The following is a 72,089-nucleotide window of genomic DNA, read 5'->3' as shown; positions in this document are numbered from 1 at the left end:
TTCGTGAATCCGAGGTCAACCCTGCATTGTTCAATATGGTCATATGTATTTTCACTACAAAATACATTAGGTGAGTTTTCATTACTCCCTTTTTATTTATATTTTTGGGCTGAGAATACATGCGCAATTTTTATAAATGTTTTACGAAATAGACACAAGTAATTGAAACTACATTATATGGTTGAATTATCGAAATCGAATATGCCCTTTTTATTAAGTCTGGTAATCTAAGAATTAGGGAACAGACACCCTAATTGACGCGAATCCTAAAGATAGATCTATGGGCCTGACGAACCCCATCCAAAGTACCGGATGCTTTAGTACTTCGATTTTGTTTTATATCATGTCCGAAGGAGGATCACGGAATGATAGGGGATATTCTTATATGCATATTGTTAATGTCGATTACCAGGTGTTCAATCCATATGAATGATATTTTTGTCTCTATGCATGGGACGTATGTTATGAGAAATGGAAATATGAAATCTTGTGGTCTATTAAAATTATGAAATGATTATTTATGTTAAACTAATGAACTCACCAACCTTTTGGTTGACACTTGAAAGCATGTTTATTCTCAGGTATGCAATAAATCTTCCGCTGTGCATTTGCTCATTTTAAGGACATTACTTGGAGTCATTCATGGCATATTTCAAAAGACGTTGCATTCGAGTCGTCGAGTTCATCACGATTATTATTAAGTCAATTATAGTTGGATATATTATGAAATGGTATGCATGTCGTCAACTTTCGTTGTAAAGAAAGATTGTCTTTTAAAATCGAATGCAATGTTTGTAAGATGTATCATATAGAGGTCAAGTACCTCGCGATGTAACCAACTGTTGTGAATCATTTATAATCGATATGGACTTTGTCCGGATGGATTAGGACGGGTCTCTACAGTTGGTATCAGAGCGGTGGTCTTAGTGAACCAGGTCTTGCATAGGTGTGTCTAATTGATTGTCGTTAGGATGCATTAGTGAGTCTGGACTTCGACCGTGTCTGCATGTCAAAAGTTTTGCTTATCATTTCGTGTCAAAAAAAAAAATATTTATTACTTGCTTATCATCCTTAAAGTCTAGACACGTCTTACTGCCGCTATTGCATAGACAGTGTATAGATGAATACATATCTTAGCATATCTGTTGTTGTTACTTTTGCCTGACAGCTTCCGTAGATTCCTCCGTAACTTATGGGATTTTAGTATTATATATGCATATGTAAATTATGTATTGCAGGGTACTAATCTACATCCTATAATCTATTTCTTATCGAAAATCCTTCATCTGATCGTACGGAATGAATCCTTCAACCAGTTCGAGTCCCTCGAATTTCGATAACTATTCTGATAGTTATTCCGACAGCTATTCCGACGTGGACGTTCACCTAAGCTCCGAAAGCAGCGTCACCAGAATGAATCAACCAACCAGCCATCCCCAATTCATATGATGAGTTCGTAGTCTACTTAATCATTGGAGACAAGAAGAATCGATCCCTTTCACCCACCATATTGTTCGCTGGGCGAAGAACTTGAAACATTCACTGGCGAACCAATCCGAAACACCAGCTTCACTCTCATTTCCAGAGTAGCTCGACATGATTGTATTCTATCCACAATTTGAAACCTTACTCATCTGCTCGTTTCGACCGACAATTATTTCGGAGTAATATAAGAAGTCAACGAACTTCGCGATCGAGTAATCAATTTGGAGAATATGGCGCAAAACGTACCAGTTTTAGCAACGTCACCGGCACCAACAATACCACCAACAACACAAGTTTCAATATCACATGCCCCAATATCTCATTCTGTACCTCGAGCATAATCATCATTCTACGAATCATTCTACATTATTTATCTTCGTTCGACATGGCGATTATATAATCTTTAATGTTTTAAGAGATTATATATTCATATTCTAACGGTAAATCAAATGAGTCTAATATCATATTGACCCATTAAATTCACGATTACATCTGAAGAAAATATATATGTAAGTATATTTTCATAAAGATGGTAATTAAAATTCTTTTGTACAAACTGATAATGGTGAAAATATTTTAACGGGTAGATAATACCCGAGGAATATTTAAATTTCACATTAATGAGTTACACTGTACATTCTTCAAATCTGATTCAACAGTCATGTACTATTCTACTTACATCCACCGATATGCATATCCGTTCACCACAGAATAACCATTTTCATTCAATTTCATACTTGAATTTTGATCTATCAGAATCCAACAAGTGGCATAATGAAGAAAACGTTGGACAAAAATAAAATTTATTAGAAACAAACAAATTAACTATGAGAAATTTTGTTAAGAATCCACGCTAACAAAATCCTAGCTAACTATTCCTAGCTAACTGTTAATTCCTTATTACATTTTAATTATCGCAATTTATTTTATCGCAATTTAATTATCGCAATTTTAATTATCGTCATTTTATTTCTGTTATTTACTTTATGAATTTTATTTATCGTCATTTAATTCATGTATTTATTTTACGCACTTTAAATATCGGGACACGTATACAAAGTTTTGACATATCATATCGACGCATCTATATATATTATTTGAAATCACCATAGACACTCTATATGCAGTAATGATCGAGTTCTCTATATAGGGTTGAGGTTGATTCTCAAATAATATATATACTTTGAGTTGTGATCGAGTCTGAGACGTATACGGGTCATGACACGTATTAATTAATTCGAATATTATATATTAAACTATATATGAATTATTGGACTATCAACTGTGGACTATCGACTGTGGACTAATAACATTGGACAATTAAAATGAATTAAAATATTGATTATAACATATGAAACTAAATAATTCTTCAAGTTGCCACTTGATCTCATCTTAAACCTCATTGTATCTCGATGATTACAATCTGCGTTCAAACCTGTCATAATTCCTGAAAACACCTCAATCGAGAGGATGAACCAACCGCACTTCATCTACGGAAGAAAAGATTTATGCATATAGTTATGCACCTGAAAAATACTTTGAATCTAATTAAACATTCAATACATATCGGTGCTAGCTCCTTTGTCGTTGTTATTACCGAAAATAACTTTGCGATCCCTTTTCAAATTAGCCAATTTTGTCACAGCTCCAACAAGTCAACTTCGATTTTTTAGTCGGACTAGCCTTACCATAACCTTGATATATGCGTGCTCTTTTATTGTTACCAGGGAACCTTCCATATTCCACCATATTACCATCAGTGTTTAATCATCTAAAAACACAATTCTCCTGAAACCACCTCGGATTAATAACCGATGAATCAGATATCATAGCATTAAATGCAGAGGAAACAGAAATATGGTAGATGGTCTAAACGGCTAAAAGTTTGATGATAAAGAAAGGAGTGTTAGGAATGCTCGATAGAAAATTTGGTACTGAAAAATGGATTGAGCTAACCATGAAGGAGACCAAGGACAAATACAAGAACCAAACCCTATATTCAAAGAATCCAGGTAATTCTGGATCCGATGAAATCTTTAGAGAATATCTTGCTCCGAAGTCATGTTAAAAACTTGCGAAAAATTTTCTTCACCATCCTTCGATATTAGGAATTCCAAGATATCATCGTATCTTTCATTATAAATATCCTCCATATTTCTGAATATATTTTTATAACTATTCTTATCTGAAATCATTAATCTCTTCGTGCTATCAGTGTTACATCATATAGAAACTGTTAGTTTCTATATTCTGTAAAATTTCGAGCTTAAAATATGAATGTCATTGAAGTAATGTTGGGAACTGATGCATGAGTTAGTATAATATAATGACACTCGATCAACGTGATTATATTACAGTAAGTCATGCTGAGTTTTTAAATGGGACATGATGATTCACAGATTATAACGTCATCATGTGCCATGTTACACGACTTTTACATTTTATCTGATACATATAAACATATCAAGAACATATTTTCTTGATAGTTCTATCTTTCCTGGATATTCTGGTAATTTGACGAATCAAGATCGTGCTATTACCATTTCTTTCTTAGAACATTAACTATGTTCATTTCGAAATTCATATTTATGAATTCTGGACCATTATTCGCTTGACTTGAAGTCGAGAAGAGAAAACAAAAGCATAGAGCTTTGAAATATAACAGAGAATATAAAGCCCGATAACAATACATAAATTACAAACCGTGTATATCAATGTTTATCGCAACATAAAGACACAGGAGGATTAAAAATATTATAATCCCAAGGTAATAGTAAAAGTAAACAGATTTTTCTGGTGGAAGATTGAAAAGAAGGGTGACAGAAATAATAATTAGGAAAATATCAAGGATTAGAACTGGATTTAGCATTTTCATAATCTTTTGGGATATATGAACTAAGAAAGAAAGTATAGGAGTGGTGAAAATAATGGAACGGAAGAAGTTCATTTATAGTGGAGATACCAGACAGAGCAATCGAGGCAGATGACCGCATTTAATTATAGAGATCTTAATTTCCATAAATCCCGAAGAATCAGATCTTATAGATTTCCAAGATTTCTTTTAAATCCCTTGAATTCTGGAATTCAAACGTGACCACATCAAAGGTTAAGATGCACCTTATTTTTCTAAATTCAACCATGACTAGTCAAAAGTTATGATGAAACTTGTCTTTCTCATTTCACTCTTTTGTGATAGCCTCATTCGTGCTCTTCGAGTAATCGAATTGTTTAGCTGTATTACTCAATGATGATAAAACTCTATTTATCAACTCATATTCGTCATGAAAACATTTTTATAGTTATTTATGACCACCTCATTCAAATTTCGGGACGAAATTTCTTTAACGGGTAGGTACTGTGATGACCCGGGAATTTCCGACCAAATTTAAACTTGAATCTTAATTGATTTCGATACGATAAGAAAAGTCTGTAATATTGAGTCTCGAAAACTTTGAACTGTGTTCATGCATACATTTGACCTTTGACCATTTCCGACGATTCATGAACAACTATTTGTAAATTGATATATATATATATATATATATATATATATATATATATATATATATATATATATATATATATATATATATATATATATATATATATATATATATATATATATACTTTAATTTGAAATAATATACGATTAAATTATTATAACTAAATATGTAAAAATAATATAAGATGTAATGGGAAATATTATTATATATATATATATATATATATATATATATATATATATATATATATATATATATATATATATATATATTCAATATATTTATTTATGTAATAAAACATGTTACTAAAATGTGTTTATATATACATATACATATAGTATATTGAAAATACGATTTCGAGCTTAAATAGTAAACGTCAGTACAACTCGGTTGGCATTTCGTCAGCGTTCATATAGTTCTAATACGTGTTTAAAAAGATTGAAAATAAAAATTGAACTGTAAATTGATTACGAAGATTTTAGGTTTGATAAAAATATTTTTACCCTTTTAAGTTTAAATATTTGTACTCCGTATATATTAATTGGAACAGAAAATAAATATTTATCGAACATTTTTAATCAGGTTTCAATCAGATAATGAGTGAAATAATTAAATATATTTAATCTAAAAATTTGGGATTTTTTTAGGAACACTTTTTATCTCGTAACTGTTTAGCAAAGGAGCACGAAATCAAGTCCGTGAAAGAAATAGTGAACTAATAATTTAAGGCGGCTTACTATTATTTTCTCAATTCACATATTTTTATTATAATTATTATTATATTAATTTTATTATAAAGAAAATTACTGTTTACGATTGATAATGTTTTGCTCTTTTCACAATCACACTCATGTTACACATAAAAATGCAAATGGGGTTCGGTACTCTAAAACAACCACTGCATCTTTTACTATTATTGTTTACTGTACTTAATTGATATCACTTTCACTCTTTTTCTCTTATATCTTATATATATAACCAAATATAATTAGATACATGCACACTTGTACTAACTATAGAGATAGATATATTTTTCTTGTTAAACCATCAAACCCGATCACTACTCTTCTCCACCACCGAGACTTCCATCACCACCATGGCAACACCACCCTTAATATCTCAATCAAACCGCCATCCACAAGCCGAAGGCAACCACCATCCATCACCCTTGAAAATATCATCATCATCGAGGTTATATATAACCGCCACCATGATATTTTTTTTTTCTTGTTTATTCGCTCACAACCATCAACACCATTGACTACCATGAACTACCATCATCCTCCGTTTACCCCACCATGAACAACTGACAACCACCGCATCTTTTTCTCTCTTCCTCTCTTCATCTTCAACCTCAAAACACCATCACCTTAGTGTGTTATTTTCTTTCTTCTCTTGACAGCCGCAAGAAATCATCACCTATTTCCACCGCCGGTAAACATCATAAACCACCACACAATTACTCTCTCTTTTCTCTCTCTCCTTCTTCTCTTTGTTCTCTTCTTCGTGAACCAAAGCAACTACAAGTTCCTGTATCTGTTCGTTGCTACAGTGGCTGATTGGTTTCTGTTTTCCTGAAGATGTTACACGAAAAAGAAATGGTGATGATTAATGAAGATGACGATAAACATTAGCAATGGTGGGCTGTGATGATCTAAAGACGATGATGAGGATGGTGTCAATGTTAAAAGAGAAAAGAGATTAGAATGATGATAAAGATGTTTAGTGATGGTTATGACCATGATATCATATTACTGTGATATTGATCGATAATGATAAATGATCCATATATGACGATTTTGATAATGATGAATAGTTCTGGGTTTTGGTTTTTGAAGGAGAAGAAGACCAAATAGAAAATGGTTAAATATATATGTTATACGATTTAAATTAGAAAAACTGGATAGCTCAGTTAGTTACTAGTGCTTGTGTTTAACCTAGAGGTCATGAGTTCAAATCTAGGATGGTGCAGTTATTCATTTTTTTTATATAACTGCACAAGTGAGTCAAGTCAGATTTGGGCTTGTTAATTGGGTTGATTCTTTTCGTGATCGGGCCAGAAAACATGAAGTTGGGTCGTGTATTTAATTTGTTGGGCCGAGTGATTAAATCAATTGTTACTTGGGCCGAGTGATGGGTTAAATAGTATTAGGACTGGATTATAATTAGAAAAGCTGGGTTAGAGGAATGGTGTGGGGTGTTTTCAGATTGATGTGAGGTTGCGGGTTCAAGCCCGGGCATGGGCAGTTTTTCTTTTTGGAGCTTTCTCTAGTGAGGTAGTTATTATTATTACTCTTATTTTTATCATCATTATTATTATTATTATTATTATTAATATTATATTATTATTATAAGTATCATTATTAATATTATCGTTATTAACACTATTATTATTATTATTATTATTATTATTATTATTATTATTATTATTATTATTATTATTATTATTATTATTATTATTATTATTATTATTATTATTGTTATTGTTATTATTATGATTATAATTGTTATAATTAGTATTATAAGTATTATTAATGTTATTATTATTATAGTTTTATCAATTAAGTAGCATTATCATTATTATAGTTGTTATGATTATTATTATTACTAGTATTATGAAAATAATATAAATTTGTATTATTTCCATAAATATTGGTATTAGTAACATTCTATAACTATTGCTATTATCATTATGTATTATTATTATTACTATCATTTTTTTTATAATGTTAACAAATCATTAAAAGTATTATTATTAATATTATCATGAGTATCGTTATTAGATGATTATTAAAATTATTATCATAAACATCTTTAATAGTAAAATTAGTATTTTTACAGTTATTATTATTAATATCATTAAAAGAATTTCTAACATTATTATTTTTATTAGTAATATTAAAGTATTATCAATATTATCATATTACCATTATAAATATCATTTTAGTATTAGTACAATTAGTAGTTTTAACAAACAAACGATATATATATATTTAATACATTAAACATAACAAAATTAATATTTTCACATACCGAAAGAAATACATGCAACATGTATATATATTTTTAATATAAGAATGATATAACTAATAAATTTATATAACTGTATATATATATTGTTCGATTACGATTATGTGTTAATGTAAATATAAATGATATAGGTTCGTGAATCCGAGGTCAACCCTGCATTGTTCAATATGGTCATATGTATTTTCACTACAAAATAAATTAGGTGAGTTTTCATTACTCCCTTTTTATTTATATTTTTGGGCTGAGAATACATGCGCAATTTTTATAAATGTTTTACGAAATAGACACAAGTAATTGAAACTACATTATATGGTTGAATTATCGAAATCGAATATGCCCTTTTTATTAAGTCTGGTAATCTAAGAATTAGGGAACAGACACCCTAATTGACGCGAATCCTAAAGATAGATCTGTGGGCCTGACGAACCCCATCCAAAGTACCGGATGCTTTAGTACTTCGATTTTGTTTTATATCATGTCCGAAGGAGGATCCCAGAATGATAGGGGATATTCTTATATGCATATTGTTAATGTCGATTACCAGGTGTTCAATCCATATGAATGATATTTTTGTCTCTATGCATGGGACGTATGTTATGAGAAATGGAAATATGAAATCTTGTGGTCTATTAAAATTATGAAATAATTATTTATGTTAAACTAATGAACTCACCAACCTTTTGGTTGACACTTGAAAGCATGTTTATTCTCAGGTATGCAATAAATCTTCCGCTGTGCATTTGCTCATTTTAAGGACATTACTTGAAGTCATTCATGACATATTTCAAAAGACGTTGCATTCGAGTCGTCGAGTTCATCACGATTATTATTAAGTCAATTATAGTTGGATATATTATGAAATGGTATGCATGTCGTCAACTTTCATTGTAAAGAAAGATTGTCTTTTAAAATCGAATGCAATGTTTGTAAGATGTATCATATAGAGGTCAAGTACCTCGCGATGTAACCAACTGTTGTGAATTATTTATAATCGATATGGACTTCATCCGGATGGATTAGGACGGGTCTCTACAGCGGTGCCTCTTCGTGTCCGAGCCTTAAACGTCACCATCCACACCAACCTTAATAGCCAAATTCGGGTAGCCCAAGATGAGGCTCTCAAGGATGAAAACATTTCACACGAGCTCTTGAACATTCTCGTCTCTAGATTCGAAATTAGAGAGACCGGACTCCGATATTTCGCCAGAAGGATTTGGGTGCCTAGTTATGGGGGCCTACGAAGCCTTATTTTAGATGAAGCCCATAAGTCGCGATACTCGATTCACCCCGGTGCCAACAAGATGTACCACGACCTTAAACAACTATATTGGTGGCCGAACATCAAAAGGGACGTAGCTACTTATGTTTCCAAGTGTTTGACATGTTCCAAAGTCAAAGCCGAACACCAAAGACCGTCCGGATTACTTCAACAACCCGAAATCCTGCAATGGAAGTGGGAAAGAATAACAATGGATTTTATCACCAAACTACCAAAAACGACGGGCGGTTATGATACCATTTGGGTTATTGTTGACCGTCTCACCAAATCAACACACTTTCTCGCCATGAAGGAGACCGATAAAATGGAGAAACTTGCACGACTTTATATCAAGGAGATCGTAGCCCGACACGGTGTACCTTTATCGATTATCTCCGACCGAGATGGCCGTTTTGTTTCTAGATTTTGGCGTACCTTGCAAGAAGCGTTGGGAACGCGTTTAGACATGAGCACCGCATATCATCCTCAAACCGACGGACAAAGCGAACGTACAATTCAAACCTTAGAGGACATGTTACGAGCTTGCGTGGTTGATTTTGGAAAAGCTTGGGACAAGCACTTACCTCTCGCCGAGTTCTCTTACAACAATAGTTATCACGCGAGTATAAAAGCCGCCCCATTCGAAGCATTATATGGCCGAAAATGCCATTCTCCTCTTTGTTGGGCCGAAGTAGGCGACGTACAAATCATCGAACCCGAACTCATTCACAAAACCACCGAGAAGATCGTTCAAATCCGAGATAGGCTTCGGACGGCTCGGAGTCGTCAAAAGTGCTATACCGACAAAAGACGCAACGACCTTGAATTTCAAGTCGGTGACTGTGTCATGTTAAAAGTCGCACCTTGGAAGGGTGTAATCCGTTTTGGGAAACGCGGGAAGCTAAATCCGCGGTATATTGGTCCTTTCGAAATCTTGGAGCGTATTGGAACCGTTGCTTATCGTTTAGATCTTCCGCCTCAATTGAACTCCGTTCATCCTACCTTCCATGTATCTAACTTGAAAAAGTGTCTTGCCGAACCCGATATCATCATCCCTCTCGAGGAACTTACTATTGATGACAAACCTCATTTTGTGGAGGAACCGGTTGAAATTGTGGACACCTCCATCAAGACATTGAAACAAAGCCGAATTCCGATTGTTAAAGTCCGTTGGAACGCCAAAAGGGGACCCGAGTTTACTTGGAAAAGGCAAGATCAAATGCAAAAGAAATACCCTCATTTATTCCCGGCTCCGGAAACGCAAGATCCCGAGGAAGAAACAACGACTACTACGCCTACTTAAATTTCGGGACGAAATTTCTTTTAAGGAGTAGGTAATGTAACATCCCGCCTTTTTCCGTTTACTTTTCCGTTTAACTATTTAAATCCCGTTATATGTTTATAACATCTCCGGTTAATACGTATTTTAAAAATATCTCGTCTAGGTATTTCACGCACCCGTAAATGAACTTGAGGGACTAGTTTCGCCAAAATTCCAAAGAGGTAACTAGCCTTTGACTAGTCAACCCCCACCCCCATCTTTTCTTTTTCATTTCCCTTTTCTTCTTCTACTTCCATATTTTCTCTCAATTCTCCAATTTCAAGAATCATCATCTAAATCAAATCGAGCAAGCATCCATCTAAACAAATTGCATATTCGGAATCCTCTCATCTTCCTCTTCGATTCCATACCGATTTCATCAAGTTTGGGTAACTTTCAAAAATCACTAGATTTTGTGTTCTTGATGTTTTTAACTTATAAAGTTGTTAATTAGTGTCTATGGCCCAAGTCTAACATGATTATATGATTTATATGCTCGATTTCGTTATTTGAAGTAACTAGCATGAAATGAACTTTTGATGCTTTGAATGACATGAAACGTTATTTGTAAGTGTTAGGTTGTATTGTATGCTTGATCACCTTCAAAACGGCATATCATTCATGTAAATTGGTTGCCGAATCATCGAATTTCATTTATGAACTTGAGTGCATTTAATGAGGAGCTTTGAATGTGATTTTGGTTGTTGTAAAAGTAAATGTGATGGATGAAATGTGTTTAGTTGTTTTCCTTGTCAAAATACCTTTCCGATGATATAAGATACATGCTTTGGTTATTTGCGGGTCATAAATGGTGATTGGTTAAAGTTAGGTTCGTGCATAAAACTTAAAAACTGCTAGAATTCTCTGCACAGGTAATGGCGCGGCGCGCCAAAGTGGTCTGTCCAACTTTGTCGATTTTCGAATAATGTTTGCTATGCTACGCACCTCTGATTCACATGTAACTTGTTCTAACATGCTCATATATGATTAAAAACCTCAAAAAAATAGTTCGGGACCCGACCCGAACGTGTTGACTTTTTTGTTGACTTTGACCGACCAAAGTTTGACTTTTTGTCAAACTTAACCAAATGATTATGCAACCTTCCTAACTTGTTTCTATACTTCTATCTTGCATGAAACTTGACAATTTGATTTCACATGCTACATAATCGAGTCGTAACGAGTCATAGGACTAATTGAACATCTTTGACCTATCGTGTTTACCGTTATTGATACGACCTATTTGTTTAGGTCAAGACTAGCACTATCCTTCGCACACGTTACTTTGTGAAGTACTTTTCATACGTGCACTCAAGGTGAGATCATAGTCCCATCTTTCAAACAACTTTTATGCTTTAAACTATGGGATGAGAAACATATACGTATCATACTTTTATACATTGAACACAAGTACGAAAACGAACATTCCACGTACGGGTTTGAACGAAAATCCTCAATTCAATTATCATTAGTTACACTTGCAGGGTGTAAACGTGAACTTATATTATGTGATCACATGGGCTTGACGAGCCTCATTCGGACGGTTCGCTACCGTTAGCGGATGAAATATATTTTCGGGTCTAGTGTATGTTCTAACACTACGCAAAGGATTTAAAACAGTTAAGTTTGATAATTGGGTGCCCGCGAAACAAATAACAACTTTGGAATGCAAATGATTTTGATAATCATATTATATTAAATCTTGTGGTTCAAATGCAACGTTTACTAAAACACCTATGATTTCACCAACGTTTTCGTTGACAGTTTTCTATATGTTTTCTCAAGTCCTTGAAAGCTACTTGATACATGCTTCCGCACTCTTTTTGATACTTGCTTGGATGTCGAGTATGCATGCATAGTTGGAGCGTCTTTTGACTACTTTAAATTGTGTCGCATAGGTTTCATTCGTACGTTAAACTTTGTTTTGTAACTAATCTTTTGAACTACATTTGTAAACTTAAAACATCCTTTTTCTTATGAAATGAATGCGACATATTTTGGTCAAACGTCATAATAAAGACTTATGACCACGCAACGGGACCGAAGTAGTCGGCGCCGTCAAACATGATTTGGTCGGGTCGCTACACCTTCATGGTCTGCTCAATCCGTTTTCCAGTTCCACACCTTCTCTTTTTCTCAGCTTTACCACCATACTATTCTTTATTATTAAACTTTTGACTGTTAAGGTCGTTTACAGTTTTTGCTGCTTCATCAGCGTTTTTCCAAAATTCGGAGAACTAGTTTCATAGTTTGGGGTGTTTTTCAGAAACTTCACATTCGAATTATGTAAGTCTAGAAGATAGATGTTATCTATATATAATTGTTGTCGTAGAAAATGCTGCGAGATTCAAAATACTTATTGCTAATTCCCGGTGGTTGGTATGGCAATTATTGTTACAAGAAGTGGATGAGTACATGATAGGGTTTCAATGAGTATAAGGAATTTTCGAAAGGTCAAGGATTAATAAAGTTGTTGGTAAATTTACTGCTAATGTGGTGGAACATGAAAGGTTCCCCAGTAACAAGAACGTATATGTCAAGGTTATAATAAGGCTAATCTGAAAAGTCGAAGTTGACTAGTTGGAAGTGTGATAAAACTGGATACTTTGAAAAAGAATTGCAAGATTATTTTCGGTAATAACAATACTAAAGGATCTTTCACAGTTTTGAAGTCAAAGTATAGCTTTGAAAGATGTAGAGATCTAAGAATGATGTCACCGGTTCAGAGTTATGATTTGGATTCTGATCCGTCAATATCAGAATATGTAATTGAATTTGTATGAAAATGATTGTATATCGTTGTGAGCATAGTTAATAATTTTTGAATCAAAGTTGAAGAATGTACAGTATAACATATTAATTGTGAACTTATATATTTTTCGGGAATTATCTACCCGTTAAAGATTTCACAAGTAATATTTTATACAAAAGAATTTTCATTACAGTCTTTATGAAAATATATGTATGTATATTTCTTCAGATGTAATATGGATTTAATGAGTTAATATCATATTAAGCTCATTTGATTTTCGGATTGACTTAGAAATGATTAATCTCTAAAACATTAAAGATTATATAATCTTTGCGGAGTTTTTCACTAATGAAATCAACACTTCATTATTTATTCTTATTGATATTCCTCGGTGAAATGGAATTCACTTGGTTTATTATGAAATGGAATTCATTGGGTTGAAACAGAGATTGTAGTTAACAATGGTTAAGTTGTTATGGAAGGATGTACATCATCGCATATTAGTAATATGAACTAACCGAGTAGTACCTACCAGTTAAGATTCACATGTAATAGTTTAGTACGAAAAGATTTATTTTGATTTCAAAATTCATATATATTAAATATACATAAAATTTCTTCAGGGGAAATGAGTTAATACTTCATCGGTTATTGTTGCTGGTATTTCTTGGTAACTACGGTGCGTATGACATTGATGCTCGTGGAACAGATTGTGAAGTTGAGGTTTGCGATGCGGATGTTGTTGGTGGTGGTAATGGTACTGTTGGTGTTGTTGTCGGTGGTACTGTTGATGCCGGTGATGCTGCTGGTGCTTGTAACCTTTGCACCATATTCTCCAAAGCCACTACCCGAGCGCGAAGCTCGTTGACTTCTTCTACTACACCGGGATGATTGGCGGTTCAAACGAGCGGATGAATAAGATCCAAAATTTGAGATAGTATATTATCGTGACGAGATACTCTGGAAATGAGAGAGAAAATGGTGTCTCGAACAGGTTCGCCGGTAAGTGCTTCAGGTTCTTCGCCAAGAGGGCAATGTGGTGGATGGAAGAGATCGCCTTCTTCTTGTCTCCAATAATTAAGTAGGCTACGAACCCATCCCCAATTCATCCAGAATAGATGATGGCTAATTGGTTGATCCATTCCGGTTACACTGTCTTCAGAATTCAGGTGAATATCCATATCGGAATAGCTGTCAGAGTTTAAGGAATTTGAACTAGATACGGGATCCATCTTGTATAATTAGGGAGATGATTTTTGATATGAATTAGATTATAGAATTTAGTTTGGTATTCTTCAATACATAATTTAGATATGTATATATAATACCAAATTCCATAAATCACGGAGAAATTTTTGGAAGATGTCAGGAAAAGTTTACAGTAACAGATACGCTAAGATATGAATTTTGTCTATACACTATTCATGCAATCAATGCAGTAAAACGTGTCTAGACTTAAGAATGATAAGCATGTAATTTCCGACAAGAAATGATAAGCAAAACTTTTAACATGCAGACACGGTCGAAGTCCAAACTTACTAATGTATCCTAATAACTATCAGTTAGACACACTCATGCAAGACCTGGTTCACTAGGACCAACGCTCTGATACCAACTGTGACGATCGCTCCAAATCCATATGGACGAACACGTCATTCATCGATTTCATTGCGAGGTATTTGACCTCTATATGATACGTTTTGTAAACATTGCATTCTTTTGTAAAGGCACACCATAAATGAATATTTAAATCAAAGGTTTTCGATATCTGATGATTTCTACATATAGACAATCACCATAAATAATAGTTTACAACAGTACTTCCGTTGACAATGCAGTCAAAATAAGATACATGGTGATGATTTGGTGAATGCAACATTTCTTTGAAAAATATATCATGTAAGACTCCATGTACATAGCTTGTCTAACATATAAGCAAACAGCGGAAGACTTCTAGGGAACCTGAGAATAAACATGCTAACAAGTGTCAACACAAAGGTTGGTGAGTTCATAGTTTTAATGTTTTACATAATCTGTACATAAAGGTGGATCACAAGATTTCAGTTGTTTCATCCAGAAATGTTTATCAAAATATTCTACAAGATTGAGCACCCTGGTAACTAAACTTTAACGTTATAATAAGTACCCCTGTTTTAACATACATGCAACCAACATGTACAATACACACAATCCAACGTGTACTAAACTCAAATATCATACGTCTGTTTTATAGTTCAGGCTAAGGTTTCTATACCTGGAACAGGCGGGGATGTCAAGCTTTATGGATCCATATACAACTACTCGCGCCCACGAGTTCTTATAACCGGTAGTTACTAGTTACCAAAGCTAAGGGATTTTCGGTTCAAACTCAGTGTAGAATTTAGTATGTACTTGTATCCATTGTGTTTAAAATAAAGTGCATGTATTCTCAGCCCAAAAATATATATTGCAAAAGCAATTAAAAAGGGAGCAAATGAAACTCACCTTAGCAGTATATAAAGTCGTTCACCGAAATGTGACCGAAACTTGGAATACCAAATAACCGTAGATCTCAACCTAGAGAACATATGTTGATCAATAATTGTCTATCAAGCTAGGTCAGGTCATAGTGTATCACAATCCTAATGCTCGAGATCGACATACAAAAGTTATCCAAAGTCGTTTCAAAAAGTCAATTTTGACAATAGTTCAACAAAACGAGACATACCTTATATAAGGAGTCATTTACTCGGTTGGTAATAATCAAAAATCCATTTTATCAATCTCATAAACAAGTTGTTTAAATCTTAATTGCATATTCAAAAGCAATTTCAATTAACGTCAATCATAATTCAGTTGATCATATCTTTTGATTCGTTCATCGAAATTACGCGATTTCTAAATGAAAAGTTATTGATATTTCGCCAGCTTTCCAAAAACATGCATATCATATACCTTTTACCAGTAACATATGTATTTAATTCGTGATTCATCATAAACTGTTTAACGACGAAATTTAGCATACAAGCATGTATAAATATATATACTCGAGCACTAGACATGGATACACAATTAATATATAAAAGATAAAATATGAGTGCTTACGTATCAATATTGAGATTCAATATTGTAGGAAAGTACGTAGACGCAACAGAGATGATAAACACTAGGTTTGATTTACAAATATACTCCCGAACATTACCCATAACCTCCTTGGCAATAACCCATAATTTTCTTAGCTCTATCCCGCTTGAAAACCATTTTGAAAGTGACACGCTCATAACCTCGTCGTAGTATTTTATGTATAATACTAATTAATAATATTAATAATAATAAGATTAATAATAATATTAATCTTAATAATAATAATAATAATAATAATAATAATAATAATAATAATAATAATAATAATAATAATAATAATAATAATATATAATATAGAGAGAGATCGGGATAGATGAAGAATATATATGTTTAAAACAAACTGATTTCGAACGAATTTATAGTACCAGGCCTCCATTCTGTTCCCATGCGATCGCATGGTTTATGTGGGCAAATGCCATGCGATCGCATGGCACTCATCTCCAGCTCACACTCTTTTGTATTTTTATTTATCGACATATTTATTAATAATATATATAATATATATAATTTAAATTAATTATATATTATATTAAATTCTCGTGCCTAGTTAATCTGTAATTTTTGTTCCGATAAGTCGTACGTCGTCACTCGACTTATGTCCCGGTTCCGATTTTTCGAATGTCCTTTCGTACACTTAGAAAACTTGCATTTTACGTTCCGTGTCACGTACCTTTGTGAAAATATAGCCTTAAGTTATCCATAAACAATACCACTCAAAGTATATCTTAAACTTTCGAGTGTTTTGGTCATTTACTTCTATAAATCATCGTCTCGCTATTTGTTAATATATATATAATATATACATTTTCATTTTAAAATAGTGTTTTACTGTAGCAAAGTCAATGTAGCAAAGTTTTTTTACTGTAGCAAATAGTGATTTTCGAAAACACTGTAGCTTTTCGGGTACTGTAGCAATTCGAAAATACTGTAGCAAATTAGTGTTTTACTGGTTCATCTTAAACGTTTTAGTTAACTTATCTAAATATTAATCGAATCAATAATCGAATGTTAATATCGTTTACTAAATAACTTGAAATCATATATATATATATATATATATATATATATATATATATATATATATATATATATATATATATATATATATATATATATATATATATATATATATATATATATATATATATATAGTTAAGTTATATATATATATATTGTTCGTGAATCTTCGAGAACAGTCAAAGAATAATTGATTACATGAATATAGTTCCAAAACTTTGAGACTCAACATTTACAGACTTTGCTTATCGTGTCGAAAACATTAATCATTTAAAGATAAAGTTTAAATTTGATCAGAAATTTCGGGTCATCACATATTAGAACAAAATTTGATGTATTAGAACAAAAAAGAACAAGGGCGAACAATTTTAAGGTATTAGAACAAAATTGAGATGCATCTTGTAGAAAATGATGCATCTTTTTTTGTAGAACTTAAATGGTAGATCTTAAATTGTAGAACTTAAATTGTTCTAATTTAAAAAAATTTTGTACTAATTTCAAAATTTTTGTTCTAATTTCATATTGTTTAGATGCATAGAGATGCATCTCCAAGAAAACAACCAAATTAGTTTTTATTCCAATTGTTCGAACTCATAGCAAATCTTTGTTCCACAGTTCAAACTCAAAATTAGATGCAACATGAAATGGGCTCTTTATTTTCTTCAATTCAACTGATATCTTTGATTCAAATGGTTGCTGTACCTTCTGCACATGAAACAAATTGAAGCTATAAAGTAGTGGTTGTATCTTGCATCACTACTATTTGAATCCATTTATTAATCATTTATTTATTATCATTTCATAGCATTCTCAAACATGTGTCAGAAGAACAAAGCAATTGGGGATCTCTTTGTACCTACAACCTTTGACTCCGTTTGTAGTTGAATTCCAACACAGTAGCATAAAAATGAAAATAAAAATATGCAAATGAGCTAAATTACTTGTTTTCAGAATGAGAAAAACACACTAATGATGAAAGAAAATTGAGTATGTTGTTAATTTTGAGAATTCAAAGGAGATAAGAAAATTAAAGGTGGGTAGGTAAAAGAAAATTAGGGTATCTATTGAATTGGTGCCAGGGAAAAAAATTGGGGTAACAAAATGCTCGACTTCATCCTATTTTGCTAGCCCGCCAAAATTTTTTGCTTGACCTGCGAGTTTTCATGGTTCTCAATTTAAAAAAGTTCTCATTTGATCTCTGGTATATATATATATATATATATATATATATATATATATATATATATATATATATATATATATATATACCAAACCGGTCAGAGTTGATAAATGAAAGTTGAAACCATGATACTTGCCTACACCTCTTATTAATGGTTAATGTTCCTATTATGCTTTTATTGTACCTTGTTTCCAAATGATATGATAATAATTATTAAGGATTACCAAAGAGCTTCTCGTCTAGCAATATTAAGAGAACTCATTAATCTTGAAGTTGTAGTTCGAATCTTGTCGTGGACAAAAAGGATGTGTGTGTGTTTTTGCTATTCCAATAAAAATAAATTATTAAGGATTTGAAGGTGAATATCATATGATCTCTTAATATATACAGTACATCGATGTCGCTTAAACTTGGCAATTTGTTCAAACCAATAGGCTCCTCCAAATTTGTGATTTTCAGAAGCACAAAATACTGCAACAGAAACCAAATAAAAAGTAAGCCCCTTAACTACAAAAACGAGTACCAATTTAACCAAGCAATATTCAGGTGCATAATTCTTCATAGAATACAAGCATTAAACCTAATTGAAAACTTATCTCACAAATAACATTTTCATGCCCAAAAGTTGTTCTATGTTTCTGTTTATGTTAACTACAGCAAAATATAATTATGCTTAAACAAAATCCCCAATTATTTCCCCTTCTACAGCAGTAGCTCCTATGAATAAACAAAAAATATTATATGCATTCATATAAAGATCATGAATACAGTAATTTACAAATCATACCATTGACAAATGACGATACTCAAAACTAATATCAACTCCAATTCAATATTAAGCTTGTAGTTGACCTGGCCAAACAAATCGACTGATTACTTAACCTAGTTTCAAAGATCCATGCCAAGTGAATTGAGGTGAGGCTTATGAAATTATTATGAATTAATTTACCTAAACGTAAGTTAGAATAAAAAAAGCTTGTCAAAATCAACGATTATACCTAAGATTTAAGCTGTGCAATTTGAATCGGTACGGATGGAAACAACAACCCAATTTACTCCGTAGTTTTTTTTTTTTTTTTACGGGTCACAAGAATTTGTTACGGAGTAACTTAAGACTGACTCTTTAGTAATTCGTTATTAAGTTTTGCTAACCCGTGGGTAGGTGTTTTTATAATCTTCCATTGTTTGAAAAAGAACGAAAAATGTTCAAAAAGTCATATGTTACATTCGACACAAACTTGTCATAGAATTCCTTGAATCATACAAGTCAAAATATACCACTTTTTTGTTAAATGCCACAAAGTTTGCCATGAGGGACATTTCCAAAACCACAAGTAAAGTGACATCAATACGTGCAAATAGGCACATCCATAACTTTAGGCAACTATTTACCTCAACTATTAAAACCCTTTTTACAAAATTCCTTTACACCAAAAATGGATTTTCATGCACCACCAAGTCCTCAAAACTTGCAATTCTACACAGCGCCATCGAGCCCAATGCAGCCAGATGTCAACTCATTCTTAGACGACGATGAGTTTGAGTTCAAGGTCATTAACCGGAGGTTTACAAACCGGTGTGAGTCACAACCAACGTATCCAACTTTTTGGTGGTCAAAAAGACACGATTATGAGCAACATAAGTATTGTTTACCGGCTCGAACTAGATCTTTTTGTAATGGGCATGTTTCAACTTTAAAACCGCCTCCATGTGTTCAGACATTTGCTTCTTCGTCACCTAGGTCTCCTAAAACGTTTATAAGAAATCCATTTTCTCGGTCTTGTGCTTGGAATGACGATTTTGATCCTTTCCAATTTGCTTTGGAAAAAGTTAGTGATGAAACAAGGGCAAGGATGAGTTTTCATAGACGGTCGCAGTCTTATTCTGGGTGTCGAACCAGTGGTGTGTCACACGGGCTTGATGGCTCAATGGATCACAATAAAGAGCACCATGAACTTAGGTTAATACCCAACGATAGCGGATCCACGATTATTAACCATGGTATATATGTACTACATCATGAACTCCACCAGTTATGGACGACATCTTATTTAAATTAAAATACTATTATACTTGTTAATAGTGTTTGTGAAAAACTTATTCAGAACATGGATCAACTTGAAATGTATTTTTTTCAAATCAATGTTTGATCATGAAAAATGTTGTTAAAGGGTAGAAATGAATTTTATTATAATTTGAGGTGTTTTTTATATACTTATATGTATATGTATAGCAACATCATATCCATTTTTCCTAATAAAAAATGTGTCTTTTCCATCAGGTTATACATATCCAAGTCAACGTATAAATCCCAACGAAAATCTAAAACCGAAGTTACCAACACTTGCGCAGATGCTAGAGCGTAAAGAGTCAAAATATTCAAGACATGTTGTTGCTAGTGAACCTAATGCCAAATCGAGGTCAAAGCCAAATCGAACGACTAGAGCCAAGCCCAAAGATTCGTGGTTACGAAGAAAGCCGGAAGAAGCAGACCATAATAGCATGAAGGCTCGAAACGAGTCAAGTTGTTATACCGAATCAAAGATTCATAAAGCGGTCTCATTTATGTTCAACATGAAAAAGCGTAGTAAGGAAAGCACAAGTTGGAAGCTACGTCGTTGCTTAGGCTATTGTAATGGAAGTCCAATATTTCAAAAAGTAAATAAATAGGGCTACAATTATAAGTTTCATAGGATCATCTTCTTTACTTGTGACCTATGTAATACAAGTACAGAATATGTTTTATTTTATGGACCTCCTTTACTTGTAACTAGATTCGGAAGCCCGCGCGTGGCTGCGGTTCTCAATGTTTTTGTCATAACCTTTTTGCAATAACGTGTTTTGACAAAACATTTGTTGTACGCATTTAGCGTTGATTATTTACTCATTTATCTCCACTATAAATTTATAGACATTTATTTTTATTATGTTTTTGAGAGCAAAATATATGAAAAATGAAAGGATTTATACTCCGTAATATTTTTTGATTAAAAAAAGTTGGAAGATGCAACGGCCAACTGGACTTCGTATTTGGTAGCCACATGATTTGGTCAACAATTACTTTACTACTTTGTCTTACCCCTTTACTCTCGATTAATCGAATAGTTGGTTTCGGTCGTGAGATAAAAAATTAGTTTTCCAACCCGATATCATATTTCGCTGCGGGATGATTTTGATCGGTTAACGATAAGTTAATTATACGTAAAAGGAAAACGGTTACCGGTAATATTAACATACTCTAAAGTTTATATAGAGTATAATATAAGAATTTAATTTAATTGATGTTCGAAATATAAATCTTTACAATTTTATGTAGGTTCAATGTTTTGTGTAACACATATTGAAGCTAAAAAAAAAGAATTTAAAGTGGTAATGTTTATAACTTAGAGATTCAGTTTGTCATGGGTGTAAATAAAAAAAAAAAAGTAAAATGGGTTGATTTCATCCACATATCCATCCTACCATATCTTTAGTACTCCGTATTCTCTCCTTTAACAGCTTATTATCCTCTCCACCGATCTTCCCCAATTTTCCCCATTATAATATCTTACACTAAAATCATAAATAAAAAAAATCAAGAAAAATTATATCGATGGTTGCGGTTGACTCGGTGGTTTCCAGTAGTTCCGACCACCTGAACTCGATTTAGTTTTTGGGTTTTTCTAACACCCCACTCTCAATAAAGTTGTACTATTTGTATGGTTAGTTGTACCGTGTGCATATTTAGTTGTAATATATATGTGAATAGCTAGTTGTACTCAAGAATGCAGGTAAGAAAAAAATTATTATTTTTGATATTTTTTTACAATAGTAAGGTGTTGGCCGACGGTGAAGGTCTACGGCGACGTCGGCTGTTGTGATCGTAACTGTTGCCGGAAGTAGCTTTCCACCGCCACTCTCGTGGTGTGTTGGGCTATTGTAGTTGTTCTCCTACAGGAGGTCCAGCGCTTGACATTTATCAGAGCCACGGTCGTGAAAAACCCGACTCAAAAACTTGACTTTTCAGGTATATGTTTTTTCTAACCACTACCAAACCGTCCTATGTTCAGATTTGTTTATTGATAGGTTGATTTTTAGATTTGTTTTTGTTCCTTTAATATATATGTTTATCGGTTCCCCCCCCCCCTTAAATCAGACAATTGGGTGGACTCGTGAGGTATTTGATATGCTGGGTGTCTTTTAAGTTTTCAGGCATGTTTATATATTTCATCAAACACTAAATTGCCCTTTGTTCCGGAAGTTTGTCTCATGTGTGGATCTGGATGTTTTTTCTTTAGATCAGATTTGATGGTGGTTGAAAGTTGTGGACGGTGACGGTCGTAGCCGGCCGTGAAATTGGCGGTGGTAGGTGGCAGTGCATGGTGGTGTAAAGTGGCTGATGGTGGCAGTTGCAGGTGGTTGGTGGACATGGAATACTGGTGTAGATGGAAAAGAGACCCAAAAATTAATAAGTTCATGATTTTTTTTTTCTTTTTTTTGAATATATGTAAAAAGACGAATATTAACTGGTGGTCGTTGTATAAAATCAGAAGATTAAATAAATTATCTCAAAAAAAAAAAAAAAAAAACTACCGTAGCTACAGTGCGCTACAGTGTTTTTGGGGTATGTGGCGGGTTATGATTGGAGGTTGGTGTTCATATTTAGTATATAGTATAATTAGGTACACCATATTTACACGTTTTAAAAATTATTATAACTGTATAGTTAAGTCAATCTATCTATAGTATATATTAAATCTCTAAAATGATGATATCATAAATAAAGATTATTTAAGCTTAAAGAAAATTTAAAAATAAAAAGAAAAATTGTAAGCCCCTCAGTCATTAATATAATTATTTTTATTTAATAATAATATTAGCATGTTAATTATACAATATATGAACCATTATTTACAACATTATGATAAAACACTCTCATTAACATATGTACAATATTTAAAGCATTATGTACAACCTTATGGTAAAACACCTCTATGACCATATGTACAATATTTTGAAGCATTATGTACAATCTTATAACACCCCATAATCATATGTACAAATTTTAAAACAACATGTACAATTTCTACAAAACACCCAATAAACACATGTACAAATTGTAAAGCATATTATACAACCTTTATATAATAATTGTATTTTAATCTTTAAATTTTTTTTATAATAATTGTATTTTAATCTTTAAAAAAATTTCAAGAGACATTTGTTATTATTAATAATTATTAATTTTTATTTAAAATATATATACTCAATTTACTAATTTTTATTTATATTAATTATAATAATATAATTATAATTATTATTTTTTATTATTAAATTATTAATATTAAAATATGAATTCTCTTTACGGGAGTAATTACGTTAATATGTATGCGAAAATACATGTCTCAATATATTTGTAAAAACAACGACAAATTTCTTAGTCGAAATCCGTAGTTCCACGGGTCATTAAACTAAATGACTTTGGCATTTACATTCACTTAATAACTAAAACATATCATTAAACAATATCGTCTAAACAAACCCGTGATTTCACGGATCATTTCACTAGTTATACTATATTCGAACATGTTACATTTACATTGTATCATTCTACATTCATATGAGTAACCGATCAACTGAGCTAACGACTTGCATCTTCAATTCATCTAATAGTCAATAGATAGAAATGATGAGATTTCATCTAAACACAATAATATCGGCACATAGAAAATCTACTAAAAAGACAATCACCCAATATAATCAAATCAAGAGATATTATCGTATTTATCCCTGGTAATCTTTAATATCACTTATTTCCCCATTTAAATAATAAAATATCACATATACCCTATATAAACCCCCAAATCAATCGTTCATATCCTCTTTTAGTGAATCCTGTATTATGTAAAACCTAAAAGACCATCGAGCCCTCTCTGATCGTCATCCCTCCCGCCCTTTTTCTTCTCAACGGCCCACGATTCCCTCCAGCAGAAACTACATATGGCGAATAACTTCCAAAATCAATCATATTCATCCAATTTCATCTTCTTTATCAAAGGTTTTTCAAGGTTAGAATCCCTAATTATTATTTTTGTTGATTTGGGTTTTGATGTATTCTTGTTGTAAGTGACGAAGTTCAGGATTAAAGTTATCTAGCATTTAAAAATTTAAGTGGTCAACAAAGAGAATCCACAATTAATTTGATTTTAGTATTATACTTTTTTGCAAAATACAGTGACGAACTATCACTTGATGTGCTAAAGCTTATGTAGACTAATGTATTAAATAGATAGAAAAACCTCATCTAATTTGTTTTATTTAATATTTATGCTGATTCGCTTAAAACTGGTGTCAGGACTAAGTGGATTATGTATGAATATGCCTTAATTGAACAAAAAACGGTACTGTACTATGAATATGTCTTAATTGAACAAAAAATGGTACTGTACTAATTTGTATTGTATATGGTTTTCATTTGATTAATTTTGTGTCAATCTTCCAAAAGAAAAATTTTTATGCTGATTATGTTCATGCTTATGTTTAGATGCATCATGGTGATGTTGATGATTATCTGGAACCAAGATGGGAGAACATGGCATAATCACCTATAATTGAGTATGTTTAGGCAAATTTTAAGAGCAATATATATTCTTTTGTAGAGTTGTAATGCTATATGTTCATTTAATTTTCATTTGTAGACAAGTAACATCAAAGTACAAGTTGAAACTGAAATATGGAGGCTTGTTTCGAATGGTTAAAAACTCATCTAGGAGAAGATACTATTTTGGATCGCAAAAATTTATCTACATCGACCCAAGTTCATACAATTTGAACAAATTAACCGAAGAAGTCAAGAAGCATTATCCGGTCAATAGCAATCTTGTTTTTTCGATTCAATTTGTTGACAATGACGTAAATGAGCAATCTTACATTGATATCGATTCTGATGAAGACTTCATGGGAATGCTTGCAATGTATCAGAACGAGAAAGAATTGACTATTTACGTGACGACAAATCATAATCACGGGAACCATTTTTTAGTACCGAGGTATTGTCAGTCAATATGTATGTTTATACATATGTATATATGTGTACTTATTGTTCAACTGTTAAGTAATTGTGTACATTTGATGTAGTGGTGAATGTCAACTTACTGATGAACCACAAGGCGAAGATGATTCGGACTATTGTACTGATAATGAAGAAAGTTATCACAACCCTTATAATACTAATAATGAAGATGAGACAGTGCACTACCAAACCGAAATTCATTCACTCAACAACAAAAATACAGAACTGAAAGAGAATTCAAAGTTTCCAAATGTGACTAGTTTCAGGAGAGCTTTGAACCATCATGCACTAACAAATGAGTTTGAGTACTCTATTGAGAAAAGTGAACCGACACGATTCACAACAAGGTGTAAACAAATCAAGTGCAAATGGCGAATTCATGCTTCCATCCTACAAGATAGGATTACCTTTCAAGTAAGCATATAGTTTATTAAAGAAAATTGTGAAGTAAACATATGCAATGTAATAAGTTTTGAGTATATTGTTGAAATGAAAAATTATGACCCATTTCGGTCATAAGGACCTATTTTAACCCGTATGCATAATATGATAAACCGAAGTCACCAACACGTACAAAATGTCATTTTTGAATCGTGTCATGAATTTGGTTGGTCCGGGTAAGCGAGATGGAAATTTGAGTTGTCAATCAGAAAATATACTAATTTGTAAAAATTATTAAAACACGACTTTCGGACCTACTTTGGGGGGCTAGTATGTTAGATATGGTTAACCTTTTTAAAAGAAATAAAAATTCAAATTGAATATAGACCCGACAAGTTTCAAATCGGTATATGAGATGTTTGATTTTATTGAGTTTAGATGAGTTATAATTTGTAACGACCCGTCAAAATCGCTATTGACGCGGCACGTTAATCATTGATTCCACAGTGAGGTTTTGACCTCTAAATGATACGTTTTGATAAAATATTGCATTCATTAAAATAAGTGACTTTCTAAACATAGAAAGTTATAAACATGTGTGCGAGTGCTTAGGTATAAGCAAAACCCCGAAATACATAAGTCTTTAATTTACAGGTTGACATCACAGTCCAATTATTTATTACACAACGCAGTTTTATTTTGAATGCAATAAACTTTGTACAAAGCATGAGAGACTCCATGCAGGCAACAAGCACATCACATCGGAAGCATTCTAAGGACCTGAGAATAAAACATGCTAAAAAGTCAACACGAATGTTGGTGAGTTATAGGTTTAATTGCTCGAGTCATAAACATATATAAAGATAGACCACAAGATTTCATCAAAAGTTTATCAATAGATTCTACGTAACAGATCACCCTGGTAACTAAACTTAACGCTATAGTGATAATTACCCCATTCGTTTTAATACACGCAAACCAACGTGTCTTAAACTCAAATAACATACGTCCGTTAAAAGGCTAGTGCTCTAGCTCGGACGGGGATGTCAAGCCCTATGGATCCATATACAATTATTCGCGCCCACCAGTCCATATCCTATGTACTGGCAGCTACTAGTTACCAAAGCTAAGGGATTTTCGATTTAACTCAGTGTAGAATTTAGTATGTACAACAACAACAACAACAACAACAATACCCAATCCCGCATATGCGAGGTATGGGGGAGGTTAGATGTAGACAATCCTTCCTCTATCCTAGAATAGAAGAGAAGTCGTTTCTCTATCCACGAGTCGAGAAAAAAATTCTCTACCCGCATGAAGAGAACGTCATCCCTCTCCCTACCCCAGTGTAGAGAGATTGCTTCCGTGCGGACCTCCGGCCTATATATTAAAAAAAAAAAATAATAATAATAATAATAATAATAATAATAATAATAATAAAAGTAAAAAAATAAATAAATAAATAAATAAAAAATAAATAAATAAATAAAAATAAATAAATAAATAAATAAAAGTGAAAGTAAAAAATATAGGCCATGGAAATGGTAGGAATCAAATTTCCATGGGTATTTAAACTTGCCTGAAAATTAATTTAGGCTCTAATCGGCAGTCAAGACGCCACAAAATCGACGCTTGTTGTTGCCTCGAATAATAGAGCCAAAAGACCTTGTGAACATAACACGAGAGGCATGCCAGGTGGAAGTTGTTGCGCACGCAAAGAGCCAACCACCTAGGACAAACCAAACACCACTCATGCACCTTTACGGTAGACATCCCCGAAGCCATACAGCTAAAAGAAAACCAACGAAGCTCAAAAGCAAAGAATGTCGTCCTCCGTCCTAATGGCCCCAAGATGCACCGAACGATGCGATATGCACTCACACACACACACCCCCCACCCCCACCCCCACCCACCTTCCCACACCCACAAGTACACACCCACCATACACACACCCCCACACCCTCACACCCACACCCACACCCACACCCACACAAACACCCCGAAAACACACACCACACAACATTCCCAAAACACCCACACGCACAAAAAACACACCTACATACATACCTATATACATCCGTACATAAGCAAAACTACATACATACATGAAACTTGTACGTACATACATACCTATATCCACACATACATGCAATCAAACATACATATCTACATAAGCATACAAATCTACGTACGTACCATTTACATATACACTTAGATACATACATCCTTACCTACATACAAACGTACCTACATAAGCAAACATACAAGAAAAGCATACCTCCATAACATAACAACAAACAACCATAAACAAGAGTTCATACAAACAAACGTTTAAACATACATACAAACATACATGCATACTCAAAAAAAAAAAAAAAAAAAGTAATACTACAAGTACATAAAACGGATAGTAAAGATAGAAGTAATAATACAAATAATAGTAGCTATTAAAAGTTACTAGAAGAAATAATAATATTAATATTAATAAAACTAATAATAATAATTTTAATAATTTATATTTATATTAAAACTACAACAATTATGATAATAATAGTAAATAATAGTGGTGAAAGTAAAAAGAAATAATAGAAATAATATTAATAGTAATAATAACATAAAAATAATACTAGTAATAATCAATACTAATAAAAATGGAAATGAAACCGGTAATAATCCTAATAAAAATACACTAATAATAATAATAATAATGATAATAATAATAATAATAATAATAATAATAATAATAATAATAATAATAATAATAATAATAATAATAATAATAATAATAATAATAATAATAATAATAATAATAATAGTAGTAGTAGTAATAAATTAATAATAATAGTAATACTAATAATAATACAAATAATAAAATAGAAAGCAACCCTACTCGACAATTCTTATTCTAGCCCTCCACGCATTCCTATCTGAAGTCATGTCCTCGGTCAACAAAAGCTCTCTCATGTCGAGCTTTAGTCTATCCATCCACCTACTAGTAGGTCTACCCCTTCTCCTTACGCCGTCAACCGTGAGTGCCTCTACTCTCCTGACAGGGGCACTATGTGGTCGCCTCATCACGTGCCCATACCATCGAAGTCGTTCTTCTCTTAGTTTGTCGATGATGCTTCTAACTCCAAGGTTTTCCCTAAACACACCATTTGGAATCATGTCTAACATGGTTTTACCACACGTCCACCTAAGCATTCTCATTTCAGCCACTTCCATCCTTCTCTCATGGGCTTTCGTCATTGGCCAACATTCTGATCCGTACAACATAGCAGGTCTAATCGCCACTTTGAAGAATTTCCCTTTCAATTTGAGCGGTATCTTCTTGTCGCACAAAACCCCTTTCGCTGCTCTCCACTTCAGCCAGCCTACCTTAATACGATGGGTCACGTCCTCGTCGATCCTCCCCGATTTGTGAAGGACCTAGCCTAGATATCTAAACGAATCTTGTGGATGCAAGATCTGGTCCCCAATGTTAATATGTACCCCAACATTTTGTTCATCCTCTGTCTTGGCGAAATCACACCTAAGGTATTCCGTCTTTTGTCTACTGATTCGTAGTCCGTTTTGTTCTAAGGTCTCCCTCCATTGCTCTAGTCTTCTATTAAGATCCTCTTTGGATTCTGATACAAGCACAATATCGTCGGCAAAAATCAAACACCAGGGGACGCTCTCTTGTAATCCCCGAGACAACTCGTCGAGGATCAAAGCGAAAAGGAAAGGGCTAAGGGCAGATCCCTGGTGCAGGCCTACATCTATCGGAAAATACTCTGTGTTTCCCACAGGAGTTCGAACGCAAGACTTCGCCCCTTCATACATATCCGTAATAGCTCTAATGTATCTACTTGGGATACCTCTAACATTAAGTGTCTTCCAAAGCAGCTTTCGCGGAACACAATCATATGCCTTTTCTAAGTCTAAGAAAACCATCTCTAGGCTCTTTTGCTTTTCCCTAAACTTCTCTATAAGACTCCTTATAATATGAATTGCCTCCATCGAAGAGCGCCCTGGCATGAAGCCAAATTGGTTCTCCGAAATAGTAGTTTCTCGCCGAAGTCTAGTCTCGATCACTCTCTCCCAGAGCTTCATAGTATGACTAAGTAATTTTATGCCTCTATAATTACCGCAAATTTGGGCATCCCCTTTATTTTTGTAGATGGGGATAATCTCACTAAGTCTCCATTCCGTAGGCATTTTATAGCATCTAAACGTCTTGTTAAAAAGACACGTCAACCACCTAACACCATCCTCTCCGAGGCACCGCCACGCCTCTATCGGAATCTGGTCTGGACCAACCGCTTTGTTTCTCCCCATCTTTCGTAGTGCCGATCTTACTTCTTCCTGGCAGATCCTCCTACAAAAATTGCTGTTCTGGAATTGTCCTATACCCAAGTCTTGCATATCCTCTCGATGCACAGGTCCTCCACCAACGAAAAGAGATGAGAAATACCCTTCCCATATTTTTCTAATTTCGTTTTCCTTCACTATGGTTTGACCGGCTTCATCTTTGATAAACTTGATGTTATCTATATCCCTCCTTCTATGCTCTCTAGCTTTTGCAATCCTGTAGATATCATTTGCTCCTTCTTTAGAGTCTAGTTTCTTATACAAATCTTCATACGCTTTATCTTTTGCACGTGCAACAACCTTCTTAGCTTCTCTCTTGGCTTCTTTATATCTCTCTTCAGCCATAGTTCTATCCTCGGTTGTTCCCTCCCGACATGCAGTGAGCTCCCTAAACCTCAGTTGCTTAAGCGCGACTTTGGTTTGAACCTCGTCACTGATCCACCATGATTCTCTACTAGGCCTATGTCCTTTTGAAGTCCCTACTGCCACCCCTAAGGATTCCTTAGCTGCCTCTCTAATAGTGGACGCCAGACTCTCCCACATCTGATCCGCATTAACATGAGTATCCATCTCCACTCCTGCCTCAACTCTTTCTAAAACTAAAGCTTTAAATGTTTCAGCCTTCTCTTCATTCAGATTCTTCCATAGAATTCGAGGTTGAGCGGGTCTCGCACTCCTGAAAACTCGTCTCTGAAGAACTAAGTCCATGACCAATAATCTGTGTTGAGTGGAACATGCCCATGTAGTTAGGGCCCTACAATCTCCGCATGACCTAAGGTCCCCTTTGCGAAGCAATAAATAGTCAATCTGGGTACTATTACCCCCACTATGGAAGGTTGCAAGTTGAGCCTCCGTCTTCTTGAAGAAAGAATTTGCAACAACCAAATCGTGGGTAACAGCGAATTTGAGGATAGAGCGCCCTTCTTCATTTCTAACTCCGAATCCAAAACCCCCATGGACTCCATCATAACCCTCCACATCAGTTCCTATATGTCCATTAAGATCTCCCCCAATGAGCAATCGATGGTCAGCAGGGCACCTCCTCACAACTGCATCCAACGATTCCCAAAAACGTCTCTTTTCGTCTTCTCCTAAACCCGCATGAGGTGCGTAAGCGCTAATGACCATGAAAGTCTCCTCCTGGACAACTAACCTAACCGACATAATCCTATCGCTAAACCTATCCACACCCACAACATGGTCCCTATAGGGGCGTCCTATAACGATTCCTACCCTGTTTCTAGCTACGCTAAAACCAGAAAACCACAACTTGTAGTCATCAATACAAACCGCCTCTTCACCTCTCCATCTAGTCTCTTGAACACACAAAATGTCCACTTTTCTCTTAAGTAAAGTATCTACAAGCTCACGTGATTTGCTAGTCAAAGATCCTACATTCAAACTCCCCACTCTAATCCTAACACGGTTCGCTAGCCTATCCCCTCTTCTAAACCCTCTAGACCTACCCGCCGCAAAGCTAGAAGGACATGACCTCAAGTAACCATCTCTACGAGAAGCGTCTATTCTTACTCAAAAAATAAAACCAAATATATTTATACAAGTAGTAGTGGCAATATATGATATAAAAAAAAAAAAACTATATATATATACGTACCTAAAAAGTAGCACAAAAATAATATCAGTAGAGATATTAAACTAATAATGGTAACTAAGCAAAGCTAGCCTACAATGAGAAATAATATTATTATTATTATTATTATTATTATATTTATATTTATAATTATTTATATTTATTATTATATTAATATACGGAATAATTAAGAAAGAAAAGTAAAACTCAAAAATTAACAAACCCACCCAAGTAAACAAAGGCAAATTAAGTACTGTAATTAACAACCCCAGCAAACTAAACTCAGGTAGATGGACCAAACAAAGGGAGATAAAATTAGAATAAACGAATAAATATGTGTAAAAGGGGAGAGAAACAAGAACCAGCCGGAAAACACTTTTCCGGTACTATTGGCCGGCAAAAACAAAATTCCGGCAGTGAACTCCCGTCGGCGCGTGAAAGCTTCTATTCCAGCGAAGATGGTGCCGTTAGGATCTTAAAATTGAATCCAGTTAGTTTCCAGTGGCGGTGTTTTCTAAAATACAGTGATTTATAGCTTAAAATTAGTATATACAATTTGTTAGTTTTGGGTTTAGAAATGGTGTGTGTGAGCCGTTGGGAGAGAAAGCAGGAGAGAGAAATTTAGTAGTATAAATCTATGATTAGAATTTAGTATGTACTTGTGTCTTATTGCGTTTAAAATAAATTGCATGTATTCTCAGCCCAAAAATATTTAAAGTATTTAAAAAGGGAGACTATAAACTCACAGTTCAATATTGAGACTCAATATTGTAGGCAAATTGCGTAGACGTAATGATGGTAGACGACTGTATGGTTGGCCTTGGATTCAAGAACAATACCCCGAACAATACCCAATATTTCCTTAGCTTAAAGCGGTTTGAAACCCGAATTAAAACACCCTCGAATATACTTTATTATTATTAAACTTAAATTAAAATTATAATTATAATTATAATTATAAATTAAAATTTAAATTACATATGAAAATAGAATATGAAGTATATAGTCGAACAAACTGGCCTTTTATAGTACTTTTCGATTTACTGTAGCTCATGCGATCGCATGTGTTTTCAGTGTTTTTGCCATGCAATCGCATGGCCGCCTTTTCTGTTTTCGTTTGCTAGTCCGTCGATATCAAATAGTGTTTACTGTAGCAAATAGTGTTACTGTAGCAAATAGTGTTTACTGTAGCAAATAGTGTTTACTGTAGCAAATAGTGTTTTACTGTAGCAAAGTAATTTTTACTGTAGCAAATAGGGTTTTACTGTAGGAAAGTCATTTTTACTTGTACATATATATATATATATATATATATATATATATATATATATATATATATATATATATATATATATATATATATATATATACATACATATAATTGTTCATGAATCGTCGAGAGTAATCAAAGGTAATTGTATATATGAAACAGTTCTAAAATTTTGAGACTCAGTCTAACAGACTTTGTTTAACGTGTCAAAATAATAAATCGTATAGAGAATTGGTTTAAATTAGTCGAAATTTTCCGGGTCATTACATAATTAGTCCTTAAAAGTGTATCTTTTGGCTGCAATCTGCTAGTAAGTGCCATTGGTAACAAGTAAAAAAAATTTGTTATTGTTTTCATATCATTGCAACTCAAAACTGGTAACTCCTTTTTTGCACTGATTACTTTCAAAGAGCAAAATGTTAGTTTGTTGTTATAATATATAAATATATATATATATATAAATGGATAGTCAATTATTGATACACAAAAGTAATATTATTGTATTACCTAAACTTGTGATATTTTTGCTATAAATAGCCATGAATTCAAGCATTAAACTTGCATCATTTCTCACACTTACAAAGTGTTTCTTTCTTTCTCTCTCTCCATTATCATCTTTGTTCTTACACTTCTTTATTAGTATTCTTAATCAAGAATCAAATCACTAAAGGTAGTTATAAGCCTACTGAATTATAACATCAAGAATCAAACCACTAAAGGTAGTTATAAGCCTACTGAATTATAACACGTTATCAGCACGATAATCTTAATACTAATTATGGTTGGCTCTGCCACCTAAATGATATATGGTCGGTTATACCACCTGAATAATATATGGTCGACACTGTCGTTTAATTATCATTTATGTTACTAACATTTATATTTCAATTATCTAACATTTATATGGCCGACACTGTCGCCTAATTATCATTTATGTTACTAACATTTATATTTCTATTATCTAACATTTATATGGCCGACACTGTCGCCTAATTATCATTTATGTTTACTAATATTTATATTTATGTTATATAACATTTATTAATGATTGCTTACATATGGTCGACACTGTCACCTACTTATCATTTATGTTATATTAAATTTATGTTTAATGTTTATATACTTATGAATATAAAGTGACTATAATTTATCATGTTGTTTGTTTTAATAGAAAATGTCGAATCTGGAAAAGCTTAAATTTACTCCTTTAGAATCAACTGGAAACAACTACATGCCATGGGTTATAAAAGTAAAAATGCATCTTAAATCAATGGGCATTCTTGAAGCCATAAATGAAAATAACACTTGTTCTGAAAAAGAACAAGCAACGGCATGTTGCTTTATTCATCAACATATTGATGAATGCTTACAAAATAATTATGTGACTGTAGAAGATCCCCATGTTTTATGGGAAGGTCTCAAAAGCAGATTCAATAATCAAAGAGAAATTTTACTTCCAGCTGCTATGGAACAATGGAGAACATTAAGATTCCAAGACTTTAAGAAAGTAAATGAATATAGCTCAGCTCTGTATAATACATGTTCACAACTTAAATTCTGTGGACATGAAATAAGTGATGCAGACATGATGGAGAAAACTTTCTCCACAATGAATGCTGCAAACATCACAGTGCAAAGAAATTTGAGAATGCTAAAGTTCAAAACATATCCTGAACTTAATTCATATCTCTTAGTTGCAAAGCAAAATGATGAGCTATTAATGAAAAATCAGCAATCCCGTCCTACCGGTACACTTGCAATCCCTGAAGCAAATACTGCAAATAATTATAAACAGGGACAAGGACGCGGGCAAGGTCGTGGTTATAATAACCATCACCATCATCATGCTAAAAGCCATAACTATGGTAGAAACCATCCTTATGGTAATGGTAATGGGCGAGGACGTGGTCGTGGTCGTGGCCGTGGTGGTCAAAGAAATAATAATCCACGAAAATATAAATATCAACCACAAAACAAACCCACTAAACAAGATGTTGAAGAAAATTCTTCTAAAAATTCTGAAGAATCTTGCTACAGATGTGGTAGAATGGGCCACTGGGCTAATACTTGCCGAACATCTAAACATCTTGTTAAGATGTATCAGGATTCGCTGAAAGATAAAGAAAAGGAAGTAAACTTTGTGGATAACGTCGATCCAACAGTCACTGAGAAACCATCTGATTTATATGAAGATTTCTTGAATGTTTAAGTTGTGTGTCTTTCGAAAAATAAACGATTTAATATCGTCTGTCTTTGTCATTATGTTTGTTAAATGTTTCAGTACTATCTATTTGCATTTAAAATATTGTGTAATATTAATGTACTCACTATTTATTTCTTATATATGAAGTTCAATATGAATTTTGCTGGAATACAACATCAATCAAGTGGTGGAGATCTCTGTATAGCAGACAGTGGAACTACACACACTATACTTAAATCCGAGAAATATTTTATTGATCTAAAACCAACGGAAGGAACTATACATACAATATCAGGACCTGCTAACTTGATAAAAGGAATAGGAAAGACAAATTTCATACTACCAAATGGTACAAAATTTTTAATAAATGATGCCTTATTTTCTCCCAAGTCAAGCAGAAATTTATTGAGTTTCTCCGACATATACCTTAACGGGTATGATTATCAGTCAGTGACAACAGAAAATGAGAAATATTTAAGTATCACTGACAAGAGTCATGTGGTTGAAAAACTGCCAAGACTTAGTTCTGGATTACATTATACACATATAAATGTACCAGAAATACATATGGTAGTTAACGAAAAATATATTGATCCTGGTGTATTCAGTTTATGGCATAACAGATTAGGCCATCCAGGATCAACAATGATGAAAAGGATTATTGAATGTACTCATGGACATCCACTAAAGGATAGAAAAATCCATCATGATACAATGGTTCCATGTACATCTTGCTCTCTTGAAAAATTGATAACTAGACCCTCACCACTTAAGGTTGAGAAAGAATCACCAATGTTTCTTGAAAGAATTCAAGGTGATATATGTGGACCAATTCATCCACCATGTGGACCATTTAGATATTTCATGGTTCTAATAGACGCATCTAGCAGATGGTCTCATGTTTGTCTATTATCAAGCCGTAATGTGGCATTTGCAAAATTTATTGCCCAAATTATTAAATTGAGAGCTCATTTTCCTGATTACACCATTAAAAGGGTGAGACTTGATAATGCTGGTGAATTTACATCTCAAGCATTTAATGACTATTGCATGTCTATAGGAATTGTTGTTGAACATTCTGTTGCTCATGTGCATACACAAAATGGTTTAACCGAGTCATTAATTAAACGTTTACAGTTAATCGCTAGACCATTGATAATGAGAACAAAACTCCCTGTATCTATATGGGGTCATGCAATTTTACATGCTGCTGCTTTGATTCGCATCAGACCAAGTGCAAGTCATAAATATTCCCCCCTACAACTTGCTTTTGGTCAAGAGCCAAATATTTCCCACCTTAGAACATTTGGATGTGCAGTATATGTTCCAATTGCGCCACCACAACGTACAAAAATGGGTCCTCAAAGGAGGTTGGGAATATATGTTGGATATGAAACATCTTCAATCATAAGGTATATTGAACCTATGACAGGTGATGTTTTTACAGCACGTTTTGCTGATTGTCATTTTAATGAAACATTGTTTCCTAGATTAGGGGGAGAAATGTAACACCCGTTTTTCAGTTACACATTATTTTGAGCGTCATTCGAAATACGAGGCATGTAAGCGTATATTTGGATCCCAAATAAAATTAGAGTTGATGTTCTAAAACCTTACCATTGGATAGTAAATCTCATTACGTTTCCAATGATATTTGGTTCATCAAAAACGGAGCTACGGTTTGAAAGTTACGACCAAAACAAGTTCAGTTTCAGCCTCAGTTCATTGGGACTCCGTCCAGACTTTGGGACGCCGTCCAAGAATGAAGGGTGGGACGCCGTACGGCCATTTTGGACGCCGTCCAAAGTGCCTGACAGGCCAGCAGCTGTATTTTAAAGGTTTTAAAAGAGGGTATTTGAGTCTTTTCACTTGGGGGTCGGTTTTGAGCCATTAAAACTGATCCACTCTCATTCTTATCCCCATTTCACCTTCTCAAACACTCTCATCAAACCCTAGAGAGAGAGAGAGAGGTTCTAGTGTGAGAGAGTTGGGGATTTGGAGAAGAAGAAGTGTGATTCGGGTCGGGTCTCAAGAGTTAAAGTTGTTCACCTCGTTCACGGCTACGTGGTGGTAGTGTTGGTAAGCTCTAAATCCGAATTTCTTTGTTAAGATTATTGTTTGAGTTAAAGTTTGTGCTAGTTAGAGTTATAACCCATTTATTGTGAAGTTTGGGGGTTTTTGGGGAAGATTTATGTATGTAAACCCGAATTGGTGACTTAGGGTTTCAATTGATGGAATTGTTAGTTTGGACCTTGCATGTGTTAGTTAAACCTTAGAACACTTGTATTGACTTGATTTTTGGGTGTAAACCCTAATCTAGGTCAAAATGGGTCGAATGGGTATTTTGGGTCAAGTGAGCTTGATTCGGTGTCAAACTAAGTTATGGGTCAAGATTTGATGAACCAAGTATATAAATGTTTGATTCAAGTGTTAAATGGTATTTTGGAAAGTTAGTCACTAGCCGTTAGTGATTAAAGATGTTTTTGGAACTTATGTCAAAATGGGTTGACTTAGATGGGTCAAATTTGGTAATGACTTTAATTTTGAATTAATTGGATGATAAGCAATTTTGGTTAAATTGTACTTGTTGGATGGGTTGGAATTACCACCCTTAGTGGTAATTGGTGAAGTCCACTTTATGTGTCTAAATGGGCGGTTTGTGGTGATAGGTGCAAACCCTTGGTTAAGGGTGTTGAAGTCGAATTCTCTCGTAGAGAATGTATGTTGATTGTTTGTATATCTATATGCGTATTATAGGTAAAAGGTTTGCTCGGTTGCTTTTGGAGGCGATTTACGTTTATGACTTGTGCGGGCAATTCGAGGTGAGTGGAATAATTATATGTGTAGGTATATAATGTATCTATTTGTTGTAGCGTGAAATGTGTAGTGTCGAGGTGCTAAGACACCATGTTTCACGTGAAGAGTGTAGCATCGAGGTGTTAAGATGCCACTCGGGTGTAGCATCGAGGTGTTAAGATGCCACCTAGGAGTGTAGTGTCGAGGTGTTAAGACACCACTCCGTAAAATAATGAGTGTTGCATCGAGGTGTTAAGATGCCACTCGGGGTGATGTGCCGAGGTGTTAAGGTGCCACCCTAGGGGTTAGTGGTGCGAGGTCTTAAGTGCCCTAACGGATGTTGTGAACACCGATGGCGTTTTCGCGAGCGCCGTTCCCTTGTACTATTGGTTAACCATGGTTATTTGTGTTGTAGCGTAAGCATATTATATTTGTTCATATTATATATGCTTTTGTTATGCTAGCTTGATTATTGGAGGTTATAGCTTGTAATTGTGATGATAAGCTAATTGTGTTGCTAGCATGTATGCGGTATGTGAGTAAGTGTTTGCAAGTAGGTATATTATATATGTATGTGTATAATTATTGCATTCACTAAGCCTCGGCTTACCCCTCTCGTTGTTTACCTTTTTACAGGTATTGTGTTATTGATGCTAGCTAGTTGTTAGACTAGACGTGCAGGAGCGGTTGGGCTTGATGGGGTAGCTTTCGGATAATTGGACGCGGATGGGGGTTTTGGTAGTCCCCGGGATTATGCTCTTGGTATCGGGTTGGGTTGTAGAGTTCTAATCCGTCTAAAGAGATAAATGGGTCGAAACTGCTACTTTATTTGTAAAACGGGTCATTGTGATCCAGGGGTTGTAAAACTTGTTTTTATGGTGGCAATATCTTAGTTTTACTTAATATGTCATATTGTGAAAATGGTTTCGTTGAAAAGTGTCGGGGAGCGAGTTTTTCGCTCGCGTGTAAACAAAAACTGATCAGTACTTTTTAGTTCATTGGGACGCCGTCCCAGTTGTAAAGGCTGGACGCCGTCCCGATTTCTGGACGCCGTCCAGATGGGCAGTCACATAATTTATTTTTTTTGTGTCGTGTTTTTGGTAAATCAATGTTGGGTTGTTACAAGTGGTATCAGAGCATAGTCTAAGGGAATTAGGTGACCTTGGGATAGGTGCCTAGTCTTAGACTTATTGGCGATTGTGCGTTATTTGCGGGGCTTGTAGGAGTACGGGTTGGATTGAGATTTGTTAGTGCCTTAGAGTAGGTGACTAACTAGGACTTGTTTTTGTCCAAAGCGTGATGATGTGTGGCCTTATTTCGCGTGTAAATTAGTGCCTTAGATTGCTAGTGCCTAAGGTAAGTAGGCGAACATGGACGTTGTTTTAGTGATAGTCACCTAGGTTGTAGGTTGACTTGTCATTGTGGTGTACTTGTGTACGTTTATTACTATTGTATATTGGTGTATATATATATATACAGGTATCTAATTGGTGCGTTGTCTTAGAGATGAATCTTTTGCAGAGATTCAAAGGTTTGGCGATTTTGAGTGATCAAGTTCACGGTAAGGACTTTGGTCATTCGGGTACTAGGAGTTATCGCGTGTTATTTTGTGTGAATGTTGCGTCAGTCCGGGTAAAGTACTTTGCGTGACCATGTGGAAATGGTAAGATACGCATTTGTAATAATGACCGATCACCATTATTACGAAAGTGTATCTTGACACTAAACATGACATGACAAGTACCGAACGGAGGAGACGTGGCATGGTTGGGGTAGAACGGGACGAATTAGGAATCTTTTATTGGTTCCTAGGATATAGTAGTCTTGAGTGATGTGCTTGTTATCACATCAGGTTCTTTGTGAGTCGGGAAGTGTACGATGGAATCGGTTAGTTAAGTGAGCGAGCTAACTCACGAGTTTGGTGCGTGCTTAGCCACCCTAAGTAGTGGGTGCATTATTGAGATTGTAATTGGTTTTAGTTACCCATCGTAACTAGGATGACCGATTTACGCTTGCGTGTGTGCGACGAGGACTTGAATTCCGTAATGGAATGCGACAAGTCTAATGATTGTAGTTTTGAGTTACACTCGGTAGAGTGTGTGGGTAGAGAATCGTGTTAGGATTCTAATTGTGAGTCGCCTTGGAATTGGCGAATCGAGGAGTCTTCGGGTCATTAAACTCATGGGAGTGGGACCCATATGACGATGTTTACGATAGGTGGAAGGGTGTAAGACTTGGTGTTCTCAAGCATCTCCTTAGTGTTAGATGAAGGGTTTCGTTAGGCTATATCATTTTGGCCTTGTGAAAATTGTGGGTAGCGTGTGATCGCTAGGAACCTTCGACAAGACGATAAACCGTAAGGTTTGTCGGGTATGTAGGACTTCGGGTCATTATTATAGAGAGACGGGTGACATCGGGTGTATGGAACCTAAAGATCGATTTCTAAAATTTAGTAGGTTGAGGCGGGAGTCTGTATGACACTGCGTCAGGTGCCTTCTTATACCTGCTAGTGTGATGTTCAACTCCGATGATGGTGTGATCACTTTGTGCTTAGGGTGCCGGTGAGATACCCTTGGAAGCAGCGGAGATTATAATAGTGATCGACGGGTGATAGTAATACGACGGTTGCAAAAGTCGAAGTTTAAGAGCATTGTGATGAATACTTCTTATGAAGTGACGGGTGAGCAAATCTTGTTGCTCTTAAGTGATAGACGGGTAAAGATGACCGGTGAGCCGGTGACGGACTTAATGGTTGGTTAGTCCGAAGGGTTTTGATGAAGTGTTGATATTGTGGTGGACGCAATTATGGTGTCAGAATTGGTCACTTTTCTCCATGAGAGTGAGCAATTGTTGATAACGATTCGTCAAGTGGAAGGTCGGGTGATCTCGACTGAGAATCACGACTAAGTAAGCGGCGTGACATATGCCTAGGCTTAGAGGCATATGTAAGACTTTGGTGGAGTTTGCTTTTCGAACGATTAAGATAGTTAGTTGTGAATTGTGGTATGAAGGTGCGATTTCATCACTTGTACGACGTCTCAAGTGATTGTGCATGTCGGCTCTGAGAGCCTAAAGCGAATTTGCGGTGAATTGATGTTTATGACCAACGGTGAGAATGGTCAGGTGTGACGTGGAATTACAATTCCGCGGGATGTTATCATCTTGGCGGTGAGAATAGGGAGATAAATCCTAAGTGGGGGAGTTTTTACTGCCGCCCGAGGAAAACTCCAGTGGTGTTATGTATAGTGAAATGTTGGAGCGTACCATGCTAAGCCTCAATGGGTATTCGGAGCTCCTAACGAGGAAGAGTGACGGGTTGGTGATGTCGACTCGAGATCGTGCATTTACGATTGTGAGTTACGATTCCGGAATGATATATGTAGAGAATGTGATGATAGAATCGAGCGTGGTGTAAGATTTCTTACGTAAGGTGGTCGTGTGGTACCAAAGGGTGGTATGAGACCAAGAATGCAGTTGGAGACCACGGAAGTGAGAAAAGGAAGATGTCATTGCGGGTGCTCCCGTAGTGAAAAATCTAGGTTTTTGTGAAACCCGGACAGTATAATTGAATGAGAACGAGTTCGATATCGTGGCGAATATCGTATTTTCCCTGTCGGGAAACGCAATCGTGAAGATTGTCAGTGGATTATTCCACTTTATGGACGAATGTGAGGCGGAGAGTGCCGATTTTGACTGTCTCACATCGAGACACGCAGATGTTGTTTGTTTGCGAGAGTGTGCTCCTTAGTGATGCGACTGTTAGTTGCATTGAAATGTTGAGACCATCCTTAACGGACTGTCTAGGTAGGAAAGTTCACCCGGCGTGGTGAATATTTTTGTGAGTCGTGTGGCGAATTGCGGAAATTTTGTGATGATGATTCGCCGTTGACGGGATTTTGGTATACGAATAGCTTCTATGCTAGTACTAGGAAGCCGTATTGTATCGTTCAGATGAGAAACCCTATGACGATGTGTTGATGTTTCGTCTAATTCGTGGTGTATTATGTAGCGACCCGACCAAATCGTCATTGACGGCGCCGTCTACTTAGGTCCCGTTACGTGGTCATAAGTCTTTAAAACAACGTTTGACCAAAAGATATGTCGCATTTAGTTCAAATGTAAAGGTTGTTCAAGTTTACAAGAATAGTTCCACCACAAGTTACGATACAAAGTTTTAAGTACAAATGAAACTTATGCGACACAATTTAAAAGTATCCAAAAGACGCTCCATGTATGCATATATACTCGACATCCAATGCAAGTATCAAAAATAATGAGCGGAAGCATGTATCATGTATCGTTCAAGGACCTGAGAAAAACATAGAAATCTGTCAACGAAAACGTTGGTGAAATCATAGGTTTAAGTAAGTAAGTACAAGTGAACCACAAGATTTGCATAAATGAAATAATAGTAATACATTCCAAAAGTTTGTTTCACGAGCACCCAATTATCAATGCTTAACATTTCCTTCCATTGAACCCCATCACTTAGTGCTAGAACATACACTGTTTCTCGAAAATATATTTCATTCGAAAACGGTAGCGAACCGTTTGAATGAGGGTTTGTCAAACCCATATGGATCCATACAACATAAGTTCTCGCTTACACCCGGCAAGTGTAACTAATGATAATCGAATTGAGGATTTTGTTCTAAACTCGTATGTAGAATGTTTGTTTTCCTGTACTTGTGTTCACTTAGTAAAGAAATGTTTATGTTTTCTCATCCCAAATGTAAGTTCAAAAAGAGTAAAAGTGGGACTATGATCTCACCTTGAGTGCACGTACGAAAAGTACTTCACAAAATAACGTGTGTGAAGGATAGTGCTAGTCTTGACCTAAACAAATAGGTCGTATCAATAACGGTAAACACGATAGGTCAAAGATGTTCAATTAGTCCTATGGCTCGTTACGACTCGATTATTTAGCATGTGAAATCAAATTGTCAAGTTTCATGCAAGATACAAGTATATAAACAAGTTAGGAAGGTTGCATAATCATTTGGTTAAGTTTGACAAAAAGTCAAACCTTGGTCGGTCAAAGTCAACGAAAAAAGTCAACACGTTCGGGTCGTGTCCCGAACTATTTTTCTGAGGTTTTTAATCATGTATGAGCATGTTAGGACAAGTTACATGTGAATCGGAGGTGCGTAGCATAGCAAACATTATTCAAAAATTGACCAAGTTGGACAGACCAAAATGGCGCGCCGCGCGGGTATATGGCGCGCCGCGCCATTACCTGTGCAGAGAATTCTGGCAGTTTTTAAGTTTTATGCACGAACCTAACTTCAAACAATCACCATTTATGATCCGCAAACAATCAAGAAGTATCTTATACCGTTGGGAAGGTAATTTGACGAGGAAAACAACTAAACACATTTCATCAATCAATCTACCTATTACAATAACCAAAACCGCATCTAATGCTTAACATTAACCGCATACAAGTTCATAAATGCAATTCAATGATTCGGGCATCCAATTTACATGAATGATATGCCGTTTCGAAGGTAATCAAGCATACAATCCAACTAAACACTTACCAATAATAATCCATGGCATTCAATGCATCAAAAGTCCATTTCAAGTTCATCAAACCCTAACCCAAATTCACCAAAATCAATAATCAAGTTCATGAAGTTTTCTAAGGCAACCTACACATCAAATTGAAGCTAGTGATGCTAGTAACACAATTAAAACATCAACTTTTAACATCTAACAACATATGATCATCCAAAATTCAAGAACAACACACCAAAATTCAAGTTCATGCTAGTTACACTAAAACAACGAGATCGAGCATATAAATCATATATTCATGTTAGACTTGAGCCATAGACACTAATTAACACTTTTATAAGTTAAAAACATCAAGAACACAAAATCTAGTGATTTTAGAAAGTTACCCAAATGAGATGAAGTTGGTACCAAAATGAAGAGGATGAAGAGAGGATCACAAATATGTAGTTTATTTTGTTGTAAGCCTCCTAGATCGAATTTAGATGATGATTGAATGAATTTGAAAATTGGGTGTGTGTTCTTGCTAGAGAGAAAGAGAGAGAGGTGGAGATGATAATGAATGGGTGAAAGGGGTTTGACCCTTTGACCTAGTCAAGGGTTTGATCCCTTGTCAAGTTTAGTCCCTCAACTTTCGTTCGGGTGCGGGAATTACCTAAACGAGATAATTTAAAACGCGTATCAACGGGAGATGTTATAAACATATAACGGAGTTTAAATTAGTATAACGGAAAAGAAAACGGAAAAAGGCGGGATGTTACATATTATTGTCGTCCTGGATTAATCCAGTGACGTATAGTCGTGTGTGGATCGATCGGCGGGAAAGTGGTGCTTCTTAAGTGTTATTGCGGGGTTATTAAAATTTTTTCGTTGAAGGAATGATCCGGTGTAGAGCCGGAGGGAGTTTGGTTCTTGGCCTAAAGAATATTCAGGAATGATCGGTCGAGTAGTACGGTTATGAACCGAATGAGTACGAAATTTTAAGGAAGCATGAATCCTTCTCGATTTGGATTAATGTAAGACTTGGTTCGCGGCGTAGTGAATTTAGAAGATCGCATAGGGCGATATAGTTATGGATGACGCTTGTTGCGTGTTGCAGCCGTGAGAACTTGGAGGAAAATGTGGTATTTTTTCGTATTTCCTAAATGGAAATTCTGGACGTTGAGTGTATGAGATATCGTTTATTGCGGTAGTGCACGCTAGTGATCATTAGCGTGTGGTGGGATCTTAGAATTCACGGATGATGTTATGGATGACGGGCTTTGTTGTGTTTTGTAGGAATCGTGAGGTGTGACGACGATGGTTGCCGGTGAATTTTCCTTCTTTTAGGACGATTGTGAAGTACGGTTGTTGTATTATGATGCGTTAGTGCACGAAGCGAGGATTCGGATGAGTTTACTACTTGTGTGACTCCGCGTTGGAAGCGGAAATGTTCGTGAGAAAAGTGCTTAACTTCTAGTGTTTGTGCGGATCACGAGGACGTGATCCAATTTAAGTGGGGGAGAGTTGTAACACCCGTTTTTCAGTTACACATTATTTTGAGCGTCATTGGAAATACGAGGCATGTAAGCGTATATTTGGATCCCAAATAAAATTAGAGTTGATGTTCTAAAACCTTACCATTGGATAGTAAATCTCATTACGTTTCCAACGATATTTGGTTCATCAAAAACGGAGCTACGGTTTGAAAGTTACGACCAAAACAAGTTCAGTTTCAGCCTCAGTTCATTGGGACTCCGTCCAGACTTTGGGACGCCGTCCAAGAATGAAGGGTGGGACGCCGTCCGGCGATTTTGGACGCCGTCCAAAGTGCCTGACAGGCCAGCAGCTGTATTTTAAAGGTTTTAAAAGAGGGTATTTGAGTCTTTTCACTTGGGGGTCGGTTTTGAGCCATTAAAACTGATCCACTCTCATTCTTATCCCCATTTCACCTTCTCAAACACTCTCATCAAACCCTAGAGAGAGAGAGAGAGGTTCTAGCGAGAGAGAGTTGGGGATTTGGAGAAGAAGAAGTGTGATTCGGGTCGGGTCTCAAGAGTTAAAGTTGTTCACCTCGTTCACGGCTACGTGGTGGTAGTGTTGGTAAGCTCTAAATTCGAATTTCTTTGTTAAGATTACTGTTTGAGTTAAAGTTTGTGCTAGTTAGAGTTATAACCCATTTATTGTGAAGTTTGGGGGTTTTTGGGGAAGATTCATGTATGTAAACCCGAATTGGTGACTTAGGGTTTCAATTGATGGAATTGTTAGTTTGGACCTTGCATGTGTTAGTTAAACCTTAGAACACTTGTATTGACTTGATTTTTGGGTGTAAACCCTAATCTAGGTCAAAATGGGTCGAATGGGTATTTTGGGTCAAGTGAGCTTGATTCGGTGTCAAACTAAGTTATGGGTCAAGATTTGATGAACCAAGTATATAAATGTTAGATTCAAGTGTTAAATGGTATTTTGGAAAGTTAGTCACTAGCCGTTAGTGATTAAAGATGTTTTTGGGACTTATGTCAAAATGGGTTGACTTAGATGGGTCAAATTTGGTAATGACTTTAATTTTGGATTAATTGAATGATAAGCAATTTTGGTTAAATTGTACTTGTTGGATGGGTCGAAATTACCACCCGTAGTGGTAATTGGTGAAGTCCACTTTATGTGTCTAAATGGGCGGTTTGTGGTGATAGGTGCAAACCCTTGGTTAAGGGTGTTGAAGTCGAATTCTCTCGTAGAGAATGTATGTTGATTGTTTGTATATCTATATGCGTATTATAGGTAAAAGGTTTGCTCGGTTGCTTTTGGAGGCGATTTACGTTTATGACTTGTGCGGGCAATTCGAGGTGAGTGGAATAATTATATGTGTAGGTATATAATGTATCTATTTGTTGTAGCGTGAAATGTGTAGTGTCGAGGTGCTAAGACACCATGTTTCACGTGAAGAGTGTAGCATCGAGGTGTTAAGATGCCACTCGGGTGTAGCATCGAGGTGTTAAGATGCCACCTAGGAGTGTAGTGTCGAGGTGTTAAGACACCACTCCGTAAAATAATGAGTGTTGCATCGAGGTGTTAAGATGCCACTCGGGGTGATGTGCCGAGGTGTTAAGGTGCCACCCTAGGGGTTAGTGGTGCGAGGTGTTAAGTGCCCTAACGGATGTTGTGAACACCGATGGCGTTTTCGCGAGCGCCGTTCCCTTGTACTATTGGTTAATCATGGTTATTTGTGTTGTAGCGTAAGCATATTATATTTGTTCATATTATATATGTTTTTGTTATGCTAGCTTGATTATTGGAGGTTATAGCTTGTAATTGTGATGATAAGCTAATTGTGTTGCTAGCATGTATGCGGTATGTGAGTAAGTGTTTGCAAGTAGGTATATTATATATGTATGTGTATAATTATTGCATTCACTAAGCCTCGGCTTACCCCTCTCGTTGTTTACCTTTTTACAGGTATTGTGTTATTGATGCTAGCTAGTTGTTAGACTAGACGTGCAGGAGCGGTTGGGCTTGATGGGGTAGCTTTCGGATAATTGGACGCGGATGGGGGTTTTGGTAGTCCCCGGGATTATGCTCTTGGTATCGGGTTGGGTTGTAGAGTTCTAATCCGTCTAAAGAGATAAATGGGTCGAAACTGCTACTTTATTTGTAAAACGGGTCATTGTGAGCCCGGGGTTGTAAAACTTGTTTTTATGGTGGCAATATCTTAGTTTTACTTAATATGTCAAATTGTGAAAATGGTTTCGTTGAAAAGTGTCGGGGAGCGAGTTTTTCGCTCGCGTGTAAACAAAAACTGATCAGTACTTTTTAGTTCATTGGGACGCCGTCCCAAATCCTTGGACGCCGTCCCAGTTGTAAAGGCTGGACGCCGTCCCGATTTCTGGACGCCGTCCAGATGGGCAGTCACATAAATTTTTTTTTTTGTGTCGTGTTTTTGGTAAATCAATGTTGGGTTGTTACAAGAAATAAAAAATAAAGAAAATGATGTTTCATGGTGTGAACCTCAATTAAAGTATCTTGATCCTCGCACAAAAGAATGCGAGATAGAAGTTCAAAAGATAATGCATATACAAGAACTTGCAAATCAATTGCCTGATGCATTCACAGATACAAAAACGGTGACAAAATCATATATACCAGCAGTAAATACTCCAGCTCGAATTGAAATTCCAAAAGCTGACAATAACGTCACTCATGAATCTTTGCCACGTCAGAAACGTGAAAGACCAATTGGTTCAAAGGATAAAAATCCTCGAAAAAGAAAATCAGCTGATAATGAAGTAAAAGAAAGTGTTCAAGAAGAACCACAAATCAGTATTCCTACTGCAGAGGAGATTGATGATGTCAATACAGAAATTGCAATCAATTATGCATATTCAAAAATATTATGGAACCGAAATGAAATGAAAAATATTGATGAGAAATTTTCATTTAATGTTGCATATGACATCATGAATAATGATGATGATCCAGAACCAACATCTATGGTTGAATGTCAAAATAGACATGATTGGGCTCAATGGAAAGAAGCAATACGAGCTGAATTAGAATCACTCAATAAAAGAAAAGTTTTCGGATCCATCATTCTCACTCCTAAAGATGTGAAACCTGTAGGATACAGATGGATTTTTGTCCGAAAAAGAAATGAGAAAAATGAAGTTACAAGGTATAAAGCTAGACTTGTAGCTCAAGGTTTTTCTCAAAGACCGGGAATTGATTATGAAGAAACTTATTCCCCTGTTATGGATGCAATTACTTTTAGGTACTTAATCAGCCTGGCAGTTTCTAAAAATTTAGAAATGCATCTCATGGATGTTGTGACTGCTTATCTATATGGATCACTTGATAGTGATATATATATGAAGATACCTGAAGGATTTAAGGTACCAGAAGCATCAAATGCAAAACCCAAAGAAATGTATTCGATTAAATTACAAAGATCTTTATATGGGTTAAAACAATCGGGACGTATGTGGTATAACCGATTAAGTGATTACTTGATAAGCAAAGGGTATACAAATAACCTTACTTGTCCTTGTGTTTTCATTAAGAAAACAACATCCGGATATGTGATCATAGCTGTTTATGTTGATGATCTTAACATCATAGGTACAAATAAAGAGATCCATGAAGCCATTTAACTTCTAAAGAAAGAATTTGAAATGAAAGATCTCGGAAAAACCAAGTATTGCCTTGGTTTACAAATTGAGCATATGCCTAATGGTTTACTTGTACATCAAACAACATATACTGAAAAGATTCTGAAACGTTTCAATATGGACAAGGCAAAACCATTAAGTACTCCTATGGTTGTTAGATCACTCAATGTTGAAACTGATCCATTTCGTCCATGTGAAGATCATGAAGATATTCTTGGACCAGAAGTACCATATCTTAGTGCAATTGGAGCTCTTATGTATCTTACAAATTGTACAAGACCTGACATTTCTTTTGCAGTTAATTTGTTGGCAAGGTTCAGCTCTGCTCCTACCAAAAGACACTGGAATGGGATCAAACACATATTTCGATACCTTCGAAGAACTACTGATTTAGGATTATTTTATTCTAACGAATCAAAACAAGATTTGGTTGGTTATGCTGATGCAGGTTATTTATCTGATCCACATAAAGCTAAATCTCAAACTGGATATGTATTCCTAAATGGAGGTACTGCAATATCATGGCGTTCTCAAAAACAAACACTTGTTGCTACATCATCAAATCATGCCGAAGTGATTGCATTACATGAAGCTACTCGGGAATGTTTTTGGTTGAGATCAATGACACAAATCATTACTGATTCTTGTGGACTAGAACGCGATAAAAGTCCAACAATTATCTATGAAGATAATGCAGCTTGCATAGCACAGATGAAAGAAGGGTATATCAAAAGTGACCGAACCAAACACATACCTCCTAGATTCTTCTCATACACTCAAAATCTCATTAAGGACAACGAGATTGAAATGAGATATGTTCAATCCAGCAAAAACTCTGCTGATCTTTTCACGAAAGCACTTCCAACTGCTATTTTCAGAACACACGTTCATAACATTGGCATGAGACATGTTCAAAAGATGTAACAACCGAAGCGATGTCTACTTGAGGGGGAGTCAACTCCATGCTGCACTCTTTTTCCCTTAGCTAAAGTTTTTCCCACTGGGTTTTCTTTAGCAAGGTTTTTAACGAGGCAGTAACTTACAGTTGATCTTCAACAAACAAAATTGCTATCCAAGGGGGAGTGTTATAATATATATATATATATATATATATATATATATATATATATATATATATATATATATATATATATATATATATATATATATATATATATATATATATATATATATATATATAAATGGATAGTCAATTATTGATACACAAAAGTAATATTATTGTATTACCTAAACTTGTGATATTTTTGCTATAAATAGCCATGAATGCAAGCATTAAACTTGCACCATTTCTCACACTTACAAAGTGTTTCTTTCTTTCTCTCCATTATCATCTTTGTTCTTACACTTCTTTATTAGTATTCTTAATCAAGAATCAAATCACTAAAGGTAGTTATAAGCCTACTGAATTATAACATCAAGAATCAAACCACTAAAGGTAGTTATAAGCCTACTGAATTATAACATTTGTATCATATATTTGTGATATTTATGAATTTTAAGTGGACTTGAAAGTGGAACTAAAAGTGCAATAGAAAAGTTTTATGAATTTCAAATTGCAATCTGATGGTTGCATAATTAGTTGATGCATTATATATCATTCATCCATATATGTGCTAAAAGACAGTCTCCATATTTGGTTTTATTATATATCATTCATTCGTATATGCGTAGCATACACTATAGCCTAGATTTTTTTTGTCCAGCAAGTTTTATTGTTTATTTGCTATTTTTGTAGGTGAAGAGTTTGGTAGAACCACATACTTGTATTCAAAGCAGTATGAGCGGTAACAAGTGTGCCACTCAAGGATGGGTGGCTGATGTAATCACGGACAAACTAAGATCTGATGGAGATGTTTCGGTTGCAGAGCTTAGAAGGTGGCTTGTGAAAACTTACAATGTTGAGGTACCATACATGAGAGTTTTTAGAGGGAAAGAACAAGCTTACACGGATATGTATGGTAAGTGGGAGGACTCTTTCATACACCTTGATGATTTCAAAGAGGAACTACTAAATAGGAATCCCGGAAGTGTTGTTGACATTGATTTTGACACAACGACTGGTCAGAAACGTTTTCTACGTTTTTTTATTTCATTAGCTGCTTGTTCTAATGGATTTCTTTCCGGTTGCCGTCCCTATATTTCTCTTGATGCTTGTCACCTGAAAGGTAAATTTAACGGTGTACTAGCTGCTGCCACGGGTGTTGATGGTAATAATTCGATATTTCCAGTAGGCTATGGCGTGCTTGAGTCCGAGAATACAAAGTCATGGACGTGGTTTCTTGAGTTACTCAAAAAAGCAATTGGAGTACCAGATGGTCTTGTTATCTCCTCCGACATGCAGAAAGGACTAGAAGTAGCAATCACACAAGTCTATCCTAACGTTGAGCATAGAGAATGTATCAGACACTTGTATAGTAATTTTAAGAAACACTTTCGTGGTGACTTCTTTAGCTCTAACTTGTGGGGTGCTGCACGAACCTATTGTCCTAGTGAGCATGACAAACTACTAAAGGAAATCTTTGATGCACGAGAAACGGCAATTACTTATCTTAATCAGAACCATAAGAAGATATGGAGCCGGAGCAAGTTTGGCACAATATCTAAGTGTGATTATATTACTAATAACATTTCAGAAGTTTTTAATTCTTGGATAGGTGACTTGCGTTCTCAACCGGTCCTTGATCTACTAGATGCCATTAGAGAAAAGTTTATGGTACGGTTTTATAATGAAAGGAAGCTAGTGGAAAAGTGGAATGGCACGTTAGTTCCGATGGCTAAAAGTTATATCAACAATATCTCCAAGGTAAGTATCTTGCGTTATAATTATTATATTATTAAAACAAGTAACTCCCACTTTACAATCTGAAAATGATAAAATGAGTTACAAATGTCAAATAATGTTTTCTTATAGAAATCTATTTATGCACTGGTGAGCATCTAGCATAAATACTTAGCTGGTATAGAAATCTTGATCCCTGACTATGTGTATTGTTATAAATACTTAGCTGATATAGCATAAATATTTGTAGAAATCTTGATCCCTTGACTATGTGTATTATTATCATCAATAAAATTTGATGGCTTTTCAAGAAGATAAAATAACATGCAGGTCATGTGTTATAATCATCGTGTTTAAAAGGAAATTTTTATGCCATTATTTAATATGTTTTTTCTTTGGTAGAATTTGGGTGAATATGAGGTTCTTAGAAGTAGTGATAATCGAGCTCAAGTGAAATTCAAGGGGAGACAATGGGAGGTTGTATTAAATGAGCGAACGTGCACTTGTCGAGTTTGGCAGGTTAAAGGTCTTCCATGTAAACATGCAGCAGCTTTCATTGCTAGCATAAGAGATAGTTTGGATAAACATGTTGATCAATATTTTACAATTGAGAAATTCAAAGAGGCTTATGCTCTAGAAATTTCTCCTATGCTAGGAAAAGATCAATGGGTGCCGAAAGCAACACATGATAAGATTTTTCCACCAATAATTAAACGTCCACCTGGTCGACCAAAAAAAAGAGAATTGTACCATCTAACGAGCCTAAAAGAAGACAACGATGTGCACGATGTGGCCAATATGGCCATCGTGATAAGACATGCAAAAATTCACCCTTGGAAGGGTATGATCCATATCAACCATCGACGAGTAAAAGGTTTATAAATTTCTTTTTTCCTTTTTATTTACATTTTCAAAGATAAACCTTGAAATTATATGTAATGCTAATGTTAATTAATGGTTATGTTGTTATAGGAGATGTGATATGTAATGCTAATGTTAATTAATGAACCTATGTTGTTATAGGAGATGTGGGAAGAATTCAACAACTCAAAGCGGACGATAATGAAGTAATAGCACTCCGAGCATGTCACTTTTTCAATAGTTAGTAATTCTTTTTCTATATATATGTCTTGTTGTTAGATATAGTATATTAGGCCTATTCACTAAATCCTTAATTCTACATATAGAAATTTTTAAGAATTATTAACTAATTACGTTTTAGTGTTAGCCTCTTAGGTGATATGAAATTAAACTAATTAGATTTAGTTTAGATTTTACACAGTAGTGAAACAAGTAGTTATCAAAGTATTATTGAGTTGTAATATAAAGTGGTTTCTCTAATTGTTATATTTTGTCACATACAGGAAGGAGAAGGATGGTTTGTTTTTATGTCTCAAATAAAAGATATGAATCAAAATGGTGAAAGAAATGGGGCAGGAACGGAAATGGAGAGGTGAATTACTGAAGAGAAAAAGGCTATGTTATTTTGAATTGGAATAATGAATCAGTTAGTTTGTTATCCATCAAAATATATATATGGGCAAAACTGGAATTTTAGTTATGTTAGTTTGGTTTTGTTATTTATTTTTAATGAAATGGGTATATTTGAAATTTTCTTATTTACTTGGATATCTATGTAATTTTAACACTTAATAGGGGGATATATGTTATTGACTCACTATAATCAAAATAGTTCTAACCTTGTTTCTCTAACCTTGCATCTTCTTGTCAGTTGTCTTGAAATATAATTACTTTGAATATCAAGATCAAGATATCAAGATATATGATGAAAAAACAACCAATATAGCAAAAGAAAAGCAAGTTATTATGTATTTCAACAACTAATTAGTTTTGTATTTCATAAGACCGAGTATTGTTCGGCTTACTATTTTGATTTGTCCTACAAATTAACTTCGACAAACTTACCATTGATCAAGTCTTCTCACAATCATTCATTAAACCTTCTTGTCATGAGATACTCCTTACATGCATATCACAAAAGCCTTGAAGTAGTCGATAAACTCTGTGTTCAAGAACCAGTCATTCATATCACATATTAGAGGTGTAAAAAGGAGAAATCATGATTCTAAATACATACATCTTCCATGAAGATCATCATTCAGCAGGCCTATATAATCTTCGGGAATTTAAAAAATCAGCTATCCTTATTCAATACGTAGCCTAACATGGTATAATTGTCCAATTTTAAATGTAGCTGTAGAAGTTTAATTTAGCAACTAGAAGTTATAAGGTTTTCCCTAGAGGACGAGTATTCTAACCCCACCCCTTACTCCACTGTACGCTGCCCAACAGGATTACTGCCTGACTATTTCCAACCCTTCCCTAGTTCCCTGGCCACCACAAGATTCGATATTTAGACATTTTGCAAAGATATCAGGACCCCAACCACTAGACGAGTAATCAAACCCCATACTCAATTTAGCAACTAATGGGTGAATAATCATTTCAAAACTATAATAACTAATCGGGCTATGGATCTATGGATTACGTGATGTATTGAATAAAGGAAGTTAAAAAGCCTTATACTTGTTGATACAATTAGCAATTATATACTTAAAATGTAGCTATACAACTTCAATTTGGCAAACTAATCGCTGAAGCAAGTTTAATAGCCTTACAATTGAAAATCTAATAATAGATAACATACTCAGCACCCAATATGTCATCCAAAACTAAGACTAGTTTTTATCTTTTGCAACCATTATAACCTCTGCATATCTGAATCTAATAAAAAAGATATCCAACTTAACCATAATAGATAGAATATAAACACGCATCAGTTTGTCAGTTGTCGTTCCATCTTCATGACTTAAACTTCGTTTTTCTACTCTTATTTGCATCTTCATGACATCTATTCAGTTGTTATGAGATACATACTACTAAGTTTTACTCAAAACATGTTTCTTCGTGCTAAGAACTTTTTAATGACACGCCATATTAGAGGTATAAACGGAAAGAGAGAGATCCACGGAAAAATAAACATTTTAAATCCCATCATTTCAGTCCAACATAAAATAATCCAATTGAGTAACTTTTAACTACTGCTATAATCCGAATCAACTGTTATGGTTAAAATGAACGTCCAATACCCACCCTAACTTTTAACACCCCGCAACTTTAAGTTGATTGTGCAACTTGATATATACCAAGCACGTAAGGATAAGTTCCACACATTCTGATATTCGATTGTTATGGAGAAGGGTTGCAATATACAACCCGGATGAAGAGTTACTTTGAGAAGTGGTTATATGTGCCAATCATATTATTATAAACAAGTTATGTGTCCTATTCAACTAATATATTAACATCACAACAATATAACAGTAATTAAACCCTATACAAAACAATCATTTCGCTTATATATTCTCTTCAAATCATGGCACGGAAATAAGCGAGACGAAGATAGAAAGTTATACAATGCTTCCTCTATTACTAAAGTTATGTTGAGATTTATCATCACATGATGCATTAACACCTTAATATAACCACATAAAATCATCGTTTAAGTACTTACTTATCCTTACCCAAAAGCTACAAGTTATAAATGACCAAATCGAGCTCAATAAGAAGCCATGTAATATAGATTATTACTTCAATGTACTTAAGAACAAATACTTCATATACAAACAAATATCAGCAGCAATCTATAAGTAAACAAGCAAAAAGTAAAAGTAAAACACCAAAACTGAAATTTTAGAAAAAAAGATTACCACTTTGAATTTGAGAAGATTTCATACGAGTCCGACTAAAGGAGACCTCATTATCGATCCCTTGTGTTTCTTAAAGATCTCAATAATAGCTTCACGATAAACAAACGCCTCTTTATCTTGTTCAAAACCTTCATCCATATCATCATCGACGTAGATATAACTCTCATCATTAACATCACCCCTATCTATTAATATCAAAGCTACTCCCTTCATAACGTAACCTGAAACCGGCAATTTCAATAAGGAGACAAAACATGAACTAATCCGACTAAAATTCTTCGACAAATTCTGCTTCAGTTGAGCATCCTCCGAACGTATTAAATTCTTAAATTGAGATATCTTATAACTACTGTTAAAACAAACATTCTGCCAATTACCAGAATCCATAACCGAAACATATTCCAACAACGGAAAATCATAGGTCCCAAGCAACATCGTCAACCTACTAAACACATCCTTAAAACAATTGAGCGCAATACCGAACTTTTTTTCAAGACATAATTCAGCATCCTCTTCTTCCTCATTTTGCAGGCTACTTTCACTACTGTAAACTGAAATTGGTGACACAAACAGCAAAGAATTAACTCGATCACTTATATTAACCTTCCATTTGAAGTTAAAACTACGAGTATTGAGAAAATAAAGATGGATGTACAGAGACCTGAGTATTGTAAAGCTCAAAATTGAGTTCCTCGCGGCCAAAAATGAGTCTCGTGTAGATGAAAGAGGTTTTCCGTTGTCCAAATCGAATTCAGATGAAACAGTTAGTGAAACGGAGTCGATTTGAACAACGATGGAAGAGAAACGTTTGGAAACTAGCTTGCAGGTGCATAATGTTTTCAAATCCATGATTTTGTTGAATATTTCGAGAACCAGATCGTCTGGTAAACGACTGATTAAGGAAGATGAATCGTCATCTGCATTGGATTTCCCCATTTTTTTAGGGTTTTGGATATCGAATTATAAACCCTAACCCACTGTCGATGTAGATATTACTAGATGGATCGGATATCGATAATCCATTTATTTTTTTAACTTTTCATCCATCCATATTCATATCCGTCGGTAAAGCGGGTTAATGGATAATTATCCATATCCGTTTAAATTTATTTTATTTTTAACAATTATAAGCGGTGGTTCACTATATACGATCAAAAGTAATATTTTTAATAGTTTATGCGACCGAAAGTCACATTTTACTAATCTATATAACAAATATTCAATAGATAACCTATTAAACGTGTAAAGATATCGACATGTAAGTTGCTTATTTTTAGTTAAATGGAATCACATTTGAACCACCAAAGTACGATAAATACATTTGATTATTTAAACAAAACAAAATATAAGAAGAAAGTTATATTTTTAGAGAAAATATAGACTTAATTACACGAATGGTCACTATAGTTTGTCAAATCTTGCAACTTTAGTCACTATAGTTTATTTCTTGCAAGTTTAGTCACTGTAGTTTCAAAATATTATAAGTTTAGTCACCGTGATTTCAAAATATTACAAGTTTAGTCACTCTGTCTAACATACGTTATATTTCTCCGTTAAGTGTCAATCATGTGACAAACATGTGAGGTTATTTTGGTCCTTTTACATTTCTCTCTTTTTATTTTTTATTTTATCCCTCTACCTTCATCTTCCCCAAATCAAAACAAAATAAAAACCTTAACAGTAAACCTAAATTAAAATCACTAAATCTTAGCCAACTTAAACAATTAAACTCAATTAAACTCGGTGCTTACAAACACAAACTCACCCACAAATTCAACACTTCATGTACGAAGTATAATTAAACAAATAAGTCAAAACCCTAACTGAAAAATTACGACGATGAAAATTCCGGTAGGCCCACCTTCAAATTCAAATATAAAAACTTAAACTTTTAACTTCAACAATAAAAATCCCGTAAAATAGATGAATTTAAAAAACAAATCCGGGTCTCTTTTTGGATACCAAACAAGAATAGATGAACTTAACAATGGTCGTCGGACATCAAACAAATGGTCTACGTCGAACAAATGGAAAAACTTCAACAAATTTACACAAACAAATGCGATTTGATTTTCTTTTAAAATGAATCTGAAAAATGGTCTTCGAAGACCTCAATCGTCGTCGGCCACCTCAATCGGTGCACCCCCACTTCTAATTCTCTTTATGTTCACAAAAAACGGTCGGTGGTGGCTGTAGTTCTCGGGACGGTAGCGGTGGTAAAAAGATGCGCTGGAGAGCTATTGATTAACCGGTGTTGGGTGTAACTAATCTGGGTAGACTTCAGTGGTTGTGGTTTCCATGGCAACTCCGACGAACTTACTCAAATCCAGCGATTACCTTTGGGGATTCCATGTGGTTGTAGTTGAAGATGAGGTTAAAAAATGGTACGAAGCTGTCAGATATCCATTTCCAGGTGATTTAATTTACAACTTGATTGTAAATAATGATGATGACACATCGTATAGCTTCAGTGTATTTTCTAATGAGTGGAATTTTATTTTGATAGTGTTGAGGGATGAGGATGATGATGTTAATACCCTAATATGTTTAAGTAAAATGACGGCTATAGAGATGGGGAATTGGGGATAGAGGAGTTAATAAGAGAAGTAAAACAATGAAAATACCCTAGCATGTTTATGTAGAATGACAAATATACCCTCATGTGCTAAGCATGTGATCTAACTTAACAGAAAACTTGAACATCTATTAGACGGAGTGACTAAACGTGTAATAGTTTGGAACCACAGTGATTAAAATTGCAAGAAAAAAACCATAGTGACTAAAGTTGCAAGATTTGACAAACCACAGTGACCATTCGTGTAATTAAGTCGAAAATATAAAGAAAGATGAATATGAATATAATTAATGAAATATCACCACATAAATGATACTAATTTGAGTGATAAATTTATATATTTAGTTATTTCGGGTGAAAGCGGGTTCATCCATGGATGAAATTTTTTCATCCACGTCCATATCCATATCCATTTAGATCGTCCATATCCACGAATAATCGGGTGGATCGGATGGATATCCACTGGATCGGGTATCTATTGCCATCCCTATTCCGTATTGTTTTATTTTTCTATTTATACAGTAGTGCATCTGTTTTCACAAGATTACATCAATAGTCCTTTTCCTCGAAAAATTCACACTGGCCGTCCTTACTTTACAAAAAGGTTTACATTAGTGGTCCATTACGTGTATAAAATGTGTGTTAATAAGATGGACCATCATTATGTATTTCATGTAAATAATGCATGAATGTAAGTACTTTAGCAGTATCTATAGCTTATTGATTCCAGGTGTACACTTCGTCAAAACCCTGGTAGAAAAAATATTACTATACTAGCACCTCTAATTTGAGCTCTCAATCTTTAATTTAATTTAATTTTTATTTTATTTAATTTTTTAATTCTAGTTTATTCTTAAAATAAAAATTTTCTACTTTTTGGCCGGAGGTTCACTCGGAAGCAATCTCCCTATCCGTCGAATAGAGAGATGGATGACTTTCCCTACTTTAGTAGTTTTACTCTGGATAGAGAAATGATTTGTCTTTATTCTCGGATAGGGGAATGATTGTCTACATCTCACCTTTCCCATACACCACCTAGGTGGTATTGAATTTTGTTGTTGTTGTAATCTTTCCTTAAACTTGGTTGTGATAAAATACTCAAAAACATAGTGGCAGTTGGTATACTTCTTTCCTTGAAGTTGAACTCAACAAACGTGTCATTAATATTGCTAGTTAGAGTTAGAGATCATATTCAAACAAATGCATCTTTCATAAAGATCATCACTCATGTAACAGACTGAAACCGGGGTTAGAAGTAAGATTATTTAATTGCCCTTAGGTTTATAATTGTGTTTAAAATATGCTTTTATTTTAATAATATGTTTATTATTAATTGATTATGTGGTTAAGACCAGTTTGTGACAAGAGATAGTTAGTCGTCATGGTGTGCCATTATCGATTGTGTCAGACAGATATTCTAGATTTGTATCGAACTTCTGGAACAGTTTACAACAGAATGTGGGTACACGTGTGAATTTGAGTACAGCTTATCATCCTCAGACAGATGGTCAGAGTGAACGAACGATACAGACGCTAGAGGATATGTTGAGGTGTATTAGAATATGATGGTTCATGGGATACACATTTGCCGTTGGTTGAATTCGCGTATAATAATTCTTATCATTCGAGCATAGGAATGCCGCCTTACGAAATGTTGTACGGCCGTCGTTGCAGAACTCCGACTTGTTGGTTAGAAGCTGGAAAGAAACAGTTTTCCGGTCCTGAAATTGTTCAAATGACAGCCGAAAAAGTTGCTATTGCGCGAGAAAAGGTGAAGGCTGCCAGAGATAGACAAAAGATGTATGCAGATCCGCGTAGATGTCCGATAACTTTTAATGTGGGTGATCGTGTGTATCTTAAGGTTTCACCGTGGAAAGGGGTTATCAGATTTGGTAAACGTGGTAAGCTTGAGCCAAGGTACATTTGCCAGTTTTCAATTAGTGAGATTCTGAATGACCAGACAGTTGTGTTAGATCTTCCTGCTGAGTTAGCTGGTATTCACAATACCATCAATGTGTGTTATTTGCATAAGTGTAAAGTCAATGACGAGACACGAATTGTACTGCTAGTAGATTTGAAAGTTGATTTGAGTAATAAGTTGGTTGAGGAACCAATTCGAGTAGTCTACAGAAAGGTTACTAAGTTAAGAAAGAAAGAGATCCCGATGGTTTTAGTAGAATGGAAACACAACTTAGGGTCTAACTTGTCATGGGAGACAGAAGAGTTGATGAAGACCCGTTACCCTCATCTGTTTGACCAAGACCAGATTCCGAGGACGGAATCTCTTTAAGGGGGTGGATTTGTAACAGACTGAAATCGGGGTTAGAAGTAAGATTACTTAATTGCCCTTAGGTTTATAATTGTGTTTAAAATATTCATTTATTTTAATAATATGTTTATTATTAATTGATTATGTGGTTAAGACCAGTTTGTGACAAGGGTCACAGAAATGGTTTGTTTATTTAATTTGGACTCCGTTAGGGCCTCCTAACGAGGTACGAAAGATATTAGTTAACTGATAAATACTCGTGTGTTGTGGGGTATGGGTTTTAATACCCACTTAAGAGTGTAAACTGCTTCTTTATTTTCCATTTCTAGATATTTCTCAAACTTGCTCGTACCTAACTTCATCTCCTTCAGAAACCCTAGTTTAATTCAAGATTAGAAATTGGATCAAGTAGCTTAAGTGACTAATTTCTTGTATCCTTATGATCATCTAATCAGGTTTGTTTACTTGAATCCTTGCTTTGATTCTTGATTAAATGGGTTTTGTGTTCTTGAATAAAAAGTGTGATTTTAAGCTTGAATCTTCATGATTTGTATTAATTATTCTTAATTGACATTAGATATAGTTGCTATAAGGTTTATATGATGTTTTTCAAGTGGTCTTGAGGTTATAACTTGTAAAAATCGAGTTTTTAGGCCAAAAACACAAAAATCAGCGTGCATGAGCTGTTCTTCAGCTCCCACACGAGTGACCACACTTTTGAGGGTCAACCACACGTGTGAGGACTCACTCGCACGAGTGAGGCCTCAGCTACACGTGTGAACACATGGTCAGATTTGTGGAAACTTGTTTTGGTTATAACTTTTAAACCGTAACTCCGTTTTTGATGAATCAAGTATCGTTGGAATCGTAATAAAAAATCTTTTCCAATGTTAAACTATTTAGAAGCTATATCAAAATGTATTTGGGTCAGAAATAGAGGTATTAGCGTGTGTGGCTAGTGTGCATGCGTTGATTTGTTATTATCTGTTAAATTCTTGATATAGGCTTATGAATGAATGAATATATGATGAATATAGGTTGGAAAATGTAATTATATGTTGCTATTGATATTCCTTGTCACTCGCACGAGTGAGCTTTCACTCGTACGATTGAGGCGGTCAACCGCATGGTGAACTGCACGAGTGAGGGACTACTTGAACTGTTATATTTGCTAGTTAGATCGTACGATTGAGATATAACTCGTACGGGTCATATGTCACTCGTGTGGTCAACCGTACGGATCTACTGTTGTCTAATTAGATATTTGGCCAAGGACCAAACTTACGAGTGAGATGTCAACCGCATGGTTGAGGTTCCTCAAACGTGCGGGTGAGTGTCACTCGTACGGTTGACTGGTCAGGTGGTTAAGTGTTCAAGTGTTTATATATTGATGTTATTGTCTTGTTGCTGGGATGATATCAAGACATGATTACTGACTTGGTTATGTTTATTCTCAGGTGAAAAGGATAAAGAGAAAGCTCAGTAGTTAGAATCTGAGCCGTTGCTGGTAATTGGTGAGTGGGTCTATCTTCGGATAGAGTTTAAGTAGCAAATCATGCTACTGTGAATTACTCTGATTACCTTATGTAGTGTAGTAATTGTCATGCTAGATAGATAGTTGCATGCTGTTTGATCTATATATGTTGTATATGTGCACTATGTTTGACACCAGCCATGTCTAGGGCGGTTGGGGGCTTTCAACCATTCCTAGGGCAGTTGAAATTCGTGTGAAGTCAACCATTCCAAGGGAGGTTGAGTCCAAGTCCTACAGTCTGTTAGTATAGCATAGAAGAACGCATGTGTTGCGTTTGGATAGTTATGCAGAGACTGGTAGGAAGGACTATCGGTAGATCCTTGTTCGATCAGCTAGGTCGTGTGCCCGTACAAGCCGCCGATCCTCATATTGTCGTTATTTGTATGCTTGATGGTTGTAAGCATGTTAGTTGACTGTTGTATGATGGATTGCTTAAGCTTATTCTGTAGATAAATTTCATTCACTTAGCGGTGCGCTAATCCCCCACATTTCTCCCTCTGCAGGTTTAGCTACTGCTACTGCTATTGGGATCAGAACATGATGTAGAAGACATGTTTGACTTGTAACTCTGATGTGGACTTTTGTAACCGTGTTAGTAATCACGTAACACAGTTTGATAAAGTAAACTTAATTAAGTGGTTTTTGTACTAATGTAATTAGGTTGTGATTTTATAAAATAAGACTTCCGCTATGTTATAAAAAAAATGGCCGGTGTTACAAGTTGGTATCAGATCATAGGTTTGACGGCAAGTACATGCGTGTATCTTGTTCTCAAACCTTGAGTAGAGTCAAACATGTCTGTGGGTGGGTTTAAGTGAATGCAGGGATACATGTACGTTAGTTGTGTTGAGCTAACCAGTTATCCACTAAGCTTTTGTGTGAGCTATTTTGTAGCACAGGTATGGCTAACAGAGATGCAAACGCTACCGGCCTGTAATGACCCGAAAAATTTCGACTTATTTAAACCAATTCTCTATATGATTTATTATTATGTATATATATATATATATATATATATATATATATATATATATATATATATATATATATATATTATAAGATGTACAAGTAAAACACTAATTGCTACTGTAAAAACGACTTTGCTACAGTAAAACACTATTTGCTACAGTAAAACACTATTTGCTACAGTAAACACTGTTTGATGTCGACGAACTAGAAAACAAGCAGAAATGAGCTGTTCAGCCTAGCCATGCGATCGCATGGCAAAAGCACTGAAAACCCATGCAATCGCATGGAGACCAAAAACACTATTTGCTACAGTAAATATTATGTCGACGAACTAGCAAACAAAATGCCATGCAATCGCATGGCAAAAGCACTGAAAACCCATGCGATCGCATGTGGACCAAAATCAGGAAACATGCCTATAAAAGGCAGTTTACTCGACGAAGTATTTACTTAATTTTTTTTCTTCTCTCAAAATTTATATTTATATTATAATTATAATTTTAAATTTAAGTTTAATAATAATAAGCTATATACGAGGGTGTTTTTAATTCGGGTTTCAAACCGTTTTAAAATAAGGAAATATTGGGTATTGTTCTTGAATCCAAGGCCAACCATACAGTCGTCTACCATCATTACGTCTACGCAATTTGCCTATAATATTGAGTCTCAATATTGAACCGTGAGTTTATAGTCTCCCTTTTTAAATACTTTAAATATTTTTGGGCTGAGAATACATGCAATTTATTTTAAACGCAATAAGACACAAGTACATACTAAATTCTACACTGAGTTAAATCAAAAATCCCTTAGCTTTTGTAACTAGTAGCTGCCAATACATAGGATATGGACTGGTGGGCGCGAATAATTGTATATGGATCCATAGGGCTTGACATCCCCGTCCGAGCTAGAGCGCTAGCCTTTTAACGGACGTATGTTATTTGAGTTTATGACACATTGGTTTGCGTGTATTAAAACGAATAGGGTAATTATTATTATAGCGTTAAGTTTAGTTACCAGGGTGCTCTGTTACGTAGAATCTATTGATAAACTTTTGATGAAATCTTGTGGTCTATCTTTATGACTCGAGCAATTAAACCTATAACTCACCAACATTCGTGTTGACTTTTTAGCATGTTTTATTCTCAGGTCCTTAGAATGCTTCCGCTGTGATGTGCTTGTTGCCTGCATGGAGTCTCTCATGCTTTGTACAAAGTTTATTGCATTCAAAATAAAACTGCGTTGTGTAATAAATAATTGGACTGTGATGTCAACCTGTAAATTAAAGACTTATGTATTTTGGGGTTTTGCTTATACCTAAGCACTCGCCCACATGTTTATAACTTTCTATGTTTAGAAAGTCACTTATTTTAATGAATGCAATATTTTATCAAAACGTATCATATAGAGGTCAAAACCTCACTGTGGAATCAATGATTAACGTACCGCGTCAATAGCGATTTTGACGGGTCGTTACAGTTGGTATCCGAGCTTGAGGTCATAGGGAACCAGAAATTACATTAGTGTGTTTAACTGGTAATTGTTAGGATGCATTAGTGAGTCTGGACTATGACCATATATGTTTTTACTGATTTTTGCTTATCATTTGATCAAAAACATTATATGTGATATATTTATATGCGAGGGTAATTGTTGTTTCAATTATGTGATAGATGACTTCTTCTAATCCTATCATTTTGTACAACTCGGAATCGGACACTGAATCTATTCTATCCATAACTGAAAAGGGAGTTCCAATACCTATTAAAGAAGAAATTGTGTTAGCCGGGGAATCTCAAATCCCGGTAAACCCAGAGGAGGTCCCAGCTCCACCCAACTCTAGTTTTCCGGAGCCACAGTATTGTTGGCATGGACCCATGATCCCTGGAGTAAACGAAGATCGTCCATTTCTAAACGAACATGGACATTGGGCCAGATACACCGTCGACGGACGGGTTGTGAATATATTGCCTGGCAGATTTCGGTTCATGACCACCGGTACATATTCTCGTACACATGATGCAGATAGTTCGTCATCATATTCTCCTACACATGACTCAGACAGTTCGTCATCAGACGAGATCAGTGAGGAAGAGGATTTTGCTAATGAAATAAAAGAAGTCACTAAGGAGAAATTCCAACTTGCTATAGATAATAAAAATAACCACAATAATAAAATGTCATTAATTATTAAAAAGGAACAGGACCATTCGATCCGTAACCACCCCTATTGTATTAAACCCATTGAGGCAACGGGTACCTCAAAACCCCAACCAAAAATTAAATACACTGCCAGAATGTATGTCGGACCATGTGCACACAAACAATTGGCAGAGAGAACCAAATGGGAAGAAGTTTCTGATAGTTCTGAATAAACGACCTCGCAACCATAAATATTCCATGCGCTATTCTATTGCTTATGTGTGCTACTCTATCTTGTTATGTAAAATAAGCATATGTAAAATATCAGTATTGTATGGTATTGTATTATTTTGGTTTATTAATAATAAATGCATGGAATGATTATTTGTATTATTACTACTTATTATTATTATTATTATTATTATTACATAATAATGTAGTAACTCGCTATAATTTTTCATAGTGGAATATTATTAGGATTTTAGTAGTTAATTCCTTGTACTAGCTATTATGTATGAACTTAACGGGTAGGTAATACCCTAGAAATAATTATAAAATGCTAATAAGAAGAAAAGGCTTTTATAATAATTGGTTCATATTATTAATATGCTACGATTAACTATTGACAACTCATTTTACCTATAATATTCTATATGATTAAATTATCTCTGTTGTGTTTATTGAAGAAACATGTCTCAAATGTCGGATGCTGAGTTCGAGGAACTAGTCGAGAAACGTGTGAATGAAAGAATTGCTGCAGCCGAGGCAGCAAAAACAGCAGCCGAAGCAGCAGCCAAAGCAGCAGCTGTGAACACAAACTCACGAAACGGATGCTCATACAAAACTTTTCAAGGATGCAAACCACAGACGTTTAGTGGAACCGAGGGACCAGTTGGTCTAACCCGATGGTTTGAAAAGATGGAGTCCGTTTTCAAAATCAGTAATTGTGCGAACGGATACAAGTCAAAGTATGCTTCGTGCACGTTACAAGACGGTGCACTTACTTGGTGGAACAATTATGCTAAAGCAGAAGGAATAGATACGGCATATGATATCTCTTGGGAAGAACTGAAAAAGATGCTAATCGAGGAGTACTGTCCTCGAAACGAGATCAGAAAAATGGAATCTGAGTTACGTAATCTGAAGGTTTTCGGCACGAATCTCAATAACTATGAAAAGCGTTTCATGGAACTAGCCTTGTTGTGTCCCGAATTGGTGCCAAACGAGAAACGAAAAATAGAAATGTATATTGACGGTTTATCGATCAATATCAAAGGAAATGTTACATCGTCCAAACTGAATACGATGCAGGAAGCCATGATAATGGCACACCAACTCATGGACCAGATCACAGAGAGTTCAATTAAGGTACCAATTACCGAAGTCAAGACAACTGAAGGAAAGAGGAAATGGGAAGACTATAAGGGCAAAAGTACTCAACTGAAGAAACAAGAAACTTTTAAAGGTAAACAAGATGGGGCAACTGCAAGTCCAAACTATAAGGGACCCCATCTGTTCTGCAAAAGATGTTACACACATCATGCAGGTTATTGCCAAGTGGTCTGTGATAAGTGCAACAAGAAAGGACATGTGGCGAAAGATTGTTATGCCACCATTTCTGAAGTAAAGACAAAACCGACCGATGTCAAGAAATGTTTTGGATGCGGGAAGTCTGGTCACTTTATAAATCAATGCCCTGATAAGGAGAAGAACAAAGAACCCACACGTGAGAGGGCATTTAATGTTAGTACCAGTGAAGCACGTGAGGATCCTAATCTTGTCACGGGTACATTTACCGTTAATAATCAACTAGCTTCTATTATGTTTGATACGGGTGCTGATAGAAGTTATATGTGTAAAGATTTTAGTTCTAAACTAAAATGTGCATCATTGCCTCTAGACGATAAATATACTATTGAATTAGCTAATGGTAAACTGATAAAAGCCGATAAAATTTGCCATGGTTGCGAAATAAATCTCGCTGGTGAAACCTTCAAAATCGATTTGATACCCGTAGAATTAGGAAGTTTTGACGTAATCGTTGGCATGGACTGGATGTCCAAAACAAGAGCGGAAGTTGTTTGCGCTGAGAAAGCGATTCGAAAGGATGAAACGTCATTAATGATTTATGGGGAGAAAAGCAACTCGAAGCTGAACCTTATCAGCTGTATGAAGGCCCAAAAACTTATAAGAAAAGGTTGTTATGCTATTCTGGCACATGTAAAGAAGATCGATACTGAAGAAAGAAGCATTGATGACATGCCGATTGTAAGAGAATATCCCGGAGTATTTCCAGAAGAATTACCGGGGCTACCTCCACACAGATGTGTAGAATTCCAGATTGATCTCATACCAGGAGCCGCACCTGTAGCCCGATCCCCATATAGACTTGCACCTTCAGAAATGCAAGAATTACAAGACCAGTTGTAAGAATTATCGGACCGTGGATTTATTCGTCCCAGTTGTTCACCTTGGGGTGCTCCTATTCTGTTCGTCAAGAAGAAGGATGGATCTATGAGAATGTGCATAGATTGCCGAGAATTAAACAAATTAACGATCAAGAATCGGTACCCATTATTGAGGATTGATGATTTGTTTGATCAATTGCAAGGATCAAGTATTTATTCCAAGATTGATCTACGCTCCAGATATCATCAGCTGAGAGTGAAGGAAGAAGATGTTCCTAAAACCGCGTTCAGAACCCGTTACGGTCACTATGAGTTTCTAGTCATGCCTTTTGGATTAACTAATGCTCCAGCATTATTCATGGATCTAATGAATCGCATCTGTAGACCGTATTTAGACAAATTTGTCATTGTTTTTATCGACGACATATTGATTTACTCGAAGAACAAGGAAGAACATGAGCAACACTTAAGACTGGTACTAGAGATACTCAAGAAAGAAGAATTGTACGCAAAATTTTCGAAGTGTGATTTCTGGTTACAAGAAGTACAATTTTTGGGCCATGTTGTCAGTAAACATGGAATTAAAGTTGACCCTGCCAAGATCGAAGCCATTAGTAAATGGGAAACACCGAAGACTCCAACACAAATCCGCCAATTCTTAGGTCTTGCTGGTTACTACCGAAGATTCATTCAATATTTCTCTAGAATCGCCAAACCCTTAACTGCATTAACTCAAAAGGGAAAGAAGTATGATTGGTCCACGGAACAGGAATCCTCATTCCAGTTATTAAAGAAGAAGTTAACGTCTGCACCCATTTTGTCATTACCGGAAGGAAATGATGATTTCGTGATCTATTGTGACGCTTCGCGCCAAGGTTTAGGATGTGTTTAATGCAACGCACCAAAGTTATCGCATATGCCTCACGACAACTAAAAATTCATGAAAAGAACTATACGACGCACGATTTGGAACTTGGAGCAGTAGTTTTTGCACTCAAAATATGGAGACACTATCTATATGGCACCAAGTGTACAGTGTACACCGACCATAAGAGTCTTCAGCATATTTTTGATCAAAAATAACTCAATATGAGACAATGTCGCTGGGTAGAGTTGTTAAACGATTACGATTGTGAAATCCGTTACCACCCCGGAAAGGCTAATGTTGTAGCCGATGCCCTAAGTCGTAAAGAAAGAGTAAAACCTCTTAGGGTCCGAGCTTTGAACATTACAATTCGTACTGATCTCACAAAGCAAATTCAAGCAGCATAGTTAGAGGCTTTAAAAGCAGAAACCGAAAAAGGCAAAATGAGCAAAGGGTTAGAAAAACAACTTGAAGTAAAAGCCGATTGAACCCTGTATTTTGCTGGTGGGATATGGGTACCAAGACATGGTAACCTAAGGCAACTAGTACTGGATGAAGCACACAAAACGAGGTACTCAATTCATCCAGGAAACGGGAAAATGTACCACGATCTCAAGAAGTTCTATTGGTGGCCTAATATGAAGACAGAAATTGCTACTTATGTTAGCAAATGTTTGACATGTGCAAAGGTCAAAGCTGAGCACCAAAAGCCGTCAGGATTACTGCAACAACCAGAAATTCCGCAGTGGAAATGGGAAAGAATAACCATGGATTTCATTACGAAATTGCCAAGGACTGCAAGTAGTCATGATACTATTTGGGTGATAGTTGATCGTCTAACTAAATCAGCTCACTTTCTACCCATAAAGGAGACAGACAGTATGGAGAAATTAGCACGCCTATATTTGAAGGAAGTAGTTTCCAGACATGGTGTACCCATCTCTATCATATCTGATCGCGACACCCGATTCACATCACATTTTTGGCAGTCATTACAAAAAGCATTGGGAACTCGATTAGATATGAGCACCGCTTATCACCCACAGACAGATGGTCAAAGTGAAAGAACAATACAAACATTGGAAGACATGTTACGGGCATGCGTGATTGACTTTGGAACCAGTTGGGATCGACACTTACCGTTGGCAGAATTTTCATACAATAACAGCTATCATACGAGCATCAACGCAGCGCCATTTGAAGCACTTTACGGTAGAAAGTGCAGATCTCCTATCTGTTGGAGTGAAGTAGGAGAAAGACAACTTACTAGACCAGAAATTATTCATGAAACCACCGAAAAGATCATTCAAATACAACAGCGATTGAAAACGGCGATGAGTCGTCAAAAGAGTTATGCTGATGTAAGAAGAAAACCGCTAGAATTTCAAGTGGGTGACAAAGTCATGTTGAAAGTGTCACCCTGGAAAGGTGTTGTACGATTTGGTAAACGAGGAAAGCTAAGTCCTAGGTACGTAGGACCCTTTGAAATCACCGAAAGAATTGGAGCAGTTGCTTATCGATTAAAGCTACCGCAAGAACTTAGTAGTGTTCACGACACATTTCATGTGTCAAATTTAAAGAAATGTTTAGCTGAAGAGGATGTCGTAATTCCTCTTGACGAAATACGAATCAATGATAAACTCCATTTTGTCGAAGAACCTGTTGAAATCATGGACCGTGAGGTCAAACAACTAAAACAAAGCAAAATACCGATAGTTAGGGTTCGTTGGAACGCTAGACGAGGACTCGAGTTTACTTGGGAACGTGAGGATCAAATGAAGCAAAAGTATCCACATTTGTTCACTGATATCGCTCATGAAACAGGTACTACTCAAAATTTCGGGACGAAATTTTCTTTAACGGGGAGGTACTGTAATGACCCAGAAAATTTCGACTTATTTAAACCAATTCTCTATATGATTTAATATTATGTAAATATATATATATATATATATATATATATATATATATATATATATATATATATATATATATATATATATATATATATATATAAGATGTACAAGTAAAACACTAGTTGCTACTGTAAAAACGACTTTGCTACAGTAAAATACTATTTACTACAGTAAAACACTATTTACTACAGTAAACACTATTTGCTACAGTAACACTATTTGATGTCGACGAACTAGAAAACAAGCAGAAATGAGCTGTTTAGCCAAGCCATGCGATCGCATGGCAAAAGCACTGAAAACCCATGCGATCGCATGGGGACCAAAAACACTATTTGCTACAGTAAATATTATGTCGACGAACTAGCAAACAAAATGCCATGCGATCGCATGGCAAAAGCACTGAAAACCCATGCGATCGCATGGGGACCAAAATCAGGAAACATGCCTATAAAAGGCAGTTTACTCGACGAAGTATTTACTTAATTTTTTTTCTTCTCTCAAAATTTATATTTATATTATAATTATAATTTTAAATTTATGTTTAATAATAATAAGCTATATACAAGGGTGTTTTTAATTCAGGTTTCAAACCGTTTTAAAATAAGGAAATATTGGGTATTGTTCTTGAATCCAAAGCCAACCATACAGTCGTCTACCATCATTACGTCTACGCAATTTGCCTACAATATTGAGTCTCAATATTGAACCGTGAGTTTATAGTCTCCCTTTTTAAATACTTTAAATATTTTTGGGCTGAGAATACATGCAATTTATTTTAAACGCAATAAGACACAAGTACATACTAAATTCTACACTGAGTTAAACTGAAAATCCCTTAGCTTTGGTAACTAGTAGCTGCCAGTACATAGGATATGGACTGGTGGGTGCGAATAATTGTATATGGATCCATAGGGCTTGACATCCCCGTCCGAGCTAGAGCGCTAGCCTTTTAACAGACGTATGTTATTTGAGTTTATGACACATTGGTTTGCGTGTATTAAAACGAATAGGGTAATTATTATTATAGCGTTAAGTTTAGTTACCAGGGTGCTCTGTTACGTAGAATCTATTGATAAACTTTTGATGAAATCTTGTGGTCTATCTTTATGACTTGAGGAATTAAACCTATAACTCACCAACATTCGTGTTAACTTTTTAGCATGTTTTATTCTCAGGTCCTTAGAATGCTTCCGCTGTGATGTGCTTGTTGCCTGCATGGAGTCTCTCATGCTTTGTACAAATTTTATTGCATTCAAAATAAAACTGCGCTGTGTAATAAATAATTGGACTGTGATGTCAACCTGTAAATTAAAGATTTATGTATTTTGGGGTTTTGCTTATACCTAAGCACTTGCCCACATGTTTATAACTTTCTATGTTTAGAAAGTCACTTATTTTAATGAATGCAATATTTTATCAAAACGTATCATATAGAGGTCAAAGCCTCACTGTGGAATCAATGATTAACGTGCCGCGTCAATAGCGATTTTGACGGGTCGTTACACGGCCTAACAAACCCCAGAACATACAGAGCACCAGACGAGGGTGTTGAGTTCGATGATGATGATGATCAACAGAGTTATATACATGAGTTAGAAAGTAAACTAAAAGAAGCTCGGGATAAAATTATTGAGCTTGAGCTGGTAAGTCCTGCGGGAAATGATGATACGCCACCTGGATTTCCGACAGCACAATCCCAAACAGTACTCAACATGAACCAGACTCAATTCCAATACCCAATGCAAAATCAACCACCTCAACAGTACTTCATGCCACCACAAAATACTTTCCCTTTTCAAAATCCAATGTTAATGAACCTGATAACGCCAAAATCATACATGTTTATTGTCATTATTTCAATCTAATTCTGTATCTATTTGTATGTTATTGTTGTACGTATGTATTTTAATTCA

General features: G+C 35.1%; 2 protein-coding genes across 8 annotated transcripts; one reads left to right on the top strand and one right to left on the bottom strand.

The window, feature by feature from the left end:
• Positions 1–24,110: 24,110 nt before the first annotated feature.
• LOC139843988 (uncharacterized) lies at positions 24,111–56,473 on the bottom strand. 5 transcript variants are annotated; one of them, XR_011757774.1, is made up of 4 exons: positions 55,502–56,473; positions 53,697–53,793; positions 53,471–53,521; positions 24,111–24,314 (listed from the first exon to the last, which is right to left on the bottom strand). XR_011757774.1 is itself a non-coding variant. In XM_071834185.1 (3 exons), the coding sequence occupies exons 1-2, from the start codon at positions 56,435–56,437 to the stop codon at positions 55,523–55,525; spliced, it is 759 nt and encodes a 252-aa protein (XP_071690286.1). In that variant the 5' UTR covers positions 56,438–56,473; the 3' UTR covers positions 53,450–53,793; positions 55,502–55,522. The 5 variants fall into 5 exon arrangements, 2 of the variants coding, with proteins under 2 accessions (XP_071690286.1, XP_071690285.1); XR_011757775.1 differs by having other exon boundaries at positions 53,471–53,506; XR_011757773.1 differs by having other exon boundaries at positions 53,471–53,793.
• LOC139843986 (uncharacterized) lies at positions 24,535–53,454 on the top strand. 3 transcript variants are annotated; one of them, XM_071834179.1, is made up of 8 exons: positions 24,535–24,716; positions 25,347–25,697; positions 25,786–26,134; positions 50,727–50,791; positions 51,044–51,794; positions 52,173–52,644; positions 52,794–52,871; positions 53,135–53,454. In XM_071834179.1, the coding sequence occupies exons 1-8, from the start codon at positions 24,649–24,651 to the stop codon at positions 53,191–53,193; spliced, it is 2,193 nt and encodes a 730-aa protein (XP_071690280.1). In that variant the 5' UTR covers positions 24,535–24,648; the 3' UTR covers positions 53,194–53,454. The 3 variants fall into 3 exon arrangements, with proteins under 3 accessions (XP_071690280.1, XP_071690277.1, XP_071690279.1); XM_071834178.1 differs by adding an exon at positions 25,193–25,263 and having other exon boundaries at positions 24,586–24,716; positions 50,727–51,794; XM_071834176.1 differs by having other exon boundaries at positions 50,727–51,794.
• Positions 56,474–72,089: the final 15,616 nt, after the last annotated feature.

The sequence above is a fragment of the Rutidosis leptorrhynchoides genome, chromosome 4 (assembly GCF_046630445.1).
Source record: "Rutidosis leptorrhynchoides isolate AG116_Rl617_1_P2 chromosome 4, CSIRO_AGI_Rlap_v1, whole genome shotgun sequence".
Lineage (NCBI taxonomy): Eukaryota > Viridiplantae > Streptophyta > Magnoliopsida > Asterales > Asteraceae > Rutidosis > Rutidosis leptorrhynchoides.
This window is presented reverse-complemented; position numbering and strand designations above follow the sequence as displayed.

What these genes read in the sequence shown, in the direction of transcription:
- LOC139843986 (XM_071834176.1), top strand. Translation starts at nt 24,649, where the DNA reads ATGGCGAATAACTTCCAAAATCAATCATATTCATCCAATTTCATCTTC. An exon ending in AACCATTTTTTAGTACCGAG is followed by an intron (nt 25,698 to 25,785) that starts GTATTGTCAGTC and finishes CATTTGATGTAG; the next exon opens with TGGTGAATGTCAACTTACTG. An exon ending in AAGATAGGATTACCTTTCAA is followed by an intron (nt 26,135 to 50,726) that starts GTAAGCATATAG and finishes CTATTTTTGTAG; the next exon opens with GTGAAGAGTTTGGTAGAACC.
- LOC139843988 (XM_071834184.1), bottom strand. Translation starts at nt 56,437, where the DNA reads ATGGGGAAATCCAATGCAGATGACGATTCATCTTCCTTAATCAGTCGT.